At 37.4% G+C, this 71625-nt stretch overlaps 5 protein-coding genes, 3 long non-coding RNA genes and 1 other non-coding gene across 10 annotated transcripts; 5 read left to right on the top strand and 4 right to left on the bottom strand.

Annotated features, from left to right (window-relative positions):
• The first annotated feature begins 21798 nt into the window (after positions 1–21798).
• On the top strand, positions 21799–25856 carry LOC135796113 (uncharacterized). Its single transcript, XM_065308020.1, has one exon. It carries the CDS (start codon positions 21812–21814, stop codon positions 22952–22954), a length of 1143 nt encoding a protein of 380 aa, XP_065164092.1. The 5' UTR covers positions 21799–21811; the 3' UTR covers positions 22955–25856.
• A 3360-nt stretch (positions 25857–29216) lies between these two features.
• LOC135795587 (pseudouridine-5'-phosphate glycosidase) lies at positions 29217–32828 on the bottom strand. Its single transcript, XM_065307302.1, has 5 exons — positions 32613–32828; positions 32046–32405; positions 31584–31917; positions 31357–31496; positions 29217–29402 (listed from the first exon to the last, which is right to left on the bottom strand). The coding sequence occupies exons 1-5, from the start codon at positions 32826–32828 to the stop codon at positions 29232–29234; spliced, it is 1221 nt and encodes a 406-aa protein (XP_065163374.1). The 3' UTR covers positions 29217–29231.
• A 910-nt stretch (positions 32829–33738) lies between these two features.
• On the top strand, positions 33739–34491 carry LOC135795589 (uncharacterized). Its single transcript, XR_010549092.1, has 2 exons — positions 33739–34186; positions 34247–34491. It is a non-coding gene; the product is annotated as an uncharacterized lncRNA (long non-coding RNA).
• Positions 34492–34753: 262 nt separating this feature from the next.
• On the bottom strand, positions 34754–36703 carry LOC135795588 (uncharacterized). The gene is made up of 3 exons (XM_065307303.1): positions 36004–36703; positions 35826–35941; positions 34754–35737 (listed from the first exon to the last, which is right to left on the bottom strand). The coding sequence occupies exons 1-3, from the start codon at positions 36518–36520 to the stop codon at positions 35306–35308; spliced, it is 1065 nt and encodes a 354-aa protein (XP_065163375.1). The 5' UTR covers positions 36521–36703; the 3' UTR covers positions 34754–35305.
• Positions 36704–37078: 375 nt separating this feature from the next.
• On the bottom strand, positions 37079–38063 carry LOC135796757 (uncharacterized). Its single transcript, XR_010549395.1, has 2 exons — positions 37551–38063; positions 37079–37431 (listed from the first exon to the last, which is right to left on the bottom strand). It is a non-coding gene; the product is annotated as an uncharacterized lncRNA (long non-coding RNA).
• Positions 38042–41461, top strand: LOC135796756 (uncharacterized protein C18orf19 homolog A). The gene is made up of 2 exons (XM_065308897.1): positions 38042–38929; positions 40816–41461. Exons 1-2 carry the CDS (start codon positions 38529–38531, stop codon positions 41222–41224), a joined length of 810 nt encoding a protein of 269 aa, XP_065164969.1. The 5' UTR covers positions 38042–38528; the 3' UTR covers positions 41225–41461.
• Positions 41392–44414, bottom strand: jub (LIM domain-containing protein jub). Of its 2 annotated transcripts, XM_065308895.1 has the most exons (7): positions 43880–44414; positions 43017–43787; positions 42791–42960; positions 42590–42631; positions 42319–42381; positions 42092–42257; positions 41392–42020 (listed from the first exon to the last, which is right to left on the bottom strand). In XM_065308895.1, the coding sequence occupies exons 1-7, from the start codon at positions 44247–44249 to the stop codon at positions 41776–41778; spliced, it is 1827 nt and encodes a 608-aa protein (XP_065164967.1). In that variant the 5' UTR covers positions 44250–44414; the 3' UTR covers positions 41392–41775. The 2 variants fall into 2 exon arrangements, with proteins under 2 accessions (XP_065164967.1, XP_065164968.1); XM_065308896.1 differs by lacking the exon at positions 42590–42631.
• A 14469-nt stretch (positions 44415–58883) lies between these two features.
• Positions 58884–59002, top strand: LOC135796780 (5S ribosomal RNA). The gene has a single exon (XR_010549404.1). It is a non-coding gene; the product is annotated as a 5S ribosomal RNA (ribosomal RNA).
• A 686-nt stretch (positions 59003–59688) lies between these two features.
• Positions 59689–65183, top strand: LOC135795667 (uncharacterized). The gene is made up of 4 exons (XR_010549114.1): positions 59689–60001; positions 62545–62583; positions 64833–65007; positions 65065–65183. It is a non-coding gene; the product is annotated as an uncharacterized lncRNA (long non-coding RNA).
• The last annotated feature ends 6442 nt before the right edge of the window (positions 65184–71625 follow it).

The raw sequence follows: 71625 nt of genomic DNA, 5'->3' as shown, positions 1-71625 counted from the left end.
CACAATGTAATAATTCTGACATAACCTTCAAGTAATCATAGATAACTACATAACCTCCCAACTCAGACTGTCAAATTGGCTTAAATTGAATAGACGTATATTGTTAAGCGTTTAAGCAAATTGTTCGAATGACAATTGGGAAAAATTGATGCAAATTTCAACAACTTGAAATAACGACCTGGGACTGTAGACGGTATCCAATCGAATCAATGACAGTTTGAAACGATTCAGGTGCTTTTATTCTTCTTTTCGTGTGTCTGCACGAGCTTCATTATTAGTGCCTGTGTTTGCTATCCCTTTATGACAGGCGAGCGAAAACAGGAAATGAAAGTGGTCCGTCGGTCGGTTTCCGTACCAACTTGTCAGCGATGTGAACAAATGGCGCATATAGATAAATATTAATGTATGCGTTCCCAAATAATACGAAATACTTTTTTATTTCCTCCATTTGCTCGGCTGGGTTTTCAACACTACCTTCGACGAAATATGAAAATTTCACATTTTCAATGTTTTATGGAGCTTGCCTTCGAGGGGATGCTTTTGTAGCGACGCATTCCGGATATTTAGATTAAGAATTTTTCCGAGCGCGTTTCTGCTTGAAATGTTCGGAATAGAATAACAAACGAAGCGAAACTGTGAAACACCTCTTTTCACCGCTTTCGCAACTCTCTACCGCCTTGCACCCCTAGTAAAAATTTTATGCCTTGTGAAGTGGTGGAAAATGTGATAAAACACATGAATGCATGCATGGTTTCAGCATATTGTTCGCTGTGCGCGCAAAATATTTGACTGACGCGAAGACGTTGCAACCCTTATTTTTACCATTTCCAATTTTGAAGACTGTAAATTTAGTTGTGTTTGTTCGGCGCAAACATTGCGCTTAAACAAGCGTGCTTGAAGGTAATTTTCTTTCCCCGTATTTACCACTCGCTAAAGAGTTTGTAAATAGCATCTAAGAATAGACTTTAATAAATTTCAATCGATTCGTCATAAAATAAATAAAATTAAAGTGAAAAACTTGAAAGAAATTCAGCCAGGCGTTTTATTTTATTTTTTCTATGTGAATACCAGCTTTGACCGGACTTTGTTCGGTAGTGTTTAATAAAAATGTAATTCGTTTTAATTCTCTTGTTCTAGACATAGTATGTATCCAAATTCCATCAATAAGATTCGCAATTTTATTTTTAAAAGTAGATTATATAAAAGAATTACTAATAATACTGTACGCCATCTCGGATTCAACTATTTAACTCTGCTATGAGTTGAATCTTAATGCCAACTTTATCCTATAGAAAAGGGCTGTCGTTAGGGTTTTTCAGAAAATATTTAATTTTCTCACCGTAAAACCATCCTTGGACTTTACAAACATTAAAAAAGAATTAGCCAAATTGGTCTAGAAAGCATTGTAGAGTTATGCGGTTACCAGCAACAGATTTTGCGATTCATTTCTTATTATAGATAAAAGTCACACCCGCCCACTTTAAATAACGTTTGTGATGTTAAACCGTCGAGTACGAAAATTGTGACCAAAATGAACAGAAATAAAAAAGGCCACGCGTTTAAAACATCCAGGCGAAGGCAATTGAAAGTAAACGCAACGATTAGTACCAACCCGCTTCGATAGTATAATCGATGATTTTAATTAAAATCTTTCGTTTTTTTCATCGATAACCTTCAACACTAATTTACAGATCGAATTGGCGGAAAATTGCAGCGTCAAAATGAAAATTGCGGGTGAATTCCGTCAGCAACATTTAATTCCGCATAATTCTGAATAATTCCGTCAATAACGAGGTTTTACGAAGTAGACACGGTTTGGTATTGATTCGAATATTCGAATTTTATAATTACATTCGGGACGAACGACGAACGACGAAGGACGCAGGAAGTATGAAAATACGACGGCGTCTCCTCAGAAAAGTCGGGAAAATACGCGGAACGTGGGTTACGACTCGCATCACGTTACAGATTTCAAGGGGATGTTATTTTAGTCACAGTATGGGGTGGTAATACCAACGAGTCTGCTGGAAACAGGTTTATTACAGGCATAATATTAAATATTTTCTGTTGTTCTGCTGAGATGAATTTATTTGTTTTTCGTTAAAAATTACAAGTAAACATTTTGTTTGCAAGATGGGAAACTAATTTTACGCAAACAGATGTATTGTTTGTGTTCGGCAAAAATTGGATTGCATATATTTTATACTCTAGCACAGTTTTTGTTATCATTTTATAATTTATGCTTATATGCATAGAGTGCGGGTGGTTTATCGTCAGACGGCCCTTTTGTCGTTACGCGATTTAATCCGCCGCACACGTAATTCCATGGTGTGTAATTCCGCAATCGGGCGGCAGGCGCGGGTGCTCATTCCACGTCACAGACGCGGTCCAACCGATTTCGACCCATGCGGTAGGTGCACCCACACCCGCGTTGAGCTCAGTACTCTTTGTTCCATGTGCCGCTGACTGCCGTAGCAACACAGTTTACCTTCGGAGCGCGCTGCGTTTGCAGGTTTGTGGTGACAGTAACATGGCGGCCAGAAGTGCTTTTGCCTGCTACCTTGCTCTTCCTTGCGAGCTTTCCCAAAGCTCCAGCTTTATACCTGCCTCCCTGCCGTGGCAGACGTTCCAGTCGCGTGCGCGCGTTCTTGCGGAAGGAAGCAATTATGAGGGACAATTAGATAGGCGGAATTTGCATTATGTCTTCTATATCAACTTCGAACATAACCTCGCGCACATATAAGCGCTACGCTTTGTGGGCTTAACGCCATGGTGTTAGGAACTTTATTTATCACTCTTCGTGTTTTTGTTGGGGATAGAACTAAATTTTAGGGACAAATTTATTTTTAATTGCTCGTTATTTACTCATTTTGCGTTGTGCTATATTTTAGACATACAGCTTCAAAATACCGACGAATTTTCAAAGAATATCATCAAATGTCAAAACATTTGCTATATATTAATAATCTATCTATAACATAAAAATGAATCCCAAAATCTGTTTGGTAAGCGCATAGCTTAACAACGCCTGAATAATTAGCAAATTCTTTTTAAAATGAAACATTTTAAGTCCAAGGATGGTTTATACGGTGAGAAAAATTCGAATTATTGCCAGGAAAACCCTAAGGCAACCCTTTTTTCGAAGGATAATGTAGTTGGCATTGAGATTCAATCATAGTTAGAGTTAAATAGTGAATCCGGATGGCGCGTTGAAGTCTTTATAAGCAATTCTTTATATAATTAATTTCTTTAAAATAAAATTGTGAATCTTATTGATAGAATTGACACATACTATGTGTAGAACAAACTAAGTAAACGAATTACATTTTTATTAAACACTACAGGACAGCGAAGTCGCGGGCAAAACTACTTTTATATAATTTTTGGGGTTTTAATTTTTATAAAATCTCACACCGTACAGGAAACGTCATATACTAGTGAAATTTATTGTTTAAAATTTAAACTGTCAAATAAATGACAGCCGCATTATTAATGCCCATCCGCTCGTTTGGTTTTACACATTTTTCATCCATTATATTATTTTATATCGCGGGGTAGTTTTACATATTGTACATGCTTTTTGTGTTTTAGTATTTGATGTTTTTGCATTGTAACGCGGCCCGAGTTGGCACGTGTCGTGCACACACATTGTTCGCGGCGTACTTTGAATCCTGCCTCAGACGTGCTGCAACTTTAGCGTCATCAGCATTTAAGTTGAACATCGTACGACCCCAATAACATACTACTATTACTCGTACATTCGTTGAAAGTGCACTTTTCGTGCGTGCATTTAATTTGTTTTTCAATTGTGCTCGTGCACAACTGGTTTGCATCTCTGACTTATTTTTGATGGATGTATGCTTTCCGCATGCGTGGTTAGCGTGTGTGCACGATTATTATTTACACCGCCTTGTATGGTATTCTTCGTGTACGCAAATAAATGATGGCGGGAAAAATTGTGTTGACATAATTTTGCGTCGCATTAAATTATTACTTCGTATAAATAAATGATATTGTTTAGCATGTTAGGGATGAAAATGAGCGGTTATACAAAGCGCAGCGTAATAGAGTGTGAGCAATAAATTTCCCGGCGGTCAGGGGTACGCCGTTTTATCGCCGTTCCCACAGGCGCTGGTTGATGCAACGATATGTAATGGGAGCTGAAAACCTGGCGAAAGAGAAAAAATCCACGCGAAAAATAAACGAATGAATATGAATGGCGATAACAAAAGAAATGGCGAGGAAAAATTGGAAAAAACAGCACGTTTATAAATGTGTGAGCATCATTTAACCTCATATTAGGGACAGTTAGTTTGCGGTAGACTAGCGCCATCTGTAGATGGTTTTAGCTATTTGTGTCATGACATGGAAGGCAAAACGTATTAATGTTTTATTTTTGTGTCGAAGCATAAATGCACTTGCTTCATTACTTCCCATTTTTCTTTATCTATAATATAACCGGTAATCGCATAAAATTTGTTGGTAAGCGCATAACTCTACAACGCCTAAACCAATTTGGCCAATTCTTGTTTTTTAAATGTTAGTTATTGTCAAGGATGGTTTTACAGCAGAAAATTTCGAATAATTGCTGGAAAAATCCTAAAAAGCTGCTCATTTTCTATAAGATAAAAGTTAGCATTGAATTCAATCATTATTTATAGCTAAATGGTTGAATCAAGATGTATATGAAGTGCTTCATTAGCAATTCTTTATATAATTAATTTCTTTAAAATAAAATTGCAAATCTTATTGATAAATTGACACATACTATGTCTAGAACAAGAGTAAAAACAAATTACATTTTATTCAACACTACCGGAATGAAGTGTCGCAGGCAAAAGCTAGTTGTAAATAGATATTTTAAAAGTTTAAATGTAATTCAGATACTAGATAACAGTCTTTTTAACGATAGTGCATTTTATTAATAATGTATTCATCCATTATCATGCGAAATAAGTGAGCTACACTGCGTAAAACAATATCGGCAAACTCGGCGATAAAATAAATCTCGAAACGGTCGTGTAGACTTTTTGTCGTGCATAAATTCGTCCCCGTTAAAGGAGCTTTAAGCGGTAGTTTTCTGGATGGCCCGCGTGTAAACTTCCCGGCCGGGCGACTTTTACCGATCGTCTGACACGTAATGCGGATCGCGAATCCGCCAAGGTGTGGCAGCGTCCGCGCGACGCTACGTAATCGAAGGAAAGCGACCACCCAGCACGACCGCCAGCCCTTTGAAGTCACTCCATATCACTTTGTGGAGTGGGCAACTATTTGTTGTTTGGTCCCCTTTTGTTTCCAGCGTTCCGGGCGTTTAATTAAGAAGCTTTTAGTATTTCAATGTCGTTCCTATTTGTATTTGCGTACCAAAAGCGTGTAATGAATAAAGAAGGTGAAAGAAGCTTCCTGCGTAGGTGGCGCTGCTAATTCATTAATTGACGTTTACAGCGTTCGTAAATCCTCATTTGGCTTTCTGCTTTTTACGCGCAGTAGCGCCGCAGAGTTCTGCGTTACTTTGTTCGCGAGGACAAAGTCGCCATTACCTGCGATATAATATAGCCCAGGCTTTTAACGGACGCGAAAAACACAGCGTGAAAGAAAACGCAGGAAACATTAAACATTAAACAAAAGAACGGGCGAAACGAATGCAAAAGGTTGATGGTAATTTGACATGGCGCAGCGGAAATAACACACCCGATTAGATAATTGTTGCCATTTTTGGCGGTTACCGACTAATGACTAGGCAATCAAAAGGTCAACATAATCTAATTAGTAAACGTCATGTTTGCGTGCGAGGCAAATTAACAAAGTTTTGATTAAATTCCTGTTAGATCGTGTTAGGAAATTCCTGATTTTTCTGAACATGTATAAAACTATTTGAATCTCTGTTCTTGATCGAAATTTGTATAACACCCCCTATGACCTAATGTCTCGACGACTTGAGAACTGTAAAATCATTTTTTATTTCGGCATTGTTTATCGTTCGTCTCATTCGCATTGTCAGATTGATGATGGTGCATTGGCAGTATTGCCCAAACGACGTGGCTCAGTTCCTCTCTGCACCCTCGAACCGAAAAAATGGAAAACAGCGCGCGCGATAAAAGATAAAGCCGTCGTCGGTTCAGGGCGCACATGAAGATACACTCGCTGCTTTAAGACCTCCAGCTCGGCTGGTGTGCACAATGTGGTATTTGGTATCGTCGCGTATTGGAAACGGGCGATAAATCCCCGAAAAAGCCGGAAAGCGAGGTCTAACTGACAGTGCAAAACAGAAGCTGCTACCAACTTTCAACTTGCACAGCGATTACGCCGCAGCGTACATACATAACGATTGGTAACGATTTCGACACGAGGACGAAAGTTGCCGGCAAAAATTCCCAGCATGAATTGTTGCCAAATTGGAAACGTTTAGTCCCCGAAATGTGATTTAGTGCAGCAAAATCGACGACCGCTGAATTTTTGATTTATATTCATTGCAGCGCACGCAATTTTTTGAGGTTATTTTAAGGTAATGTAAAGTTTTTGCCAACTTTTGATGCGAAAATTGTTGAAAATGTTGCGTTGGTAACGAGGCGACGGCAGCGGCAGTCGGCGGTTTGGTAGCGGTGGCAGGCCAGCAGCAGCAGCAGCAGGATATCGATTAGCGGCGGCGGCGGCGTGAAGAGGCTGACCTTACGGCGGACCCGCCCACGCGAACATCGTTAGACGTTTCTCTCGATACGCGTTGCGCGTTCTGCGAAGCGTCAGGGCCCCTTCACAACGTGTGCTTTGCCGAATTCCCAACTGCGCTTCGACGCTCTTCGAGGAATTTCCGTCGATGCATTATCCTGCTCGAAAATTATTCATCGTCCCTGCCAAGCGCTTAGTACTCGATGGTGTACTTCTGGTACAAGTTTGAAGCACTATTAAATTGAAATTCGTCATATAGGTGATGCACTGATACTAAAATTAGGTCAAGTATGATGAGATCAAAATTACTAGAGTAGAACAAGTTTCAGAACTTGAGATTAGTTTTTATTTCTTCTATAATGTAAAATGAATCACAAAACAACGCCTAGAGTGAATTTGGCCAATTCTTTTTAAAAATGTTCGTTGAAGACCAAGGATGGTTTTACGACGAGAACAATTCCGAATAGTATAGGGAAAACCTAAAAGACAACCCTTTTTCTATAGGATAAAAGTTGGCATTGAGATTCGAATTATAGTTATAGTTAAATAGTTGAATCGAGATGGCATCAACTGAAATTACATTATTAGTAGGGCTTCACACGATACCAGAGACTTTTCTCGTATCGTCTCGCTTTCGAGACGTGTTTCAACAATTTCCTCGGCGTGCGAGACCACAGTCCGGAAGTCTCGTATTTGAAAGGATATACGCTATTGGTCTCGTTAAATTTTTTATGAAGTTGTGTGCAGAAAAATGAGAAAAGATCAATATATGAAATCAATATATGACCATCTGTGAAATATTTCTATTGTATATTCAAAGAACAAATCAGTAACCGAATATCATGACCTTTGACTTTTTTTGAAAGTTTTATGAAAATTTTGTCTTTGTTTACACGTAGGGAACATATTTTGTGTTTTCTGTACTTCTTGTTAAAAAATATTGTATACATCTGGGTGAGTTATGAATTGTAGACGTGCACCGCTTACTTTCCAACACAAATCAACTCGATTATTGTACCCTAGTATACATTAACGTTTAAAATTTGAAACATTAAAAAATATATTTTTAATTAAAAAGTGATTAATCAGTAATTAATATTTAAACTATGTATGTATTTGTGGACTTACTTTACAATAAAAGCAATTAGCAAATAAATGACTAAATTTTGAACTGCAAGATATAAAACTGAGTTCTAGGTAGAACTAGTAAGAGACTTCACGCGATACCGAGACTTTTCTCTATTATCGTCTCGGTCTCGTATCGCTTTTCGAGACGATGCACCGAGACCCGAACGATACCTTTGATAGTCTCGTCAGTCTCTGTCGTGTGGAAAACCTAATTAACAATTCTTTATATAATTAATTTCTTTAAAAGATAAAATTGCAAATCTTATTGATAGAAGATGACACATACTATGTCTAGAACAAGAGAGTAAAACGAATTACATTTTTATTAAAACACTACCGGGACTGAAGTCGTGGACAAAAGCTAGTTAATAATATACTAAGCAGAAACTAAAACCGGTAGTTCAGTCTGACTTTACTAAAATTTACCGTATATACAGGATAAATGGTTATTAAAATTAAATTTGAAAATTTTAAATTTATTTCCTGCTTTGAATTGTCACAAAATGATGAAATTTATTTCTTCTTACACTCAATTTTTTCTTCTGAAAAATTAAATATTAAAAATGTTTGTGCTAAAAATATCCTCAAGTATATTTTCAACTCCTGAAGTAACTTTAGGATAAGTCGCCACCCTCCGAATAAGACACTTTTGATACACTCGGGGAATGCAAAAATATCCCACCGAGGATAAAGCAAACGACGAGAAACACAGCCAACTCCACTTTCTCAAATCCTTTTCTCTGCGACTTTCTCTTCGTCCTTCGTCCTGTAAGAAAACGCGACGCATATAGGATTTGTGGGCATTTCGTGCGTATCGCGCACGATTCATGTTCGCGCGTTGCGATTTTATGTAACTGATTCACTTCTGCGAGTCAATAATGCGCTTGCCGATTTACAGCCACCCGGCCGCCCGAGATACATATTCATAAATTGCGCATAAATTTACAGCCGGAGAATGATGAAAAGATGGAATGGAAGCTTATCGTAAATGGCATTGTGCATGTATACAGGAATTGTGCGAGCAGCAGCCCACTCGCGGGCGATATCATCTGTTGTACGCGGTGCCTGGTGCACATTACGCACGCACATTCGCGTTCATTCAATCCTTTCCAGGGCTTTCGATTCCCATTGAAGGATGGATTTATACTTCTTGCCTAGCTTACCAACTGATAACACACATAAACATGTTTTAACTGCTTTACAGAGTGTTTCGTATTTAAAATTTGAATTATTTTTACTTAAATATTAAAATTAAATAAAACAAAAAATTAACAAAATATTTTTTCGGAGAATGATTATTTATTTTGTCAAGTTTTATTCAAATAGTTGATTTATAACCTAAATTGTTAGCTAGAAGTCATTTCCCTCCGTAATGTAAGGCAACTAATATTTATCCATTCAATGGCCGTTGTATACGAAGACAAACTGGGTCGCCCACTATATCCGCTTGTTTATTGTGCCGGTCGTGCGAAGTGCGATAATGCTGATACGATTGCAATGTTGCAATGCATAAATTTAATGATGTTGTTTGCGCCGCGACGCGTGCCGAGAATCTATAATATCATTGCGAGCGTTATGAGCGGATTGATGGATCGGATGCGGCGCGACTCGAGGCCGGTCATATTTCACCACCCACCATCCCACCACCCCTCCTAACACCCTCATGCGCGTTAAAATCATTTTGTGTAAGCAAAACGTGCAAATTACCGCGCGAAAATGTAGTTCTAATGGCGGCCGTTTTGTATTCAGGTGCTAATGCGCCTATAAAAGGCGCCCTTGCGCGCCTTAGGAAGAAGAATTGTGTGCTGTCGCTTGGGATGACGGTAAATGACGGAAAATGTTTTATAAAGTTTTAATTTGCGAAGCTTTTTATTGGATTTTCATGTTTTCGCATTTGTCAGTCAAAATGGTGCTTTTGAAATAAAGAAAGTAAATACAAGCATCTTGGCTTAAGTTTCCGAGTCTTAGGCATCCTTCGAACGCGCACGAACAAATCTTTTATAAATTTTTAATCAAACTTTTGCCTGTGAGCTTTCAGGGAAATTACTTTCGCACTTACACGAGCGGCAATGCTTTTGTCTGCTGTCGCGCGTCGTTTTGTCGTTTTATTCGAATTTGTGTCGAGACCCAGGCGCAGGCGTTTGTGACTGTTGGGCACGGAGGTGCAGGAAATTAAAAGTTTTATTCATCAGCGATTTCTGGACTGAATCGAAATAAAAATACTAAAACTTCCAGCTTTGAGCACAAACAATATGTAGCCAACCCACAATAGCAAGAGAATTTATTTGTAAACAACAACAAACTTTTTTATACCTACTTGTTTTGAGCGTTCTATAGTAAGAATAAAATCATATTGACTGACTGGGTGTAGGAAATGGGCACAAATAAAGTTACTCCGAGAATAACTCGATTTTGTGGAAGAAGTAGGATAGTGATAATTAAATTTCACGCAATTTCATGTGTAGCAAACAATTCTATCTAATAGAGTCAGTTAAAACTAAACTAAAAAGAATAGAAATTCATTAATTTGTTATAACTCCACCATTTGAAAGTAATAATCTTGATGAGAGTTTGAAAAATAGTTACTTGATATAAGTAGGTATTATATTATTGTGAATATCGGGTAATAGGGAGATTGAAAATAATGGAATAAGTGACATTTCGTGGTAACTCACACAACATTTGACAGTCGGATCTCTATTTTTTATTTCATACTAGCTTTTTGTCGCGACTTCACATTCCGGTAGTGTTTTAATAAAAGTAACTCGTTTTTACTCTCTTGTCCTAGACATAGTATGTGTCTATTGTATCAATAAGATGCACGTTTATTTTAAAGAAATTAATTATACCTGGGGTACTTCAATAATGCACTTCAGCGCCATCTTGGATTCAATTATTTAACTATAACTATGATTGAATCTCAATACCAAATTTTATCCTATATAGAAAGGGCTGTCTTTGGGGTTATCAGGTAATTATTCGAATATTTTCTTGCCATAAAAACCATCCTTGGACTTTTATCAAACATTTAAAAAAATTGGCCAAATTGGTCTAGGCGTTGTTGAGTTATACACTTACCAACAGATCTTGCGATTCATGTTTTATATTATAGATTTTCTGATGTTATAGTATCGGTGGAGTAAAGCATTTCAAAATTATTTATTGATTGGATATGAATTCCTGTCCAATATAAATATATTAAAATTAGACAGTATTGTTGATATAAAATATTAACTGAAAAGAGACTTTTGCATGGTGCAACTTCAGCGTACTATGAGAGAATTTTGGATAGCTTATAAATATGGTATTATTTATATGTTACTGTATTATGTAAAACTCGTGGTATAAATCATTCAGAATTCTTTTATTACAATTCAGAAGAAATAAACTATGAAATTTCTGCAGTCAACTTCCCACGTACAATTTCTAGATAAATGTATTTCTGCATTTATAGAATGCTCCCAATAAAGAGGAAGATTTAACAGAAAAGTACTCAAAGGGCAAGTACTGTAAAAAGTTTTTAACGGGGACGAATAATGCACAAATATAATAAGGAATTTTATAATATTACAGGATGCGACTAAGTTTTGAAGCGCAAAATATTTTTACCTTCTCAGATCATATAATTTTTGATGTAAACGACTTCAATTCATAGACTGTACGAGTAAGGTCATATTCCAAGATCATCAAGTCGGTAATTCATGATTTAACTACCCTTATTTTTTAATTTTTTAAACATTTATACTGAAGATAATGTTGTTTTGAAAATCTATAAGTTAAATTTCTACTTAATTTTATTTAATTTAACAAATCTAGGTACAAATGGGAAATCTATAAATGTACGTGATAAAAGTCAAAATGGCGTCACGCATGTCACACGTGCATTTCAGTAACCACGGGTGAGTGGGTTAGTTTAAAATAACGCACCAGCATATTCAATGTCACAGGAATACATACGGCTTTCGCAGAGGCTTTCACGCGCCCGCCGCATAAAATTCAATGGCCCGCAAATGGTCGGTCTCTTCCTGCGCTGGCCTTTTGCTTATATTTATATATTTATTTACGTGTTCGAATACTCGTACCGTTCATACTTGCCACTCTCACACACCTTCAAGCTTTTCCCTGAGCTATTCCGAGCTTCCTCTCGCGATACGGTCTCATGTACTTCGTGTCGGCGTTGTTCTTGTGTTTTTGTTTGCGACGTTTCTTATTGTTGCAGTATTTGTTACTGGTTATCTGATTTTCGATGTTGGATGCCGCTCTGGTACTTAACAGCCAGGAAAATTCCTCTTATTAAATATAAAATAAAAGTATTGTGACCTGCTTCAGCGACCCGTACACGCTGGACTTATCATCAGTCGTGAGTTATGGTTTACTTAGCTTTCAAGAGCTTTGAGATTTTTATTTCTGGCTGATTTTGGTTAAAATCACGACCAGCGCCATTTACATTTATTTATTATTATAATTTAGTGTAGGTTATGTGAAATTTATTTTTAAAATTACGTTGCATTTTAGTTTTGGCTTTGCACCGAAACGCTGAGCGCGCGTAGAGGAAAATTTATCGTTCAACGAATTCTCACGGGAATTCGGAGATACCACACTGTGGGTTGCCGTCACAACGAATCTTGTTCGAACGGCGTTAAACCCGCCCTATCAATACAATAAATGCCAAGAAACCACAACCCACCTAAAAAGTAAAACCGAAATATTTTGCGCTATTTTGTCCAAAATGGCGTCGGATTTTCTTGTTGTTGTTGTTTAATTAAGAAATTTAATCGCTCGGCGTCCTTGAATTGTTTTGCGCTCGGGTACAAATTTAATAAACTTGTTAATTGCCGCGTGATAAATTAACCAGTCCATTAGTTCATTTCATTAATTTCAGGGGTTTGTTCCCTCGCATGGCTGCTGTGCTGCTCTTGCCTTTGTGAGTGTCCAGGCGCGGCGAGACGAGCGTCGGCGGCTAAACCGTCGCGTTGTCTGCTCAGCCAGTTTGCCTACCCCTCTCGCTCTTGTTACTTGGGGGTTTGGTTTTCTAAGCGGCGACTACTTTTACTGGAGTGCTTATCTGTGTTGTGCGTTTCATTAGGGTTTGTGACAATTCGATCAAAGTGATGGTGACTTTTCATCCCTTATTTGAGGGGGTTGAAAATTTATATCTAAATATTTATATTTATATTTATTTATTAAAATAGTGATTTTTATATTTGTTTTAATAATTGCACGGTCATATTCATCGTATTTGAGTTGCGGTATAAGTACTGAACTTGTAGTAGAGTATGAATAGTAGTGTGAAATTTATTAAAATTAAAATGAAACAAAAGTTTATTTGTTGAATGGTCGCTTGTGCCCTCGTGGGAATATCCTGGTGTCGCACGTGTTGTTCGACCGTCATCCGCCTCCGGTGGTGGCTAATGTTAATAGCCTTACGCATCCTTTCGTGCGGACGTCCTTGTCATTCAGTTGCGCCCCGTCCTTTACCCGCGCGTTCCTTATTGGTTTACCCGCCGAGAAGTTTTCTAAATCCCACTTTAATGTTAAAGCGTATAATCTATACGCAAAGCTTTACCGAATTTATTTATCGTCCACGGGAAAGTTACCGACATCCAGATACCGAAAATAACAGCGACAAGAAACCTGCTGAAATTTATGTCCGCGAGAGTTAATCCTGCTGGGAATAATTCATTAACAGTTGAAGAAAGAAAAAAGGTATCATTTTATGTCTTTATTGGTGGAACATTATAATGAAGAGGATTCATTTATCGAATCATACCATAAATCTTAGCAATTCATTTTTGCTATTTTCTGAACAAAAACTAAGAATAAATCGTTAGCTAATTGCCATACTTCCTCGATAATCCAACTTTTTGGCCAACTCGCAAAGAAACTTTTCCGAGATAATTTCGGCTAATTCCTAACTGGCTGTCGTCCGCAACTTTTCCACTAAACTTTCCCCGGCGATAATTCGATCTACTCGCAATCAACCGCAACGAAACCAAAATTTAATGATACGGAAAACAATAAATTTTCACCCATTTTGTTTACAACATTTCACGCTTTCAAATAAATGAGTGAGTGATAACGTGGTAGAACGATATAAATTACGATTACGTCATTCCGATTTTCATCCGTCTGAAGCTGGCGGCGTGGGGCGTGGTGGCGCGGACGTTTAACGTTGGTGGACAACTGGCATGGGCGGATGCGGCGGACGAGCGTTGCGGCGGGGCGGCGGATACGTCTTGCGCCTGCAAACCAGAAACGAAGACGATTATCAGCGCAATGCGCGCGCAAACTATACTGAGCGCTCGCAATCAACCGTCAGGATTGTTGAGCAGTAAAGTATCCTCAGTGCATTTTAGGTGTGATCAACATTTAACTATACAAGTTTGGGGTGGTATTAATTGCATTGGAAGCAATTAATTATGTGCAGGTAATTGGCATTAACCACAATCGATCATTAAATATTTGGTGTTTAACATGACAACTTGGGTCGTTTTTGCATTGGATGTTCTAACTCTACGATCAATATCACTAAATTTCATTTATATACTCGTATTGGTAGCTAATATCATAAATGCGAATTTCATATTTGTTTGAGCCTTTGCAACGCAAAAGCAAGTGAATTAATTTTTGATGAATTTTGGTGTAAAATATTTTAGATTTATACTTGGAATAACTTGTAGGCTGCTCTTGAGATTACTTAAAATGTAACTCGTTGGGTATGCAACACAGATTTGCACGTTGAAGAGTCATGTGGAAACTGTTAGTTAAACCATTTTATAACTCAAGAACGGTTGCATTGATTTTGATTATCTATAATGTATTGGATTCGTTTCCGTTCGAATTGTAGAATAACTACTAAAATATCAAAATTATGACTTATAGAGATTGTTAAATAAGAGATGAAAATTGGTATCAGATTCAATCATAGTTGTAATTAGAATTCTAGATGGGTAAGTAGGTACATTGTGGTTATTCTTATTTCTTTTAAAATAAAAATGCGAATATTGATGCAGTGTACATATATGGCGGAAAGTGCATTATCAGCATTATTCTTTTCTTTAAATTAAAATTGCTAATCTTATGAATTCCGTGGGCACATAATAGTTTCAAGAACAAGAAAGTACTTGAAATACAATGGTAGTACGAGAGGGTGAGTATAAGCTTACTGTACGCTATAGTTTACTTAACTTTACTTAGCTTAAGAAAGTACTTGTAATTCGTTAGACTACCTTTCGCCTTCTTTGCATTTATAGGTTAATAAAATAACGCTAGATATTTTAAGGTTAATTCAGTGTCAACTGTCAAAAATACGCAGTATGACGCTGTAATAAAAAAATATGGCGGATTCTTTTTATCATTGTGGCGTTATATAAGTCGCCGCAACCATTGCCCGTAGCGCTGTAAAAATGATGGCGACCGCCCTCGGTTCGGGTCTTAAAAATTATCAGTTGTCTCCGTCGAGCCAATTTGGGGAGGCTAATAGGGGCTAAACGGCACGAAATGGCAGCATTCCGCGCGTTTTAGTATTCCATTACGCGACTCGCTAAGCTTTATTGCCGCCGTTAACACACAGAGAGAGCCGAGGGCAGACGCCAATTGATGTTGACCGGAGGATCTGTGGATGCGCCCCCGTAAAACATTATTAATTGCCAACCCCCGCACACCGCACAATTCGATAATACCACAATTGCAGAATAGTTTCGCCCACCAGCGGAGTTTGCACAATACTAACAATTCTTCAAACAGGATTAATTTAATTACTTAAGCGAGGAGTTTGAAGGGGATGAGGGTGAATTTAATATTTGGGTTAGTACTTTATTTTAGTCATGTCTTAAACCTATTTAACCACAATTATATTGCTTATGTGGGTCAATTACACTGGTCATATAACCGATGCTGTAAAACTACCCCTAAAATGTAAATTATAGATTTTTAAATTTCAGTGGTTGTAATTTGTAGTGTTGCCAAATTGTGTCGATGATGTACACGATTTATGCCCATAATGTTCGTGTTATTCGACTTGAAAAAGCACAAAAGTACAAGTTTCCCCGCTATCTGGGGGTGGAAATCTTAATAAAGGAATGGGGTGTCGTGCAGGCATGCAAATTCTTATCGGATTTTCGGTGCACTCGCGTGCCCCACATTCGGAAAACGCAGCGAGTGCATTCGTCGCTCTACTTTCCGAGTTTCCACTTTCCCTGCAATTACCACCCCCACCCCTTCTACCATTCTTGCATTGGCATGTTCAAACCCAAACCCCTCGTGGTAATAAATTAGGAATGCGCGACGTATTTAGGTTTATTTCACTTCGGAGGTGAACGAACCTATCAAACACCGGAGTTTTAAGTAGGTTTTTAGGTTTTACACGTTTTAAGGATTGTAAACAGGGGCATTACGCCATCATTTAGGTTAAATACAAACAACATGAAAGTGCTTAATTGAAATGTTGCTTGTAATTCGTTGTAAACTTGGTAATGCATTGTGATTTAATCGTTTTAAAGTTGATGCCATTGTTTTAGGCGACTTATTATGCACATTTGTTATGTGTAATGTTGGTTGCGGACTCTGTGGGCGTATAAGGTAGTTGTGCACGGACAATCATCGCGTTGTTGTTTGCTTGTTTCACGTTGGCCGCGCATGGTTTATTTGCACTTGCGCCACCGACGGTGGGTAAACCACCCTGGCAGTTATTCACGCGCACGCCCCTTGTTTGTCGGTAGCATGTTGCGGCCATTATACTCCATGTTTACCGCACATGTGTAAGCAACCAACCGTACATACGTTGCGCTGCTGCAGTCAAACAATGTCCGATCGAAAAATACCATCATAAATCTTACACGTCTTGCGAGGTTTAGTCAAGTGCGACGGTTGGGCGTGTGTTAGGTGAAGGAGGCTAATGCCAGGAAAAGTTTTCCTCTTACTAGTGTGCTAATGTGAAAAGGCAGCGCTGGCGTGTTAACTGGCCGTAGCAAATCGCCTCCAGGGTGCATCCAACCCCTAGACATTTCCAATCTAGTTGATTTTTTGTTTTCTTTTCGAAAACTTTCGGACACTTTGTATGTAAATTACGACTTTTTGCGTTTTTCCGGAGATAAACAAATCCCTCGAGTAATTACGTATGTATGCAATCCAAATAACATCCGGCCGGTTATTTGGGTTGCATACATTGTTCGGAATGCGAGCAATGCTGGAAACACGTTTTAAGAATGCCTATGCGTCGACATTTCCGAAAGCGCGAATATTAACGCCAAGCGCGAAGCGGGTGGCAATAAAAGTAAAGAAAGAAAAATGTCGGGCGTTTTTGGTGAAGTAATGAAGACATACAACCGTCTGTTAAAAAAAAACTGCCAGTAAAAGAAAACAAAAGATATATTCTAAAATTTAGTTCGCTTTCTTTTTAGGCAACTGATTGTACATGACATTGTTGTATTGGCTGTGGAAGTGTAGGCGTTAAAAATTCTAATTTTTTTCTGTTTTCAAGTGGAAAAATAAAAGAATTGCGCGTGTGGAAATGTGAAACTGGTAGGAAAAGCCACTGGAATACCATTCATACCTCGTTTCTCGCTTTTTCGCCGTGTGCAAGATTTATGTTTATCATTTCGTGCGTGTTCAGAGTGCACAACGTGCAATGAGAGCAAAAAACGCTTAAAACGCACGAAAAAAGCTAAAATAACAGATTGTACAAAATTGCCTCCAATATACCGACTGTTCTTTTTTTAATCAGGACATTTAAAGATTCAAAATTTCCTAACAATGAAATTTGCTTATAAATTACATTCCGGTTTTAAATATTAGTACGAGTTGTCTTTTGCGATTTTTCCTCTTTAGATGTGCCTTTTTATTCTATGGTTATCCTTCCGAGCGAAATAATAAAGCGTGCCCGCTTGCCCTTTATCGTCACGGTCGTTTTTACGTCCCCTGCTTTTTTATCTCGTCGTCTCGTCGCGTGTCATGTCATAAAATACGAAGAAGAAAATTAAACAGGAAGTTTACCGCAGTCCACGAAGATGTGTCTTGGTTTCAGTGGAGTAGTAGATGAAAGAGTGGAACAAAAGCGAAAAGCGAACAACTGAAAGAAAAACTCGCGGCCCGCACGAGCGAAAATGATGAAATGGCTCGCGTACAATGAAAAACTTTTCACTATATAATGCCAATGAGCGCGCGCGGAATAAAAAAAAACTAGTGCGCTTGTAAAAAACGTGGAAACTAGGAAGAAAAGAGAGTGGTTACGGATGACCGCCCTCTACGCGGAGTAAAGGCGAACTATAAATAGTCGGAGGTGAAGAGAAAAAGAAAAACAACATTGTAATGTGGGTGAGTGTGAGTGTTGTGGCAAGGATAATGAAAAAACAGTCGTGGGGAAAAAATGCAAAGGAAACAACAGAACAAACGACATAAGGGACAAAAACGTCGAGGAAAATCCTTGACTCGAGGGTAGTTTAGCGACACGTGTCGCGAGTTGATGAAAATTCCAATCGTTCTAATGCATACGGAGAAAATTCAAAATATTCACATTTTCGCTATTTTAATCCCTAAAATTTTCACTTCAAATTCATCCCCTCGTGGAAAGTTTCCAAAAATACGTGGAAAATGAAAATTCCAATAGCTATTGTTATTTCATTGACGTGCGTTTCACTGACGAACGAAAATCAAACAAAAAATGCGTACAGAGGGATGAGAGGGTGGACAAACGGAATTAAAAAGGAAAACGCGTACGAAACTTTTTCTGGGTCAATGCTATCACATGAAATGTAGCACCCACCCACGTATGTAGGAAACGGGGGTGCGCGTAATCAGAAGTTAACGAGCGCACGGGGGTTGTGCGGCGGGACGGAACGGACGGCCGGACGCGTATGCATAAATCGGATGGAAAACTCGCTCAACGGAAGGAATTCAATCTGTTTGTTTGCAGCGCGTATGTTTTGAATAATATTTATGTTTGCTTTAGTTTAGGGAATGAAGATATCACGTTTTAATGTTTTTGTTACTTTAGATTATTTTGTTGTGCATGCATTTATTTTTTGTCCAAACAGCGAATGTAAATCAGTGTCTTAATGTTGTTTTTTGCAATGTCGCTGGTGTCGCAATGCAGCATTCGACGATAGATCATTTTTCACCCTCCGTGTGGCAACCGACGGCTCATCTGCATATTTGCATACTATCAGCGGCGCATCAAAGCGTATCAGCGTATATTTTTTACTCGAACACACCCTTCCTACAACGTTGGAATTACGTAATTGAATTAATCCGTCCGGAAATATGCTAACTGTAATTTTTTCACCTACTTTTCACTTTTTCGGTATGTGTGCGTTGCTGTTGTTGAAGAATCTTGAAAATGCTAAAACAACCCCCATTAAACTCCGCACGCGTAGCATAATCTGCTATCGAGGGCGAGCACGTCGTCGACCCGCTCTTCTCGCGTCAAGGACCCGCCGCGATAAGAAAACGCGACGACGCACCGGAATCCCGAGTGCGGAAAACTACGCCCCGAAAGTCGTGATGAAAAGCCATGCCATCGAAATTCAAGGGCACGACTTGACTTTTCATCCCTTATCTTAAACTTAAAGATTTTTGTATTTTTCAAATTTGAAAATCTAATATTTCGCGATTGACAAAATATAAAATACGTTTATTTTGAGTTTACGCACCACTCAAAGCAAATCAAACGGTACAAGGTCACTGGTGCGTTTCCGGCGCGAGTACCACGAATTTATTTCATTTAATTTCCCTTTCTTAACATTCTCAGCAAAAGCACCCACCCTCTTTGCCCTGGCTTGCGTCGTGCGGTAAACTCGGGCACTTCTGCACGTACTTTAATTCATCGCCGAGAGTCGTCGACTTTTATTTCTTGAGCGCCCGCTTGAATTTCGTTATTAAAATCTTGCCCTAATCATATTGCCCACGCACCCCCGACCACCTAAAGAAGCAAAGTCGAGCCGAGTCGAGCCAAGGCTAATAGTAATTCGTATTTCTTTTTATAGCGAACGAAATTGTTCGAATTGCTCCAATTTTACGCATGGGGAAACACATAACCTACAAATACAAGCAACATGATGAAATTAGATTATAATATTAATCGAGGTTAAATAAACCGGGGGCATCATTTTTACAAATGTAATAATTTGATGTAGTTTATGGGTAGTTAGTCGATAGTTAGGAGATGTTGGTTGTGTGGGTGGTTTTAATTTAGTGAGGAAAGTTCTCTCTAATGGTGCACATCTGGCGCGAAAATGAACGCCGCCGCCGCCACCGCCATGTTCGCACTACATCCCTTATGAACAGAACCACCCCTCGCACGCTCGCTAATCCGCTTCAGTTGTGTGTGCAGTCGGCTGAAGTAATTTCGAACGCGTGGTACGCTTTTGCCTTTTCTTGCACTTAATTCGAAAATAATCGTCCAGCAGTGCTGCAAAGTAAAAGCAAAAAAAAAGCTACCCCAAAGTGGAATAAAGGCAAACTTCGCGGAAACTTCCGCAATACAATCACGAACGCTCGGCCAAACTAGGATATAAATAAGTTGCAAACCTAATCAACAAGTGGCTTTGTATTTTTTTTTAATAACAGAAGACCATGCATAAAATATTAAAACATTCGGATGAAATTAAATGCCTAGGCAGTAAAATCCTATTTCTGAGCGCAATTTATTTTTTTTTATACAAAAAGAAAGTAAATTGTTTTGGTGCAATTCATTACCGAGTACAATTGCGCCTCCCGCGAATTAAATTGCTTTCCGGTTGATTTGTGAGCGCCGATAATAATGCCAATTCGTTCCGCTGCCCTTATTCCACAACCCCTACGATCTTCTACATGACCCGCATTCGCAGTGATTGCGTTTTTTTGTCCACGCCCGTGCTGTGTTTTTTTTTTATCTTGCGACGCTTCTTGCTAGCTGCAGGCAATTTGTTCGAGGATAAATTGTCACATTAACACTTGCGCTCTTTCATTAGTACAACTTTCCAAATAAAACCAACAAAATTCGTTTTTCTACTTCCACCTATAAAGCGCCAGTTTTTCCACGGTTTTTAGATACAAAAAGTGGTACTTTATATACGGATGGTCAAGCCGTACATAATTTTCATTATGTACTTGCATTATGCACGGGACGGAGCAAGCGCCTGCGCATTTGCCTACGGAGCAGCACAAGGCAGTTGAAATGCCATGCGACGTCAGTCAAACATGTCAAAGCAGGCGCTGCTGCTGCTCGTATCGGAAGAGCACGATATGAACCGAAGCGTTACTTGCGCCGGCGCGCGGCATGGCACTTATAACCTTACATTTTGTATAAGTGTGTGAGCAAATTTCGATGATTCAAAATTCAAAAGTTGAAATACAAAAACCGCGACGAGGAACTAGAGTGAAAGTAGAAAAAATAGCGTAAGCACTACGTGGCTAAACGTTGTTAAAGCCCTCGTTTAGCCACTTGTTACTTAATATACTATTAATATTATTACGAGGATTTTTAGTGCTATGAATTTTTGATTTGTACGTATAACGAAATGAAATGCAAATTGCAGATTGTGAAAATGATTGTTGTTATTATTATGAACTGAACATGTAGCGATATTAATTAATCTCTTATGATGTATTAGTGCGTCGGTGTGGTAATAGTTGTAATGGGAACACGGGATCCAGCGCGGTCCGACGAAATTAACATCGTTAGCGTACGGCGATTCATAAGCGCTGCTCTATTGCGAATTTGCAATGAATAAACTAAATTTCGACTGTGGTGGATTGCGGTCGGACCAACGGAGTTTACCCCGGCTACAGTGTAGTTATGTAATCGCATGCCGGGCGCGTTGTTTTCCGATGTTATTTCGATGTCGTTTTAACGAGCCGCTGCTGCCGCTTTGTTTTTGGCTGAATAATTAACGAGCACACTGCGGCAGAACGCACTATTCGCGAAAATACCATCGTCTCGAATGCATAATTAACATTAGTGTTTATATACAGGGTGTGTTGATAAATTATGATTAAAATTGTGTTTTTTTGTTTGATTGCAGGTGTTGCATGGGGGGCAATGGGCGGTGGGGCTGGTGAGGAGGGGCTCCGCAGACGGATGCCGCTGAGACGGGCCGGAGGAGGCGGCGCGGTGACGTCGAACGCCACCAGCCTGGGGGGCCGCGCAATGCGCTACTACCGCCTTTGGATCTACACGTGCAATACGGCGCTGCTGGCGGGTGCGTTGGCGTTCGTCGGCGCTGCCGCGCGCACCCTTGTCTTTGATTATCGGCGTGCGCTTATCCCCACACTCACGCTCTACCAACCGAGCTTCCTCTACGCCTATCTAGCGCTGCTCACACAAGGCGGAGCTTTACAACTATTGGGCTGTGTGGCGGCAATCCGCCTATCGGAACGCCTCCTCAACGCCTACTGGATGCTCCTATTGGTGCTCCTCTTCGGGGACGTTGTTATCGGCGCCTTCTGGGCGTTTCGTTTCGAGCGTGTGTGTCAAGAGCTCCGCCCAGCGTTGCGAATGAAATGGAATCAAGACTATAATGTCAACGCTGATTTTACATCGTTATGGACCCGGTTAGAAGTAGAAACAGCGTGTTGTGGACCGACTGATTCTAGCGATTACAACCAAAGCAAAGGGTTGATCATCCCGCCGAGCTGTTGTAGAGCAATTGCGAACGACACGTGTCAAGTGCACTCGACGCCATGTGAGGCCAGTCTACAAAGCTATCTGCGAAGCACCGCCTCCCTACTCGCCATCCTGGGTTATTGTGTGCTGGCATTTCTTAAATTCGTGTTCCTGGGCATTTTGCGATACGAGATACGAGAGATGATCCAGAAAATACGGATATTAAGGGCGGAGCTTGAGTTGCCCGGGGTGAATGGGGCGGTGCCAGGTGGGATTGGACGCAGTGGGCTGGACCTGCTGGGCGGGGATGGCAGTGAACGGGAAAGCCTCCTTGTACGACCTGATAGCGGAGGTTTGCTGCTCAGTTCACCGCCAGTGGCAACGAAAAACCCCGCGGCACCGCCCAACCCAAATGGTAACAATAATTACGAGTTGAGGGAGTACAACAATAGAGGTAGTGAAGGTGGAGGTGGAGGCGGTGGAGTAGCAGGCGGAGGTGGAGGTGGTGGAGGTGAAGAAAGAAGAAGAGGAGGCGGTAATCTTCTGGGCGTGGTCTCATCAGGGCGTGACAACATCTGACTAAAGTATAAGCTAGAGGGCATCTTCTCGCGCGGCCGCTGGGGCCGAGTGAAGAAGGGCCCCCTGGCGACCCCGCTCGACGAGATCTTCAAGCGCAGCCGCCCCGCCCGATCACGCCCCAGCCGCGACGAGCAGCCATGCTGAGACTGCGCGTACGTCTAGTTCTACAATACGCTAGCCGATAGCATTTTGCTGAGAGAAAAATATGAAAAAAAACCAAAAACAAAAACATCAAAAATACATTACTAGATTTAAATGTACTTCCTTTAATTACAACAACAAAATAAAACCAACAAAAAAAATTAAGTGCGCGAAACTTAACCAGAATGAACTTGTTTGCGCTCGTGAACAAAATGGACGCTAGATAAACGCCTACTACTACGTTTGCCCCGCCTACTACGATTACGTCATTCTTGTTTTCTTATTAGGCATGAAAAGAAAACACAAAACACAAAAAAAATCGGCGAGCTACGGAAATGAATAGAATAATCCCAGTGCCGCATCAGAGTGAATAATTTAAAACAAATATATTACCACTAATAAAACTATAAATATATACATTAAGATATTTAAAATAGAAGAGAAAAATATATATATTATTGCGATATGATGAATGGAGACGTGAAACAAAGAAATCTATAAATAAATTATATATACAGTGTGTTTATATGAGCTTATTATATAAATGAGAAAAAATGATAGTGCCTCGCCAGTTGAAGATTTATTCATTAACTCAATCTAAAATACTGTTATTTAATTTACCTATGTTTAGGTTAAGTTGTAAAATTATGTAAGCATTTTTAAATTCCTAAACGTTTCCTTTCTAAAATTAAAATTTCATTTTTCTGCAAAACGTAGAGATGTAAGAACGAAAAGACTATATTCGTTTATAAGTAGCGATCGAAATATTTAGACAAAAAACAAAACATTCATCCTCCAATTACTATTAAACATTAATAAATGAACGCATGAGGTAATAAACTTAAAGAAAAACTCTAAAAACTACGAATGAAAGTAAATAATTCGCAAAAATTCGCATGCAAAATTTGTATTTGTTATATTTTGCGTTCAGATGGCGCCACCGTCGTAAACAATGGCGCCTCACGTGTCACCAGCATTTCTATGTGACGATGGCACTAATCTCTAAAATAATACCAAATGTGAACAATACCAGCCAAATGAAATGCGAGAGTTAAATCCCAAGATGACAGCAAATCGCTTTATGTCTCTGTTAGTTGCGGCCCGATTTACTATAACCCGGAAAGTTTAAAACGCGAACGCGTCACACACATGAACTAAAACTTTGAGCTTTTGTCCGATTCGACTGCGTGCAACGTGAAAGTTTTAGTTTACAATCCTCGAAATCGATGCGCGTGAAACGGCACAACGGGAAACGCGGTCGGTCGGAACGATTTAGAGTTCATTTTATGCCTTAAACAAGTTTCAAACTAAAAATATTGAGGTTATAAACACGTGCCGTAGGCAAAACTAAAATGTAGAGATTTGAAGGGTATGAGCCACTTTCAAAGTTGATTTATTGTTTAACAAGGCTCAAAAAATTAATATTTTGTGTACTATTAATGCATTAAAGATTTCATTCTCATTTTGAGTTTATAATCTCAAAAAATTAAAAAATAAAAGTGTGCCATCGGCGTATAACGAAATTATTCTGTATCACTGACGGTGAACATACCGTGGCGTCACGCATTGTCGCCCGCGTTTTCATCATCAATTAATTATCAATCGATTCGCTAATTAATCAATTCGATTCCGCGACATTCAATTAATTGCTTCACATATTACATAAATACATATTAAACATATTAGTACCTATCGAGGAGCACAATTGCGAAGAGACGACAGCACAGATAACAGATCGATCGCCTGCGATAAATGTGACCAATATATTTAACTATTAATTAATAAACAATACAACAAAGTATTCGTAGACGACAACACAAATGAGACATTGTGACGCAGCGGTTAATAAATCAAATGTTTAAAATGTTATTACAAAAAAATGCTAAAAAAGAAATGTTTAACTATGGATATAAGGATATGCGTTGAGGAAGAACTAAAAATTAACTACTAAAACCATAAATAAATGTAACATTTACTACGCTTCCCGACGATTATATTATATACTTAAGATCGAGGATACAAATTGAAGTTATTTGATTATTTCATTAGGTAAAATTTAATTCTGAAATAATAAAACATGTAGATATACTATTCGAGGTTTATAATTATTATTATACTTATAAATAAATAATAAAAATCCAAAAATAAGGGTACTCAAACGATGTGAATCGTCATCTATTTATAGCCGAGCGATGTGAAGCAAATTGCATGGAATATTTAATAAAATCAATAATTTAATAAATAACTAAGCAAGAAAAAAAATATGAAACCATAAACGAATCAAAGAAATGCAAATCTACGTATTATTTCGAGATTAGAATGTTGTATTTTCTCGCAGATAATAACAGATCAGCACAACCACCACCTTTTTTTCACTCACACACACTCACAAATTACAAGGCGCAAAGTGAAATACATGTACAATACAAAGCAGAATCTATAAAGTCTATAAATAACACACAACTTATTGAAATATTGAAACGATAGGGGTTGATTACATTCGAATTGATGGCGCGCTACCCTCGAGTGCATAACAATAATAATCTAATGCGATATATGTATAAATATATCTACAAAATGTTAACTTAAACCCAAATGAAAAAGAATGCGAGAGTGCAAGAATACAAGCTATTATCCAAATGTTATAAATAAATAAAGAATAAATAAACAAAAAGAAAATTATATGAATAAAATGCTGTATATATTATATTAATATTTAATAAAAGTGTATTGTTAGAAAAAATGAGACTAAATGAAGATATTTGTGTTGCATTATTTTTACATTTCAAAAATTGCAATCCAGAGTGTTTAGTTGTATATAGTGTGTGATATAGGGTGTGGTCATGTTTGAGTTGTGATAGCAATACTGAATATTACTGATTTTCCTTCCTGTCCATTCTCCAAAACTCCAAAAATGCTTTTTTGGTAAAAAGTAAAATCTATAATTTAAAAATGAAACGCGAAATCTGTTGGTAAGCGTATAACTCAACAACGCCTAAACCAATTTGGCCAATTCTTATTTTTTAAATGTTTGTTAAAGTCCAACGATGGTTTTTACGGCGAGAAAATTTCGAATACTTGCCGGGAAAACCCTATAAACAGCCCTTTTCTATATGATAAAAGTTGGTATTGAGATTCAATCAGAGTTATAGTTAAATAGTTGAATCCGAGATGGCGTGCTGAAGTGCATTATTAGCAATTCTTTATATAATTAATTTCTTTAAAATAAAATTGTGAATCTTATTGATAGAATTGACACATACTCTGTCTAGAACAAGAGAGTAAAAACGAATTACATTTTTATTAAACACTACCGAGACGAAGTCGCGGGCAAAAGCTATTCGAAAATATATTCAAAGTCAGATTTGTTGATAACACAATACAAATTTATAAGAACCACTATTCTCTTAGAATGCAACTTTCGAGATTTTTAAATTTTTTTTTGTTTTATTATCTTTGTGCATCGTTTAGCCGCACAACACTTTTGAAGCACTCTTATGTCGAGTATTAAGTCGAGCGTCGCGACGTCCAAGTTCTTTAAAACGCTGGCGCGAATAAAGAGAAACTTCTGCAGGTCCGCAGCACTTTCGCACCGCCGCCACGATGATTAATTGTGCCGTCGCTTTATGACGAGAGTGTGCATCAGCGCGATATCGCCATCAGCCACTCGTGAACTCAACCCTCTCGACGGTGTGTTGAGATTGTAACCCTGCACAGTGGCTGCAGTCCGCAGCGTCTGGCTAGATTGAGAGTTTTATTCGGCGTCATTTACAACCTTCTTAAATCCACCCCGAAAGCCGAAAATAATCCGAAAATATGTTTTTGACATTCTCACCGAGTGCAGACAACTAAATCATAAAGATATTAATGAGTCTGCAACTTTGACAAAATGTTGTGTTAAAGTATTTTTTTCTCTTCAAAATATCGATTCGGTGTGTTTATCAAAAGAAAATAGCACAGATATAAACATTTAAAAACAAAAACATTCTCTTTGGTAAAATTGAGCTCAGTGGCCATTAATCTTCATGAAGTCGGAGCGCGAATGGGTTTATCATGATTCGTCTGTAGATGAACGCTTTACGACGTCGTAATGCACTGAATTTGCTGCTATTGAGCTGGATTAGAGCAAATTCGGTTGAATTGCGCTGGCATTGGCAGAATTGCTGGCGTTTAATCCGAAATAAACGCGAATTATCGTGGCCATTCAAATACACAAAGGTGAAGAGCATTCGTAGTCGAGAATGACATCAAAGGAGGCGTGACTAGCATAACCCATCATATTTTATTCTCAATCGAAAATCCCTTTTGGACACTTAACCAAATACATATAAAAATGTTTTTCTACCTCCACCTATAAAGTGCCAGTTTTTCCACGGACACAAAAAGTGGTACTTTATATACCAACGGCCAAGCCGTACATAATATTCATTATGTACTTGTATTATGTACGGGACGGAGCAAGCGCCTGCGCATTTGCCTACGGAGCAGCACAAGGCGGTATGAAATGCCATGCGACGTCAGTCAAAAACGTCAAAGCAGGCGCTGCTGCTCCTATCGGAAGGGCACGATATGAACCGAAGCGTCACATGGGCCGGCGCGCGGCATGGCACTTATAACCCTACAGTTTGTATAAGTGTGCGAGCCGATGATTTAAAATACAAAAGTTGAAATAGAAAAACTGCAACGTGGAAGTAGAGTGAAAGTAGAAAAAATTGTGAAAGCACCTCGTGACTAAACGTTGTTAAAGCCCTCGTTTAGCCACTTGTTACTTAAGGGGGTATTCTACTCTAGAGGTTTCAAAAAATCGATTTTTTTCTTTTTTTGATATTTTGAAAGTTTAACTATTCAAGAATACGTGTACAAGAGGATTTTTCAAAATTTAAATTATTTTCCGAGATATAGCCGTTTTGGTGACGCGGCATCCATACTGGTTCGCATTGACGCGAAACTTTAAACGTGTTTTTCTCGAAACTGTATTTTTCGAGACGGTACCCACGATTTCTCAACTTCTACTGAACCGATTTACTTGAAATTTTTACAGAGTCTTCTTTATAGACTTTTCTTTAAAATGAACTACGCTTATCCCGAAATTCCGATTTTAAATATTCCAAAAAAAATCTAGAATATAAAAAAATAAGGGTAAACAAATCACTATTTTTTCAAACAGTCGCCATTTTGTGAAAAACTTTTTTTTTCACTTGTCCGTAGTTCATATGATTGCGACATTATTCTAGATTAATAATTAATTATTCTAGATTAATTCAGATCACTTGGAGGGCTAAAATCATGAGTACGGTCACGTGCCACTTTTTTGGGACCTCCCACTTCATCACCTGCTGGAATTTAAAATTTTGAACTTTTTTCAGTTTTTATTTTTTTGTATTCTCAAAACATTAATAAATAAGTGTTAAAAAAATGGATAGTAAAAATATTAATTGATTTTTTTTACGGCCTTTCAAAAATCACATGAAATTCATGCCTCTAGAGTAGATTACCCCCTTAATATGCAATTCATGTATGTACGAGCATTCATTCATATGAAACATTTTAAAATATTTTCAGTACTTACACCTAGTTGTCTTGACAACAAGAAACAAACAAAACCTCACTTGAAGATCGCTTGACTGCCTTAATAAATTTTTAATTTTCAAGCAAAATTTATTAGTTTTTGAGCGTTTAAAATGCCTGTAATTTGTGTAAAATAATGTTCTTTAGCACTTTGTCCTTGGCGCTTAGTCCTCACAGTCTTTATAGTCTTGCTTAATTAAATAATAATCCGATAAGCTGTGCCGCGCTGCGACGATGATCGATAAACTGTTATTACATCAAACTCGTTAGCTAAATTGTTAAACGCGCATCCGAAATTATTGCCTCCACAGCGTACATCCCCATCCTCGGCGCACGATAACATCCCCCGAATAATATCGGCGCGCTGGCTATCGAATCGATTCGAACGCAAACGCGGTAAATTTTAACGTAATTCATTTTTCATTCGGTGATATATATCTACCAGTATCAGATGCAAACCAACGAGCGGTATCACGATCGCGATAAAACAGCTCTTGAAATATACAGGGTGTTACCACAAGAAAAAAAACAATTAATTATTTTGTTAGTAGTAGAAAAGTTTTGCGTGTCATTTACCACCAAATAAATTGAAAAAATTAGGTTTTTTGTTCGTCCGGTTTAGCATTGTAACAATTTGGGGTGTGTTGTAAATGTATTCGGTAATTAATTTCGCACTCACCGTAATCTCATCGTCCAGCACGGTCACGCATCGATCCAGCACCGATCCACCGATGACAACCTGCAACAATATGTCACTAGTAGTAATGTACGATTCTAATTACATTTCTATTTAAAATCACTTCACAAAAAGTTTAAACTCTTAATATTCTTGAATATAAACTTGTGAAATAAGATATGATGACATTTTTATAGCTTTAATTATTTTCGTTCATAATTTCTCACATTTTGCAATCTCATTCATAACTTTCCATCAATTTATTTAAATTTCCAGCTTCATAAAATTCCAAGACATGCTCTCTAGCCTCTCGTCCGCGTCTACATTTTCAGTTCACTATGGATGCAAGTTGGAAGCGATGCGAGAGCTGGGAGCTTGATGAAAATTTATTGGACGGTGAGCGCACCTCTCCGCCATTTTCGACGCGTCTTCGTGATAATGTCTTCATAAATTTGCACGCTCTACAAAAATAGATCTCAACTTGTTTCTGCAACGTTTTTGGGTACATAACCGTACTTTTACACCGTTTTGTTTTGTTTTATTTGCGACTGCGAATTTCGCGACAGCCGTGTCGCATCTGTGCGACATGATAACGCATAAAACGGGCACATAATTAAGCTTGACTATATTATATCGTAAATGCCACGCTCGAACTCCGTCTCCAGCGCAGCAGGCACGTCTTCTTCTCGGCGTGTTGGTGTGCCTGGGTTCATAACATTCAGCCGGGTTTCGTACACTGCTTCGCACAAAATCGCGTCCCGTTTGCCAGCGTAATAACCCAGCTCGTACATCATCTCTCGGAAGGTCCTGCGCTAAAATATCCTCACACATCCAACGAGTCAAGCTCCCCAGTGTTTTAAGTCACTGCTGGACGCCAGATGCATAACTATAAACGTCCGACGCGAAAACTAAGGAAAATGCCGAAAACTGAAAACTCGGGTACGTTTTAGAGAAGGTTTTCTATGGAAACGCATAAATTTCGCTTTTATAAATTATGCGATTCGGACTCTATAAAATGTAAAACGGCCGGGAGCGAAGACGATGGAGGAGCAAAAACGCAATGAAGTCCTGACCTACGGCGGGATCTTTGCCTGCTCCTAGTGGAGCTGGGGGTGTATTACGCTAATGTTGTGAAACCACCGCCTGTTCCATAGCATATTCAGCCGCAGCGGGTGGCGGCGAGACGGCTGCGACGTCTTTCACGTCCTAATCGATTTCCTCGTTTTGCACATCACCCACACTCTCCAGCCTCCTTAACATTCGTCATTCGTCATCCTCAATCTCAAATTGGGTACAATTCATTTCAACGGTGAATTTATGCGGTTATAATTTAAATTCGTTTACATTTAAATATTTGAAGGACTGTAAGGTCATGATAATTACTTTTTGATTTTATGGCAGGTTGTCCTTGATCCTTCAATCATTTTATCTTCTGGCGAGAAGAAATGCCCGTTTCGGAGCATTTTGGAACGCTGCCATTTGATATATCCGTTATTTTGCTCGGGCGCTCGTGCAGTCGGGCAATTCGTAACCGGAGACGATCCCGCCAAGCAGAATCGGTGATTAATCATCGCATGGACATGTTGCTTATCGTCTTTTGTTGCTTCTCATTCGAAAAATCACAAAAATCACGAAAATTCAACAAAATTCCGTAGAAATCGTAACAATAGCCCGGATGTAGAGAAAATCAACACCAAATCATACAATCATATCAATTATTGCTGAGTGTATAAACATTTACACTAAAAAATAATTATTTATAGTAAATACATGAAATACCGAAGAGAAAGGCAGCCAACATTACACATGAGCAAAAAATTTAAGAATTATCCTCATAAACAACTGAGAATAATTGTCCCCAGTTATTATAATTCATATAGTACTTTAAACAAAATAATATTATTTATTAATTGTGAATACTCAAACAACACATGAGCTTTTCCGGTAATAATGTAAACAAATATAAAAAATATCTTAATATTGTCATGCAACCATGTTACATAATGGGAATACTCACAATTGGTGAGCGACATTCCTGTGCTTTAGTCTGATCATCATACGCTCCTGTAGAACCATTTCCATTGTCCTGTTCAAGACACCACAGCTCCATTGCAATACATCCTGCAACATGCGCATTCTTCTGCACTAAACTCATATCTAAAGTTAACTTAAGGATATTCCTACTTATTTTATATTTTAGTTAGCTTTCTTGTGTAGTCTCTTAGGTTGTTAATTAAAGGATACTTGTTTGAAGCGATTTGCCCTCAGTTGCCTTCGCGACGTGACTCAAGAGAAACGGCGTTATTTCCTTGCCATGAACCCCGCGTTTTTCAGCGAGCGCAAGTGCCTCGTTGACGACGTGCTCCATCACCTCGGCGTCCATCGCGAATTCTTCTGGGACGGGCACAGCGAACAGCATGCCCGATTGGAGTCCCAGGTCGCCGTTTGCCTTGATGACCACGGCTGCTTCCCGGGCGCAGGAAACGTGATAAGGCGACTTGTGGCCCGATTCTCGTGTGTAGAACGCTGGGAAATTGTTGGTCTCGCCAAAAGTTGCAACGTATACGCCTTGAGTTTCCTTTTAATTATATGAAAAGAATATTGTTATTAAAACTGACAATATAATATTTTCATATCCATAAAACTCAAATTCAAGACCACATGGCATCCTGATTAATGGTTTATGATTATTTTAATGGTCCTTACCAAATACTCCAGTGTCCTAGGAATGTCTAATATAGATTTCACCCCACTTGAAACCACTGCGATAGGGGTACGTCCCATTTCTTGTAAATCCGCCGAAATGTCAAGGGTGTTCTCGCCGTTACGATGCACTCCGCCAATTCCACCCGTGGCAAATACCCGGATACCGGCCATTTGGGCCGCCACCAAAGTGCCAGAGACTGTTGTTCCGCCATTTAATTTATTTCCAACCACATGGGCAAAATCCCTCCGCGATGTTTTAATCACGTCTGATTTTAATTTACCAATGTGCTCCAATTCGTTGTTGTTCAATCCGATAGTGATTCGGCCATTCAAAATTGCTATAGTTGCTGGTGTAGCACCCTGTATATGCAAATTTGAATTTTATTTTTGTGTAAATGTATATTTGTCGTAGGCAACCCAATATACACTCAAAGTATTTTAGGTTTTCAATTATCGGCAGCAACTACCAATTTAACGAATTAAAGCCATGTATGTAAATGAATGTTTTAGAGTTTAGCATCAATTTTGATTTATGTTGGTGAGTTTTTACCGAAATATTTTACTTACTGCTTGTAAAACTTTGCGTTCACACTCGACAGCGCATTCGACGTTATGCGGAAACGGCATGCCATGCGTGATAATCGTGGATTCCAAGGCCACAACAGGAAGGTTGTGCTCCAAGGCATGTCGCACCGACTCGCCGAATACGATGCGTGAATCGTTTCGGTAGCGGCTGGAGAACGCGCGCCCGATTTTGCTCCCGTGGCGCACGACGCGCAACATGCTGCACTCAAAATAATTAAACTTTGCGGGAGTGCGCCTAGGCTAAACGATGAAAAAACAAGCACAAACAGGCAGAGGATGTAAAACTTCATACGGTGCACTAGCTACGCGACGAATGAGTGTTTCGAGTGGGCATCGGTTCTAGGTTGATTAGATTATGAAATTGAGACTTTTATGAACATAAACAATGAGAAATAATGATCATCATTGCATTTCATTACATCAGTGCAGGAAAGTAGGGTATAATATGGTGATTATGAGTTTTTATTATCAAAAACTTATGAATTAGGGTTTTCACAAGATATTTTTAACCTTTTTGTAAATGTAAATTTTGAATTGGTGACAAAACGACCATGTCATAGAGTTCCACGTATAATTTGAGTTGCCTATGTTAGACATTCCTAACCGTGAATACTTTTCCAACACAACATCTTAAAATCAGCACTGAAATGGTAACATTATAGTTTCTGCTGAGCAGTGGGAATATTAAATCTTTTGTGAACAACAATTATTCTATAAACTTATATATATTTTAGTGCTTCCACCAGAAGTAAACCTATAGAATCTGTTTGACTTATCACTGGCTTAACAACAATGTTTTCAAAAACAAATAACAAACTGCCCAAAGCAGTTGAGTTTTCCTTAAAACCAGAAGATTTTATGGATGATATTGAGTCAATTGCAAATTGTGAAGAAAACAGGAAGATGCTCTATCAGTGTATTGATAGTAAAATTCCTCCAGTTGACTCAAAGCTGCTTAAAGTTGAGGATTTCTTGAAAGATAAAGAAGTGCTTCAACATGTTTCAGAAGAGTTGCACATAAAGCATAATGAGTTAAAGCAGCTTAAGGAGGATTTGCTGAAGCACCTGCAGGAAATTTCAAATTTACTAGATGATAAAATGAATACTAGTTAATTTTGAAGTTTTATTTATTGTGAACAGTTTTAAACATGCAGAATAGTTTGTAAATTGCAGCAATTGAGCACACATATTAAGTTTATACCAAAATTATTAAAATAATTAGGTAAAATCATAAGTTAATAGTTTGCGAGTCCAGCATTCTGCCGAAATTCTGTAATAACCTCATATATTTCATGTTACCTAATTTAATGAAAACTAAAAGTTTGGGATTTCTTATTGGTTGTGTATTGTGATACAATTTTTAAATGTTTGGACATATTTTACCTAATTGCTATCAACTGTAATAAGAGTTGATGTAATTAATAAGTTAATAAAGTGATTTATTAGGACTCTTGTTTAAAGAACTATTTGATTTTCAATAACATTGCAATCAGTTGATCTGAAATGCCAAGGATAGTTGGTTAGTGAGAAACATTTAATATGCTCTGGGAACTCAGGTGAGAACTAGTATTAATGCAATCTCACTGATCTATCAGCAAAAGTTTTATCACATATAGGTACACTCTATGAATGTATATCAAAACGGACCAAATGCAACCTCATCCCAAATTTGCACAGATGTAAAACAATGCCAGGAATTCATTAAGTCAATTTTTGTGGTATTTTAATTTGTTTTTAACTAACTATATACTATCAATAAGGCTAGAACGAAACATAATATGCATTTTAATAAGATCAGTTATATCCATAGTGTATTTAAATTCTGCAAATATATATTTAAATATGTAGTTACTAAGAATAAGTTGTGAATTGGTTTTTATTTATATATAATAATTTGAAATTAATTGCATTTGGAATTATGGGACTGGGTATTCCGAAGCTGGCCGCACGTTTCGATCGTTCATATACACACAAAATCCGCATGGCATTGCTAAAAAAGTCAAGTCAATTTTAATTGTTGAAATCTTATTTCATGTTAATACTGTCACCTTGTGCGTGTAAAAGTTAGTAAAACCCCCGAAATTGCTGTAAAAAGATGGCAAAGAATGAAAAATGCAAGAATGTTTAATATTTCTATCAATATATTACAAAATATTTCTTTATTTGATAATATCTTCTGTACAAAGGCAACTCGTGGACGGAATCGAATTAAACTCTCTGTCTCTCTCAAGTTAAACTTACAATAAAATAATTCTCGTTTAACAGTAATAACAGTTAATCTATCAAAACTAACTCTGTTATGTACATATAATTAATATAAATCTTCTAAAGAAGAGACTAATTGCTTAAAATTTAAACTGCTGAGCATTCTAATTGCAATAATCTTTGTTAATGAGAGTGTTAGTCACAAATAATAGTGAATTACAACGTGATTACAACAAAGCATTAAAGTTGATGCAAAATTCAAAATAGTTAACAAGAAACAAGAGTTATTAACATGTAGATAATAAAATGGCCGCTGGATGTCTTCATAATCATTTGTAGATTGAGTTTCCATCATCCAAAAATTAATTACCGTCTGTTTCATTAAAAAGAGAAAATATTAGTAAAAATGTGAGTTAAAATGAGTTATAAGCAAAAGCAAAAGTTATTTGATAGCAAAATCAAAAAGTCAGTTATAAAGCATTGTGGTGTTGTCTTGTATGTTGTTCGTATGTGTTATTGTTTATGCATTGCGCAGGATCCAGATAAATGAAACAAAGTGTAATTTTATGGCAAGATATCTTGCCTCGGTCGTCCAGCGCCACAATTATCTTATGACGCATTAAATGTTTGTTCACGTTCGCCAAACAACGCTCCAAATTGCGTTGTAGTTTGAATTTGACATACATCGATAAGAAAATGGCGGTCGCGTTAATAATGAGCCAAAAAATCCCAACTCCAAAGAGAACTAATCCGGTTAGGCCGCTAAAAAGTAGCGAAAGCAATAAAATAAATGCTAGGGTGATCCACACAACTAGCACACGCTTGTAGCAGACATTATACAGGGTGAAACGGTAATCATTTACGAGAAGTTCCATTATTTGTACGTATTCCTCTACGGTTAGCTGAAAAACATCAAAAATCATTGAAATTTTATGTTTTTTTAAAGATTTTTCTAGAAATTAATTCAAATTTAATATTTTTAGATCTTACCGTCAGTCCTTGCGCCATTAACTCTTCAGGGACCAACTCGGGACGAAATTTTGCTGGAGTAATCCATGGCAAACCAGAATTTACTGGTAAAAGCGTCACTATAATATCGCCATTTGCTAAAAACACAAAAATAACCTCAATTCTGCACTCTTTCCTACATAACCTTAAAAATACTCACCAAAACCTTGTCTGATTGTCTCTGGTGGGTTTGTGATAGGCAACTCAATATTCCTTAAATTTTTAGGATCAACCACCACCGAATTGGCGTTGATTGTAGGTGCGGGCGTTAAATTTTCACTGAAACTCCTCTCCAGATTGACTTGCACACTTTCTGTGGCAATAACGGCAGCGGAATTACGATCTCCCGGAGTCTTACCAGTATTTTCATCATCAAAATGCACCCAGGCTTTACTCGGCGAGGGTTGAACAGTTGGTGCAACCGTATTACCTCCACCAGCGGCCGCGTTAAGTTTCAAAGGTCTTTCGGGACGATCCGGGACCGAGATGACTGGGGTTGGTGGGTTGGGCATTGCTGTCACGTGCACGCTTTCGGTTTTCACTGGAAGTTTGACCTCCACATCGGAGACAACTTCCAGAGGGTGCGTAGGATGTGTAGATTCAGTATGTTCAATGGATGTATTATTATGCGCTGATGGTGCAACAATGGCACCACCATTCAGATTCGGTTCGGACATTTTATTGACGCGTTATTGTTTTGTTCAACGGTTTAAACTACACCATTTTGTTTGTGATGGCACTTGTTTCACTTGCTACTTGTTACTGGCTGTCACAGTTATTGTCTACGCCTGTGTTCGTGTGTGTGCTCCGTGCTCCGACGCACAGGTGAGGTGGCATTCTGTTGGGTTTACCTGTGTGCGCATTGTGCACACCTGAGTCACACGGGCATTTAATTGGTGGGGTTTGTGTGAATCGAACAGGTGGGCACAAGATGGCGCCGCTTGAAAATAAACAAACCGTACAAATGCGCAGCGAAGGCTAAAAATAATCAATAATAACATTGTTTAACGATTATTACCAAATCAAATCTTATCAGTTTGATTGTTATGCGCGTAATTAGTGGCATACCAGTTATATCAGTGCAATGTGTATTAATATAACATAACTTGTTTTGATACAATTTTTTATTACACAAGTTTTTTTCTTGTGATGTGTAATTTAGGCGTAAAGGTGCGATAACTAAACGTTTGACGTCATGCGCAACCAAACATACACAAATATTGACATTCGTAACATGCGTGTTTTACAAATTTATTTATTGTTTAGTCGTTACGTTTAAAAGTTTAACTACTGAAACATTTACAGCATGCGCAACTTTTATTCTTTACTTGTTTTGTTGATGTTATTGATTTCGCGCAGCATTACACACTTAATTAACTGCTGACGTTTTAGAAAATTGACCAAGTATTTCGAACCAATTATCGTTGATGTAATGCGGATTGGAGCAGATAGTTTCAGTAGAATTAAAGTTATTGCGATTTCTTCCAATGTTTTCTTGGATACTTTTGGTATGTATTTTAGCTGGGCTTTTTGGACGTCTTCAGATTGGTGCATATCTATGTTGAGCCATTTTAATGCATTCAGCGTTCTGGAAATAATAAAAAAGATAAAATTGTGTCGCTATAAAATTTAATATTGTCCACAAATAAGAATTTTTGAGTTAAATGAGTGTACAAAACATGTTTTTAAAACAATATTAATACATACTTTCTTGATGTAAGATAAAATAAGCTCACATAAGCAACAGTGAGCACGCCATGCAGTGGAATCACAATAAACCAATAATTTTTCGCAAATTGCTTTAAATCTCTGATATGTCGTAATATTTTCATTCGTCTGCTGTTGAATTGCTGCCCATAGGTCATATTTAAGTTATTTGTTCGTAAATATTTGACGTATGGATTCTCTGTTTTTCGATTTTGAATCGACTTGGGAATGCTGGTAACTTGTCGACCAAAAGCACTCAGAAAATCCCAGAGAATCATTGGTTTTAAGTATTTACGTCACTAGAAGGTACATTTTTTCGCAAACAGTACATAGGCATGTTGCAATGATCAAAACTACGCAAATTGATAAAAACATTTAATTTAGATTTCACTTCGAATTTATAATTTATACCAAAATTGAATGACAAAAGAAAAAGAAATTAATCAAACTGACGTTTTGTCTCATTCAAAATTAAACCGCAAGTCATCCAAAACGGCAAATCACCAACGTCTTTTTATTCTACCTGCTTTTAATACATTTTTATGATTGCGAAAATAATTAACAGTGACAAACTTATTCAATTTTATTCAATAAAATAAATATTATACAATCGAGAAGAGAAAGTATTCGTATGTTAGGCAACCAAATATTCAGCTGAGAACGTAAACATACTCACGCCTCACCGACGGGCGACGACAACACCAGCGTGAATTATAAATACACAAATCGCGAGTGCAGCGCAGATTGGCAGAAGGACAGCGCAAAAGCTCTATAAATATTTGTTGATATCTCGCTGCAACAACAATCTGGATGGTTTTAATTAGAACGCGCATTGACTAAGCGACCAGCATTCGAGATGCAATGCAGAAGCATCTAACCTCGACTCGCCCAGCGAATTACGTTTTAATTTTTGTTCAGTAAACAAGCCGGTTACGGAACCAGAGTGAGTGATAAATTTTGATTTAACGAAAGGCCAAAATGGCCACGTTTCTAGCACGCACCGCTGTGAGGAGTGCGCTGCGAAATGCACAGATTGCGACGCCCGTGCAAATATCAGCGGTGATTATTCGAAGAGATTTCACTTTTTCAACTCCAATAATAAATTCACCAATTGAGTCAAGGTTGAAACTGGTACCGCTGATACCTACACAGCGTAAAATACCTTCTCAATATATAAGATTTTTGAGTTTTGATGGCTCAAAAAGTGGAGGAAAATCTGCTGTGAATGATGAGAAAAGTCAGGGCAATGTTGAGGTTGCCAAATTGACACTCTTTCAGCGATTCAAGCAGATGTATCGAGACTACTGGTATGTTTTGGTTCCTGTGCATTTGATTACATCAGCAGGATGGTTTGGGACGTTTTACTACATGGCTAAAAGGTAAAGAATCAAATTGGGCATAGAAAACAATTTTAAAACATTCATTTTTATGTCTTCTGCTTATCTTATTAAAATTTGGCATTATCTGATAACATTTTATTAATAGGAACTGATATTTATCAAGTTGGTGATAAAGATTAAGAATTCCGTTATTTTTCTTTTAAATTTTGTTACTAAAATATTTCTAGAGTTGATTCTAATTCCAATATTTGTTTAAAGTATAATTTTATTCATTGGAAGGATATTAGACTAAGAGCCCGTGACGGCCAGACTTTCGTTATTTTAGGAAAGATGAAATTTTGTCCATGTGTTTCTCCAACACAGGTAAGAACGATCCCCAATTATGAAACCTGGATCGTGGTTCCTTTGGCAGTTAACAGCCAACAAAGATGTACACATGATGACCTATGTTTCGTTATTTTAGCAAATTCCATTTTTGCATATTTTGTTCGTAACATTATAATAACATGCGCTGCTCATTGCCAGTCACCTGGTATCGTTCCAACCCTAGCCAGACACCCCTAAAGTATATTATTTTTTTAACTTTTTTACTTTCGTTATATTAGGAAAGCTGAATTTGATACACATTATACAGAGAGCCATGAAACTGTGTTTTCTTTCGCGCCAGACAGTTTGGTCGGTTCTATCATCCTGCCAGACGCATTGAAAGTGTATAAAAGTTGCAAAAGTTAAATTGTTTAAATATGAAAATTTCAGAGAATAGTTATTTTATTTGAACAAATATTTAATAATAATCATCACTGTCGTCGATATCTTTGCGATTCGTTCTTTTCTATCTCCTTTAGTTTACGAGATATTAGCAATTGAAATAAAACGTCAAAAATTGAAAAATTGCACTTTTGAGCACTTTCAGTCGCGGTATCGAGAACAATGATAAAAATTAATAAAGATGTACGACCAAATTACTGAAATCTTTGCCCAAGAGAAGGCAAAAAAAGTAAATTTGTAATTTGTATTTAAATTTGTACTATCTTTTATTTTATTGTGGTATTATTTTTGTTTACATAACCGTTTTTGAAAATTTTCGGATTTAGGGGCCCCAAACCTGTTTTGCGCCTAGGGCCTCACTGAAGCATAATCCGCCACTGGTTATAGTTGTAGTTGTAAACTAAAAGTAGTGTAGTGAACTGCAAAACTGAACACTGAAATGTAGATACAGATGCAGATTTGTCCTGGAACGGCCTATAAGTAAACTTTATTTTTACAATTTTCACGTCTTTCAAAATATCTTTATATAAAATTTGAAATGGATATCGCTAAACGATACTTGATAAAACTACCTACTACAAATCAGGCATATCCATTTTCGATTTTACATAAATTGAGCCATCTCATTATAAAATAAATATAGTTACTGTTTTAAACTGAAACCGGTTCAACTTTATTCAACGTTGTTAAAATAAAATTTCTATTTTCTGAAAATTTCATGTTTAAACAATTTAACTTTTGCAACTTTTATACACTTTCAATGCGTCTGGCAGGATGATAGAATTGGTCGCTTCTTTGAGGTCATCATTTGTTCATCTTTGTTGGCTGTTAACTGCCAAAGGAACCACGATCCAGGTTTCACAATTGGGGATCGTTCTTACCTGTGTTGGAGAAACACATGGACAAAATTTCATCTTTCCCAAAATGACGAAAGTCTGGCCGTCACTGGCTCTTGCTCTATATGTTAAAGCCGTAGATCAAAATTGATATAATAATAACGAATATAATCGAAATTATAGCAACAAAATGGCGTCCCTATTTGTTATTGTATGATTTGGTCAATATTTTAACCATAAATGGCATTCTACTTGATTATTATGTCACAATTCATAAACAATGTTCAAGTAAACATGACAAAAGTAAAATTTTCTTTCCAGTGGAATTGATGTAGTTGCCATCATGGAAAGTTACAACATAAGCGCAAAGCTCATCAGTCCTCTGAAAGACTCGAGTCTAGGTTATGTCGCCATCGCATATGCTATGTATAAGATAGCCACGCCTATCCGTTACACAGTCACACTCGGAGGGACGACAATTTCGATCAGTTACCTACAAAAGTTCGGCTATATCAAACCAGTACCCACACGCGAACAACTCAAGGAAATGTACAATACCAAACGCGAGTATATGATCGATACTGTGAAGGACAAACGCGAAGAGCTGCGTCTTAAGAAAGAACAGCTCAAAGATCGCACCGACAACCTCATCGACGACATGGAACGTAAAATTGTGACGAAGATTAACGACACAAAGAAGAAGACGACTAATACCATCCCCAAGCCGTAGATGAAATATAACAAGTATATTTCGTCAGTTTGCCGACGCCATTTTGGAAATGGTAATGTAGGTTATTTTTTGTTGGATGGCGTTTGCGGCGGTGTGTATTCATGCAGGTAACATGGTGGTACACTGTACATTGTTGTTTTTTTTTTTGTTAAAAATGAAATTTAGAGTATTTTATATCGACTATAATAATGTAATATGCTTAAATTCTAATTAAAATCGAAGTAATTACAAAAACAAGTACTAAATGTACTGATACACGTAGCTACACATTGAATCAATGGCAATTTGTTACAATTTTTGTTGTTTCGATTGTTCAAAGATGGCAGTTGTTACAGGCACGTTGTGCGATTGCTGAGTTATTTATCTTCGTAAAATTTCTAACGTGTTAATCTCACAAAAGTAAACTTAAAATAACGGATATATCACAGATGAAAACAATTTTGAGTGTTACGGAATGACATCGTTAATACATAATGGCTGCCTTTTGTGTGAACAGAATATCGAAGCATATAACTGCTGGTTGCCTACGGATGCGAAAGCGAGGTAATTTTCTAGCCGCTGTACTGATAACTAGCTGCGACCGGTTGCATTTGTCCCATTTGTCGCGGAGTATGCTGAAGTCGGGTAATATGACAGCCGCGGCATAACAATTGACTGTCGAGCGGATAACAACGCTTGTCGGGTTCGTCCGTGAGTTGCATTCCGCACATTTCACATACGTAGCAGTCGACGTGGAAGTCTTTATCCATTGAAACAACACGTACGGTTTCCTCTGTACCTTCCACTGGGGTGATACCTATTTTTAGAAACAAATTTATTAATACATGTTTTTTCGTTTTATTTCTTTTCAAGTTTGCGGTTGTTTACCTTTTCCACAGGCGGCGCACTTTGGTGCGAACATCCGATGATAATCATTAACACAGTAGATTTTATTATCGACATCAACCGTGAACGGTACACCATCAAGACATTCGTTGCAGATGCAACAACGGAAACATCCCGGATGATAAGACTTTCCCATCGCTTGTAGGATCTTTAAAATTGAACAAAATCAAGTAAAAACAATTTAGGATTTATTCTATAAGAGATCTTACCATTTCCATGATTAAATGACCACAAATTGCACATTTTTCAGCCGTTTGCTGGAATCCAGAGTACTGAAAACATAAAATTATCTTACAAACATGTATATTACTCTTAAAAGTAACGATTATTTAAAAAAAAAATCATCATATAACTTGCGTTTTTTAAGCAATTAATAAAATAATCAAATATTTTAGTCATGTGCAAGTTATATAACGACAATTGAAGCTTTTGCAAGTCAAAAACGCAAACGAAACAAAAATATAAGAAAAAGAAACGTACCTGCTCTTCGCTTGTTTCTGGATTGCTTTCTTCAAACAATTCCTACGAGAACACATCGAGAACAAATAACAAAACAGAAAAAAATGAATAAAAATAAAATTTCAACAAAAATACATAAAAAAAACGTGCGGTTTTACAAAAGCTTCAAATTTAACGGACTGTGCTGAACTTTTTAACACATTTAAACAGATTAATACTTACCAAGTAGTCTTCTTCGCAGTAGACACGTCCATGTACGTTGTAAAAGGCTTTACCACGCAGGGCGCGTCCACAAGAACAACAGATGAAACAATTTGTATGGTAGAGGTTTCCCATTGCTTGACAAGCCTGCCCAGCACCGGTTACCTTCTCCTGGCATGTGTGACATATGCCTAAGAGAATATTATATGTTTAGATCCAGTTTAATTTTTAAATCACGCAAACATACCAAAATATTCACCCTCCTCTTCATGCTTCTCCATCTCCTCCTCAATCTGCCTGGTCATCTCTTCAATTTTCCTCTCGGCTTCAGTGGGACCCCTGGGTTTAGTCGGTGTCACCATATACGGCAGTAATGATTTTCCGCTCATTTTAAGCTTAAATTGCGGTTTGGGTGCTGGCATCGCCTCAACTTTAACCTCTTTCTGTTCCTTTACCTGTGCTTGAGGTGGCTCTACAGGAGGTTGAGGTTTGGGTGGTCGTGTCGGTGCACCAGCAATACCCGTATCCGGTCCGCGATAGTAATTCTTCGCTGTTGACGTTTGAAATTGCATATTGGTACTCAATGTCTGTGAAATATTCCCGGTCATGCAAACATAATCAGACGAGTTGATTTCATCCAGTGATGATTTATATGAACTCTTGGACGGACTCCGATTGTGAAAGTAGCCGGCGGGTGATTGTGGTCCGGCGAGGCCCGAAGTTTGCGAAGCTGGACGTGGGGGTTGCATAACTGAGTAGACTGGCTGTGCGATTTGCGGTGGTTGCATCTGGGTGTACGTTGGCTGCATGCCGGGCATGTTGTTAGCTTGTGCGGGCATACTCTGCACCGGCTGGTAGATTGAGTTTGAGTATGGCGGTGGACCTTGGGCGGCCATTGGATATTCATTTAGATTTTCATAGACGTTGTGTGTATGTTGAGGGTGATGCCCGCTGTCAAAACGCTGTTTTACACCGCTAGGCACTTGGGGTTGTGCTTTGTTTAAATATTTATGATCTCCTATAAATATAAAAATAGCACAGTTTGAATGAATCATATAATGAACTAATTCATAATTCATGCTTTTAATTTAATGTTTTACATTAACTCACCAAAGTTATTGTGAGTATTGTGCCCATAATATTCAACATTCTCATAGACTGGCCCACTACCTCCACTGTTAATTGAGCTGTGGCTCTTTGTGGGACTGGATGGTACCTGTGGCTTAGCACACTGCACATAGACATCATTCTCCTCCACCTTGGCTGGCTCCAACTTAGATGAAGCATATTTGCTGCTTTGGATGATGTTGGCTCGCTCGTACAGTTTATAATCGGCGTTCTCGTATGTGCCCTGTTCTAAATTCCGACTGTACGAACCCGCTGCGGGGACTTGCGCTTGGGGGCCGGCTTGAGCTTGGGCGCGATTCAGCGACATGAATTTTAGCTTCTCGATGTAATCGCCAGCGCCTTGCTGCTCCATGATTGCAGAGGTCGGAAACTTAAACTATGCACTCACGAATTGAGTAATATTATAACGTATGCATTGTGATATTGATAAGGGCCGATTGTGATTAGATGAGATGAAGATGATTTAATGAGAAGTCTACTCCCCAAGTCACAATCAAGCCATCAACAGCCCTGAAACAGAAACATTGAACATGGGTGGGAAACTGCGCAGCGTTGCCAAGTATTTGAAGCAAAATTAAGGTTTTTTTTTATGATTTTAAACGTCAAATAGCAGTAAAAACTAATAAAATAAATATAAACTACATTTAATTATTAATTATCTAATTATAGAATTGAAAATTGACGTAATAACATTTATTTAATACAAAATTTTTAAAATTTTGAACAACTGCCATGTCTTTCTGATTGCGCATGCGCAGTAATCAGACAACTACCTGTCGCTGTTTACTGTCAACACATAACAACCTGCTCAGTCGCGCAGCGCGCATTGCGCACCAAACGCGTCGCGATTGTTTATTTACTTGCTAAAATCACAAATGCGATCGACGCTCGACGTTAATTTGCGCAAACGCCAGGTTTTATTCAAGAATTGCATTTGTGATAATAACCATAGCGATTTAAAGTGCAGTAGCGATTCTCGCGGGTCGCGGCTGACGTCATCCAGTGAAAGCAGACGAAGCAGACACTTCTTTTCGGCGCTGACTGCTGGCAGTCCAACTCCGACTTAAGTCACACAGCATATTTCGCCAGAGTTTCGACCTCAACATACAGGAATTTGCGGTTTAATACACACGTTAATTCTCTAACGAGTGTGCAAAATGTAATCAAGTTAAATTTACTCACAAAAAGGACTCGAGTGAGATTTAAGTAAGTTGTGAGAGTTGGAAAGTGTCGTCACTGATCACCCGGATGTGAATGGACCATTCGTAGCGGCGCCAGAGCACGGATCAAAATGTCCCGGTGGAAAAAATGAACGATGTTGATAGTCTGGTCAGTATTGTTTTAGTTCTATACATTTCGTTTAGTTTTAGAGTGATTTAAATGCTGAAATTAAACGTGACTCGCGCGAGAAATGCCAAGCATGCCAAGAATTCCGTTGACATTTAAGTAGGTTAGTAACACGTCTTCACGCGACAAGCGCAATAGCGCAATATTTTATCGACGATCAACTGTCGATTGTTTTCCAAACAAATTTAACCTCAGTTCAAGTTTAAGCAATTTGTATTGGTATCAATCGTGATTTTTCATTGATAACTCGAAAACAAATTGCGCTACGGTAATCATTTTCACTATTATCAATTAAGTATTAAATTTTTCTCCAATGTTGTTTATTTCAAGTAGATCTTATCTTTTAAACTCAACTTATAGACTGATAAAATCAAAATTATCAAATTATACAATTAATTACATTTAGGTCAATAACTCATGTTTGATTACAGTTATCAGAACCATCTTTATGTAATCTGATAAAAAATTAATTCTGAATCAATTTATGAAGAAATCAGTGTTCTACTTTGATTAGTTTCTGAGTTATCGATAAATAAATGAACAAAATCATGTTTGGACCGTTATGCTTCACATTTAGCACGTAAGGTAAAATAAAATAAAAAATAAAAAAATGCAAGAAAATGTTGCGTGAAGAGAGAAATAAAAGCGTGGGATTTTCGCGTTGGAATTGCAAACAATTGATGCGCTCATGATGGTTCATTACTCTATTGTTTCGTTGATAAATTTGTTTCTTCGTTTCTTGTGTTTCGCCCGAGTTTTCGGGCCGTGCTGCTATTTATATTTAACTGCACTTTCACACACATACACACAGTATGAACACGGGTTTGTTCTCAGGCGTGAATCGAATAATAAATATAAAACGCGAATAACAAAAATAGGTATAACAAAATGATGTATATTTGGTTGCCTACCATAGGAACACAAATCAAGCGTGAAGTGCGTTTGAAACATGTAGAGAATTTACTATCTGAATAAATGTGTGTTGGATGGTGACCGTGACTGAGTAAAACACTAATTTATTTAAATTTTCCTGCATAGTTATTCACATTTGACCATGACCATTTTTGCACGCGGATTTATGTGTTATTTTGCTACGTCATTTGTTATGATGCAGTCATCACGTGACTTTGGCGTCATAACAAGCGCGTTGTTGTTTTTTTTTTCTACGCCGCTTACGCTATTGTTCGGAAGCATGACAATTGACAATTAAAACCGATCGAAATTGCGTCCGTGCTTATCCAATTGACGTAGTTTAATCAGTTTAATTCAGTTGACCGACAATAGCCAACGAAAAACCATTCATCGATATAATGCATTGAACAATTCGTTTGTTTTGAGCCTTGCCTTGCAAAACGCAATTTCTAGTCCATGACGTCACTGGTGGTTAGTTATAATCATAAAGCACGTGAATGTGGTAATATTTAATTGTAAATTGCATGTGATTCTGGTTGATTGGTGTGTAAGTTATTAAATTTACTGCATATTTTATTGAATTATGAAGTTTTACGATGCATGCGTATGCAAAACATTGTGTAGGACGGTATTTACTAGTACTGACGTAGCATTAAATTTTTCATGCCACTGTTATCATGTTTTATCAGCGGGTGCAGCGTCACCTACGTCAGGAAATTCCAATTTTCACTGTTTAATAATATTTTTGTGGAACTGGTTAACATAAATATTTTTTGATTCGTTTATATGTCAAAAACGATAAAAAGTAGGATGATTATTTGTAGTTATTATAAAAAGGAAAGCAATTGAGTTTTTTTATGATAGATGTCGCCACTGTTGAATAAATAGCCTGGAGGTTATGGAGGTTGAAGTTTTTTTTGTAATTTTTATTTTTTATTTAAAAAAAACTTTAAATGTTTATTACAAATCACAGTGTAGTCATAAAATACTCAGTGAAATGTCATGCAATAAGGGATGATTTTGTCTTGATTTTTATATTAAACCAGCTCTTGCCCGCGACTTCGTCCCGGTAGTGTTTAATAAAACTGTAATTTGTTTTTACTCTCATGTTCTAGACATAGTATGTGTCAATTCTATCAATAAGATTTGCAATTTTATTGTAAAGAAATTAATTATATAAAGAATTGCTAATAATGCACTTCAGCGCGCCATCTCGGATTCAACTATTTAACTATAACTATGATAGAATGTCAATGCCAACTTTTATCCTATAGAAAAAGGCTGTCTTTAGAGTTTTTCCGGCAATTATTCGATTTTTTCTTGCCGAAAAAATTATCCTTGGACTATAACAAACATTTAAAAAAAGAATTGGCCAAATTGGTCTAGGCATTGTTGAGTTATGCGCTTACCAACAGATCTTGCGATTCATTTTTATATTATAGATCTGTTTACAATTTTCGGTAATTTTAATCAAAATTTAGAAAAACATGTTTTTTGTGTTTTTCTCCCGAAAATATTCCCAATTTTACAATTAGTATGATATTATTTTTTGCTTTTTAATAAAATAAAGCATTTAACAATATATATTGAGAGAATATAGAAGTTGAACATCGTCAAGGGTCGATTTCGATCGTCCTCGCGCTCGTTTTCCAATATTTTCTCGAGCTTTCTAGAGTTTCCTCAAGTCTCCTTGAGTTTTCCTCCATTTCCAGCTGTCTCTCCTCTTTCGCTTCACTCGCGTACATTCGGTCATGATCAACACCGATTTTACCGCCCCCGAGCGTCTACTAAACCCGCACTTCGGTAACATACAGTGTGACCGAAGCATAAAACACGTTTATCCCTAGAAAAAAACTAGTCGTTTTGATTTATTTATGGCGAAGCATAAAAACGTACTCTCCTTTTATCGGCCAACACCCTGTTTAAAGTTGCACAAGGTCGTAAAAGGATTGCGAAACGACTCAACGAATAAAAATAGAAGCGACACACACGTCTCGGCGCAGTGAAGGGGGTTGGTTCATGCATTTTTAAAGATTTCCACGCTCGCGCCTGCTCGAGGAAATGATATTAAATGGAAGTATAGAAGCACTTGGAAGCACCTGGAAGCCGGATGTAGGTTGTGCGGTAAGAGTGCCGCAGAGTGGGTGGAGAGGGTGGGAGGATATCCACGTCTGTCAACGCCAACGGAAAATACGAGTGCGTATATCGCAAGGGAAAAGAAAAGAAAATATAGATTCATTTAGGAACTGATATAAGGTGGAATGATATAATTAAAACAATAAATTTGCATAAATATATTTTAGGCCCTAAGTAGAAATATTCATAATTTAGTAAAAAATGATAATTTCTTTGTCTACAGTCATCAAAATTTTTTGATTTAAAATGAATAACATTTTGCATAAAGCCACGAGGACAAAGTCAATGGCGAAAACTAGTCTATAATATAAAAATGAATCGCAAAATCGTTTTGGCGCATAACTCAGCGCATAACCTTGAACCTATTTGGCCATTCTTTTTAAACGCGTTTGTTGCAAAAACCCAGGATGGTTTTACGGCGAAAAATTCGAATAATTGCCGGGGAAAATGACAACACTTTTCTATAGGATAAAGGATTACGACATTGAATTGCAATCATTACTCTAGTTAAATAGTTTACTGATTCAGAGATGATGGCGCATGAAGTGCATTATTGGCAATTCTGTATATAATTAATTTCTTTAAAATAAAATTGCGAATCACTATTGATAGGGTATTTTATATGGGTAAAAGGGGTAATATAAAACGTCACTTAGGGAGAACTCAAATATAATTTAAATTATAAACAAAATACTTATTGCAATCGCTTATAAGCATTGTTTATAAATACCTATTATTTGAAATAATTTTCGGTCACTTTGACAATCAATTTTGAAATTAGTAAAGTTTAAAAAAAACAGATTTACGACTCCCATTACCACACCGACATACCAGGGTAATGAAGATTTGGTCATAGGGAACAATCGGAATCAAACGAAATCTAGCAGATATCGCAAACATAATATTCCGCAAAGTCCACCCAGTGCATTTCCCACATGAGCCCATAGCCCAAATGAAGTGCTATGAACCACATTTAATTGTTTTTTTAAATCGTTTGCACATTAGACATCAGTTTTCCAAATCTTCATCCATCGCCCTGGCATAGTCATCGGTATAGGAATCATGGTTTTGCTTTCTACTGCGAGTATCGTTTCACCGGAAAGCGCTGAAAAATAAGTCACTTTACAGCATAGGCCATTTAGAGCGGACTAAGACAAAACGTCCGTGGGGTCGCATGACTCCATTGCTAATTGCACTATTGGCAGAAAAACAAAAATATTTCTTCAAAACATTAATGTAATCTGAACTGCACATCACGATTTTGAATGTTTAACTAAGACTATATAATGTTTCATTCGAATATTTACCCGGGCTCAGTAGAGCACTTATCTTCGAATTGCGTGGACGTAAAAATTAGATCAGCGGAAACTCAAAAATAAAATATTGGCGTATCTCAATGATACACGCGATTTACGCCGATTTTTGAGGGTGGCACTGGGGGACCGCAGGAGCAGGTAAGGAACGCCGTTTACGCGGTACCGTAACTATTTTTTCTGCGTGGATATATGGGTGACTCCCATTACCCTCTGACTCCCCTACTATGTCTAGAACAAGATAGTAAAACCGAATTACAATTATATTAAACACTATCGGGCGAAGTCGCGGGCAAAAGCTAGTAAAATAATAAAAATAACACAATTATCGTAAGAGTATAAAGGAATAAATAATCGAGTATTTAATTTAATATACATATTACTTGATATATTAATTAACTGAATTTAAAAAATTAAAATACGAAATATTACGTTTTAAATAAATAATGAAAGTGATAATACGTGTTCATATGAATAAAATCAGTTGGCCATGGCCCGGCTTGCGCTATCAATTCACTCCTGCACGCGCCTGCAGACTGGCTGCCGGTGTCGTCCTGCCGTGCACACGCTTCACTCCTCGCTCGCGCTGCTCGCGGCACGCATTCAACCGGCGGCGTTCGTTGCGTGCAGTTCGTCGCGGATCAAACAACCAGCAGGACTGCTTCTGCTAGTCGTAGCCGTTTACACGCGCGGTGTGGCGTATTGGTAATTGCCCGCGTTATTTATTTATTTCCTGCACGCATTCGACGCTCCTCGTGGGATTTTCGCGATTTAACACTTTGAAAAAGTTAACATCTTGGATTAAATCAGTGAAAACGAATGAAAAACTCTATAAACCAAGTGAAAATCCACAAAATTGACCAAAAATTATCACAAATCAACACTGTGCAAAAGATAATAGTGATTTTATTCATATTATAGACGAACACGTGTTGCGGTGCATAGAAAGATTTTATTTTTAAAGAAATTTAAAGAGGATTTGTATTGTCATAGTATCGGGGAATAATTGCTGTCTGTGCATCGTGCATCAACTGTGCGTATCGATCGTGTCGTGTCGGCCTACCCTACAAGGCCCTACGTCAATGTGTTTCAAATTTTACACTTTTACTAAAACCAAACCGAACTATTCATAATTTTTTATGAAACTGTGATTAAAATATTACAACGCTGGGGTTTAAGTATTCATATTCACCCTTAGTATATAGGGGGTGAGTCATCTGCAACCCTTCAACCCTAAATCGATTCGTCACCAAGTGGAGTGTACTAGACTGCAGATATTACTTGAAGTGTGAAAATGTTACTACCTACGACCACGTTAGCAATAAGTGCAAAAGACTATGGCGTACCACCGATCTCTGGCGGTGGTAATGGTAATAATAATTTTAAGGGCGGTAAAGGGCGACGTATGCTGTTTGCGCGTACAATGCCGCAGTTTGAGCCCGCTCTGCACGTCCAACTCGTCGCTGGCTTCCAATCAGAGCTTTTCCAGTAATAACTCCAATTCGAATGCGAATAATAATAAGAGTGGTAATGTTACGGGCAATAAACAGGCGAGAAATGGTTTTGGTTCGTTGGGGCGAGGAATGGGTGGCATGCGGTTTCGATTTGGGGCGAGATGTGGTCTTAAAGCCAACAAACAGAAACCAGCGGGGAATACAAAGTGGTATATCAAGGTATTACATTATTAAATAACTTTTATTTTGTGTTTTTCATATCAAAGCTTTATTTCATCGTAATTAATTAATTTCTGAAAAAAAAAACAATCAATTAAGTTTCATTTTTCTGAATAAAATTTATTCAACATTAAATTCTACGTATAACTATGCAAATATTCGAATGATCATAGTTTTTATAAAAAAATTCTAGAAAATTTATGTCAGTATAAAATTTTTAACTTTATTTGTGAATAACTTTTTGTGCAATAATCATACCAACAATATTTTTGAACAACCAACTGTAAAATTTAATACATTCCAATTTCTGAAAGTTAAATAGTTTTAACATGATTAGTTTGCGAGTAATTAATGAATAACCACAAATATGTAACCTAAAACTCATTATAACCTATAAATTCCGAACTAGTTTGTATGTCGACGCTTCTCGACTCATTTCAATTTTAGAAGTACGTACGTATTCACTTCTTAGTTGAAATTGAATATTGCATGGTAATACGTGACCACGTGTAGAGGAAGCGGCAATAGAAGGTACGTGCGAGAGATGTAATGCAATGTGAAGTGAACCTTCAACTTAGAGGCTGGCCGCGATGGAACGCCAGTACTGTACTTGCGGTAGATATTGGGGATTTATAAGGATACTTAAGAGCAGTAAAACATTGCAAAATTGAAACAAACCAAAGTTTGGCACAACTTGTGTTGGTACCTGTCATATCAGTTATATGTGAACAAGTTGGCACTTTGCCAAAGAACTCCACAATTCGAGCAGACAACGTAATTTAAATTTAAAAATTGTTTATTTTCATAAGATTTGGGATTTTTTAATGATTAATCGAAATTTTATATGAAGCAGGGAAATTTTATTCTAAATTGAGATGTTTTTACTTCTGAAATATTGCTTTAACCGTATTGCCGAATTATTTTAGCGTGATGTGAGCATCTTCATTAGTATAATACCAATTACTTTTTATAAATAAACTAGACTATGCCCGCGACTTCGTCCCGGTAGTGTTTAATAAAGATGTAATTCGTTTTTACTCTCTTGTTCTAGACATAGTATGTGTCAATTCTATCAAAAAGATTCGCAATTTTATTTTAAAGAAATTATGCATATAAAGAATTGCTAATAATGCACTTCTGCGCGCCATCTTGGATTCAACTATTTAACTATAACTATGATTGCATTTCAATCCCAACTTTTATCTTATAGAAAAGGGCTGTTTTTAGGGTTTTCCCGGCAATTATTCGAATTTTTCTCGCCGTAAAAACCATCCTTGTACTTTAACGAACATTAAAAAAAATTGCCCAAATTGGTCTAGGCGTTGTTGAGTTATACACTTACCAACAGATTTTACGTGTAATTTTTATATTATAGATTTAAAAATATTGTTTCTACAGAATAAAATGATAAATATTACGAAAAAACTATGCTTGGTGTAAAAATGTTTACATTATGAATGAAAACATACATAAACTTGGACTTTTTTTAAACTTTTGTAATAAACAATGGCCTCTACACAGAATCTTGATATGCATTATACACGCGTGCGTTCACGCTAATCGTGTCGCTTAAATAGAATATTAGAATAATAAACGTGAACATCTGTATGCGTTACCTACATGTAATATGCATGCGAGTGACACAAATCATAGCAGTATTCAAGGAGAAACTTACTTAAATTATGTCGCAAGCACAAAGCACAACTTTTTCTATCATTTTCGTTAATTATAACTGATCACTTAATCGCTTTTAACACTTTACGGTTGTAATTATCCTTTTAAATAGTTAATTGTTGCACTTTGGCACTCCTTGCAATCGAATTTACAATACTAGTTTTTGTTGTTCGAATTTTATGCAACTGCATGACTCAGATTTCCATTATTGTACGCATTGGAAAATTTTACCCGCACTGGCGATCAAAATATTTAATTGTTTGTTTGTTAGAGGAAAATTCATGGGATTTTTGATATATTCCATGAGATATTTCAAGGCTTATCTAAATTTATGAGTGAATTTACGCAAATTAATGTAAATTAACGTTAATTCATGTGAAATTGTCGTGTTTATTTGATTTACGCTCGAAAAAAATTAAGAGTATTTTTTTATTCGTGAATAATCGTGTTTTTCCATTCAATTGTTAATTGTTAGCATAAAAAAATATTAATTTGCTTCATATTATTATTATTATAAGTTTCGTAATACTACACTTGCATCCGAGAAATTCTTCCAAGTTCTGTGAAACTTTTCTGCAGCGAATGCAAAAATAGAACAAAACAAACGACAAGTTAAGTTTACAGTACGTTAACAATAAAGCCGCTCTAAATATAGAACTTATTACGGTGCCATTGTACCTAACCTAATAAACGTTTATGTTTACTTTACTCATAGTTTTGCGGTATGATTCATTTGCGATAATTTATTATTACACATAACAAAGTGACACACAAATCGCAATATCGACTTCGACTTGTACAACGAAACCAATAAGACACGGCGTAAAATGCACGAAAAAACATTCTTATACCGTTTACGGCAGCACAAAGTTAACGCACCGATAATTTTCTGGTTTGACAAGACCGTAAATAATGCACGAGTTGATTCATTTGATTGTTTTTGTACTTTTCTTACGCGGAAATGAGTTTGATTCCAGAAGTTTTACGTTTAATCAATAACTGAGTATTTTTTCGTTTATTTTCTCGGAAAATCGTTTTTTTCTTATTGTGACAATGTTGGTTTTGAACTTAGCTAGTTCAAGCTTAGCTAGCTAGTTATTTATTTATTATCGAATGATGTTTATATACATAATAATTATTTAACTTATAGTAAATATAAGTTGATTCTCTGTCAAATTGTGGAAATGACGTCAATAGCGTGTGTTCACCTTTTTTCGCGTGTTACACGATAAGAATGTCAAATATTACTAACCTATAAAATAAAATTAGTTCCCTCAAAACGCGGAAAATTTTTTTTTTTAATAAAATACGTCATATATGAACATTTATGTTTTTCTATGGGTGTGAAGTGTTAACACAAAGTCTAATCAATCAGATGTAAATAAATTTTGAGGTTAGTTTAATGTTACATAGGATGCAAGCCTAAAAAACATCAAATAACGCAATTTTTAAATAAATTATAAAATGCCTTTTTGATATTATTGCTGAAATAAATAAGTATGATTTCGGCTTATTTCTGAAAAACAAAATTTAACTGATTGCTTTTTAAATCTAACCTTGATTATACTTTTGTTGTGCTTGTTGTTATTGCTCTGATTCCGGAAATAATTGTATCAAAATATTATTTCGAACGTGTTCAAAAGTATGGCAGCAATTTGTTTTGAATGTTGTACTATTCATGTTGCATTTGGTTTTCGTACGTACGTACTTATCTATTAGTAATCGGATATGCGAAGGCGAAAATTCTTTCGAAGTGCAATGTCACAGCCTGGTACAAATACGCATTTAATGATAGAGCACGTGTTACGCACACGCATGATTACGCAAAACGAACTTTTATCAAGCGGACAATATCCAAATAACCAAATAACAAAATAGAAAATTAATCAATCTACACGCGTAGCATGTAACAAACAGTCGGCTGAAAACAAATGATTAGACAATTGACTATTTCTTAGTATTTTAATTGTTTGCTTGTTACTGAATGGATGAAAATAATTTTTAAAAAACAATACGCACGTGCCGATTGGACCGGGAACTCACTCGTGGCGACTTTCAGCATAAAACAAAACACAACTATAAATACTCGTAAACAGTAGCATGCGCCTCCGCGCACTCTCTCACAATTAAAACCGCACGTGTCCAGCGCAATTTCTTTCCGCACGCGTAATAAACGCTAATCGAAAGCTATTCGCAGATGCCAATTCTATTTAAGCTTACGCGAAGTGTAGGAGTTTATATCATAAATTCAACGACACGTTTTGTACCTATTCTTCCATACTTTTATGCTTTATATATTTTTTTAATTTAAACACACAAGGGGCGTCTTAAGTTTTGTGTGTGCAGCCAGTTGTGAAGAAGAAAATTTGTTCTTTGTTCGAAAACTAGTGAGTAATGTGAGTTTGAGTGACTTGGGGATCGAGTGTGCTCGCTCGAGTGGGACACGAACTCGTCCACATCCTCGTTAAACGCGTGCACATCCTGTCTCCGGCGATTAACTAGCAAACACCCAACACGCTCACAATTCGTGACACTGAGTTATCTGTTATCTTGTCTTTCACTAACGTATTTCCTCATTTCGTCGCCTGGCGGCCATTTTGTTGTGTTGTGCATTCGAATATGTTTTGATTTGATTTTCTGTTTGTTCCAGCAGCCCACATGGCGTCTCTGGGGCGAAGAGAAATCCGACGGTGCGCTGTATACAGTCTACTTAAAAAAAGTCCGCTATCATCGACCGACGCGCTCGCTCTCACAATCCGGGCACTCGGATTCCGAGGACGAGATCTCGCACCTGGAATGGGAGACGGTGCGGGTGCGTTTTGTCAAGGCTGGTACGTTGAAGCGGCTTGTAGAGGCGTTGGCGACCGACGATGGCGAGTTGGAGACGACCTACATTAACGTCTTCCTTGCCACATATCGCAGTTTTTCAACGCCGAAGGAAGTTCTACGGTTGCTATTGCAACGTTATGAGGAACTTTCCGCTCCAACTGAGAACGGCAGGGGGGATCAACACGAACAACACAGAAAGTAAGTGTTATAACCTATATTCTCACCTTTTGTGTAATATTGGTTGCATATTTCGTGTTGTGCTTTAAACTAATCTTGAATATTTTTGCTTAGGACTTTAATATCAGCTCTCCATGTCTGGTTAGACAGTTACCCGGAAGACTTCAAAGAATCTCCAAACCACCCTGCGCTTAGGCAACTTGTCAGTTTTTGCGAACAATTTCTACCTGCAACCGAACTCGAAGCGAAAGTTCGTCATCGTTTAGATCGTTATAGCCGTGAACAACCTCCGAAAATCAACGAATCACTCCTCATCCCACCAGCCACTCTTGCGTTACGCACTGCTCTACCGGGCTGGAAATGTTACCGCCTCCCAGAGGTACCAGTCAAGCATTTTGCCGAACAACTAACCCGCATGGACGTGGAACTGTTCAAAAAACTAGTACCACATCAATGTCTGGGCGCCGTTTGGTCACGCCGTGATAAAAGTCGCTCACATGAAGCTGCGACTGTCTTGGCAACAGTCAATCAGTTCAATGCGGTCTCATTTCGTGTGATATCATCAATCTTGGTCGAGCCGGGTCTTAAACCACTGGATCGTGCCGCAATCATCACGTGTTGGATTGACGTCGCACAGGAACTGCGCGTGTTGAAAAACTTTTCCAGTTTGAAGGCAATTATCAGTGGTTTACAGTCAAATCCAATTTATAGGTTGCAAAAGACCTGGGCGGTTATGAACAAAGAGAAGTTAGAAGTTTTTGATGAGTTGGCGAGGATTTTCAGTGAAGATAACAACCAGTGGACGCAGAGGGAACTGCTCATGCGCGAAGGCACCGCTAAATTTGCGGATACAGTCGGTGAGAACGATCGGCAACTGCAAAAAGTGTTCCAGAAACAGAACAATCACAGTGCTAACATCAGCTTTGGCACCATTCCATATCTGGGGACGTTTTTAACCGACCTCACAATGATTGACACAGCGATACCTGACAGTATTGCCGACGGTTTAATCAACTTCGATAAACGACGGAAGGAATTCGAAGTGCTTGCTCAAATCAAACTGTTGCAAGGTGCTGCCAACGCGTACCATCTATCAGAAGATGTAGTTTTCGACCGATGGTTTGATTCTATTTTGATACTGGATGATCGCGAAGCTTATCAATTAAGCTGTCAAATTGAGCCGTCCAATAATAACATCACCAAAAACAAGAAGAAAACTCAAGGCCATCAAAAGAACGATTCAATCGCGTCGAATTCGAGCAGTAACAGCTCACAATTCTATTGCGATATTGATTCTACCCCTAGCTCACCTCATAATAGCATCGAGCGCAAACTAAGCCCTTCACAGCTATCGAATAGTAGCTCTAACTCATCTCTACCTTCATTAGACGCTTCATTAACCAGTTCCCATTCGGGGAATGGTAAGTTGTCGGTGCCAGTCGTGCCTGGCCTCAGTCCCATCAGTCCGAATCATTCGCAAAAATCCAGTCCTGATTTCTATGTCATCAAAGTGACTTTTGAAACGGATAGCGTCGAGACTGAGGGGATTGTTATGTACAAGAGTATTATGCTCAGTAATAATGAGCGGACACCGCAGGTGATTAAGAATGCAATGTATAAACTTAGTCTAGAAGGTTCGCCGGATGATTACACGTTAGCGCAGGTGCTGCCCGAGAAAGAGATGGTTTTACCACAGAACGCGAATGTTTACTACGCGGTGAATACAGCGTTTAATCTCAATTTTATCTTGCGGCATAAAAGCAGCATCAAAGGGGCTGCTGCGGCGGGCGGGGATAAAGCTAAGGGCAAATCAAAGTGAATCAAAGTAATGAAAGCGTTTATGATTGCGGCCATGTTTATTTCTGGTTGTTTATGATTAACTTGAAACCATTTCAGAAAACAGTATTGATTTTTTAGTGATTAATCTGAAACGAAAAGAATACATGGTTTCCAACATTAATTTTTATTTAAACATATAAAAACTAAATGAATTGTAATGAGCAAATACCAGTTTGAAGAGAATGTTGGTGCTTTGATTTTTATTTTGCTTTATTACAACGAGCGGACAACAATTAGGAAATTATCGATCAATTTTAATTTATTTAGTGCGCTAATTATGTACTTAATATATCAATTACAATTGCGAGTGTAAATTGTTAATTCTTTAACGCTTAAATGATAAAAACTTAAAAAAAGCGAATATAACAACTGTGATAACTCGATGAAAAGCAACTGGAACTCTTTAGAAAAGAAGTAAAACAAAATAAACAAGAGTAAAACTGTTTAAGTAGGACACTGATTAAGTTGACACTAATGAATGTAATACTCTGCGTCGAAAGAAATTATCTATACACACCCACTAGGAATAATGAAAATAACGCATCACCAATTTATCTCTAAACAAAACTACTCTACTGTAGACAATTTTTATAACTATATACAATAATACAATTTTACTTAGAGTATTAAACAAAAGGAACACAAGATCTGAATTTTAATAATGAAGCTCATATCAGGTAATCTTATTATTTATATATGTACATGTAACAAATAAATTATTTCAAATAATTAGCTGTCTTTTAAGTACCCAAGAGACGTATGCGGCCGAGTTTGCCTCAGCTTCTCTAATGGTTACCTTGGTTACCACTTGTGGAGCGATGTTCGTCGTTTTGATTTCCGTCTTGATTATGTGCATGCTGGCGATTAGCTTGTACATAAATTGAATTCACGACTTCGTTAGCGTAGATTTTAAGAAATATTAGCCTAACTGATCTATGTTTTGTTTCTTGAACATATTAAATGCCCGGGTACATAAATTGCAAGTCTATATTGTAACTAGAGTAGAGCAGACATAGGATCCTCGATTTTCTAGGATTTCAAGGACGAATTTGTTATTAAATCCAAGGATTTAATACTATAGCAGTAGGCAACGGCCATACCACGTTGAATATACCGGTTCTCGTCCGATCACCGAAGTCAAGCAACGTCGGGCGCGGGTAGTACTTGGATGGGAGACCGCTTGGGAACTCCGCGTGCAGTTGCCTTTTTATTTGTAACAATAATTATTGATATGTTTATATTTTAACTATAGAAGTGACTGTGAATGTGACTTGATTCAGGACACCGTATGATGGTAGTGGTTGATTTGATCTGTTAGAGGTAGTTTCCGACGGAAAATAATATGAATTATTGAATATTTAGCCGATTTTTATTAACTGAAATGATATAGGTATATAATTTGAAAAGTAAATTACTATAGAAGTAAAATTTGAATGTGTTTATGCTTTTTTGTAGTTTTTGAAGATATTTGATGCAATTTTAAAGAAAATATGTGATTTTATGACGAATATATACTTTCCTTAACTATTAAATATTATGCAGTGTATAATATTTATTTATTTATTGCTAAATTGATGAACATTTTCATTAAAATTGCAAAATTTAGTTCATTTATTTTGAATTAATACATTCTAGCGACAGCTACATTTGAAGCTTTGAGTTATGTGTAAAAATCGCTATTCGTTTAGACAGGGTGGTGCATGCGCAGTTGTGTGCACGTGTGACACACGGCCACTGCCATTTAAGTGCGTGACCATTCACTGACATATAGCCAATCACTCACTGCCTCATATGCACGCCACACTTTCTGATACACTTAGTATTTTCTTGAGGTACTTAGAAGTGACCTCAGATGCGAGTGAAAGTCTGCGTGCCCAGTTGTTGTGTAGCCGGCACGCAACTCCTACTTCGTGCGATAAGTACTAATACTTACATGGATATTCCTGTTTCGTGTTGTAAATTCGTTATATCGCGTTATATTTGCTGGAATTTAGTGCTAATAGACGGGTTTTAGTCGCTAAATATTTATCGAGTGTGTAATCTTCGGAATTCAATGTTTTGTGTGTTTATTACAGTCTTGCGTGTATCTGGATCGGTTGCCGTCGGACGCCAGCCGGTCATGTTGTGTGATTGTAAATATTATTTTGGACTTGTGTGAACCATTTGTGTCTTCAGCAGAACACGACTGACGGCTGTTCTACCTGGTAAATATTATTTTTTAAATAATTATGATAAATAAGACGATTTTTAAGGCAATGTTTGGGTTCCTCTGCAATACGGATTCATTTCAACATTGTCTGAAATTGTATAACTAATGTTTCGTTTCTTGTTTGTTTCAATATCTACTCGCATTTGATTTACAGTGTTTGATACACTGGTGAGTGAAATTTTTCATCGTTCATAGTATCTATGTTTCGGTTTTACGGTTTTCCTGCAATTAGAGATTAAGCTTCTTTTTGCGGAAATTTCAGTCAAGCATTCCGCAGAAAATTTGAAAACTTTTTTATAACGGATGTTCAGCGCGACGTTTTTTTTCAATTAAATTAAATTTAAATTTAATGTAAGTTCACATTTAGTCAAATTACGGAAAAGCTATGAGTCCTAGAGTCAAATTTTACTATGATAAAGTGTTCAGAGCGAAGTTTAATTGAAAAAATGGTTGTTTGTAAAGTAGGTTTACGATCGAGATGTTTACGTGATAACGTCTTATTGGTGATATAAGTTTTTGGGAAGTAAGGAATTAATGAAGAAAACAACTTTCATTACTTTTACAAGTTTATTCAAGAATGTTAATTGTTAGTAAGTAGGCTATTTTATTAACCTTTTTTTGTTGCAATTGTTGTAACACTTCACTTGCACTTCACATTTTGTTTCACTGTTAAACATTCAACGAAAACTTAACCGCACGAGAAAATCTCCATTCGTTTGTATGCCGCTAGAGTGAGAGAGACGGAAGGTCGGTCCACTCACTCGAACGCTATGCCTGCCTCCGCTCGTGAGGATTCCGCGTGACAAGTTTCACGGAATGACTGGCAGCGCTCGAGCTGAGACGGGAGATCGGTCCGTCTCTCTCTCGTTATACCTGCGATCGCGCTCGTGAGGTTTTGGTGTGACACAAGTTTCTGAACATGTCACCCGACTAAAACGATTTTAAAGACGTTATCACGTCAAAAAACGTTTAATTGAAAATTTGACTAAATGTGAAGTTACATTTTCCGGAGAAAAATTAAATTTTAAAATTTGCAGTTTCTATTTTGAATGTTGCTATAAAAAGTCCTTTTATTTTGGTAAAATTATTCTCTTGAACTAATAGTTTTCCCGCAATTTGATAAAATGTAAACACACGTTTCCACAGAAAAATTAAATTTGAAAATTTATAGTTTTTATATTCTATGTTCCTGTACGAAGTGCTCCTGAGTATTTTATTTTAGTAATATTTTACTCTAGGACGTATAGTTTTCCCTTAATTTGACTAAATGTGAAGTTCCATTTTCCGGAGAAAATTAAATTGAAAAATTAAAAGTTTTTATTTCGGCAGCTGTTATAGAATATGACCCTGAGCATTTTATTTTAATAAAATTTTACTCTTGGACTCATAGTTTTCCTGCAATTTGATTAAATGTGAAGTCACATTTTCCACAGAAAATTTAAAATTGTGAATTTAATTTTTTTATTTCTGATGTTGCTATAAACCGTTATCTTGATCATTTTATTTTAGTAAAATTTTACTGTTAGACTCATAGTTTATCCGTAATTTGTGATAATACTTTTATAATTTTTAATTATAATTTTTTCTACTGAAGTTGCAACAAAACGTTTTTATGAGGCTTTTATTTTAGTATAATTTGTCTTTAGAATTCACGGTTTGTTTGGAAAATCGCCATAAATAGTTGGAATTGTTTATTGCTAAAATATAAACCTTTATAGTATATAGCCACAATAAATGATCAAATTAAATATCACTTAAATATTTGATGTAAGTAAAGTCGGTCAGCCTTTTAGCATAGAAATAATAATTTCTTGATTTGAATTTTATTAATTTAAATTCCGGGACTACTATCTGTAGCATTCGGAGATGGCACTTGCCTCAACTAAATATCATAAAATAGAATTGTATTTTTTATTTCTATATTTATCAGCAAACGTTGACAGCCGATACGAGAATTGTGTTTGTATTAAACATAATTTACACTTTCTTATCGAATGCCCGTGTGTCGCGTTGCCATCCCCGCACGCCGCACGTTGTCACTTCTTAGTTCAGTTGTAATCGTATGTAACATGCCTGTTGCGGGGTTTATGCTGCAGGCACATTGTCTTATTGGGAGCTGCCGCATTGTTGCTTGTGCCATAGATGGATTGCAGCCAGTTTCGTGCTGGTCGCTGGCGAATCTAGATGTGTTTCGCGCGACTCGTATCGTTTTATCGGACTCTTATTTTCTAAATTTGCATTGTATTCGGTCATCAATGGACTATTTCGTTGTATCATGCATCTGCAGTGTTATGTTAATGATTAATTGTGCGTTTAATGTCCATAATTTTTATATGTTTGCGTTTGATGTTTATATTCCAAATCCATATTCTTGTCATGATGTTTCCCGTCATTAGAAGGTCCTTTCGTACTTCAGTGAGTAACTTATATCTGACTTGCGCTACTCAACACAGAATGTTTGTGTTCTCCAATGTATGAATATAATATTATATTGTATGCAATGTTTCTATTTTAACTTATGTTTTCTTTTAATTGCAGAACTTGCTGTGCCCTAGCAATCCAATGAGCACTGCATTGGTAAGTTTTTATTAAGTTATATTAATCGGTCAAATAATATATGACCTGCGTGTTACAATAGCTTGGGAATTTAGGGTGCCTTGTCTATTTTAATTGCGGGTAATATAGAAAACGGAGGAAACGACAAAGTTTGCCTTTTCTCGCGTTTTTCAAAACATACGGTGGAAAATAGGCAATATCTCGGCAACCCTTCGTGATATTTTAGATTTTTTTTCTATTATAGGGCAAGAGTGAATTTTTAAAATGCACCCTTGAACCCCCGCGAAATTCGGTGGTAACTGCTTCAAAATTTCCGCTTAAATTAGGCCTTTTCTTACATTTTTCAAAACACGCGGTGGAAAACCGGGCATATCTTGGGAACCCCTTGGCATATATTAGTTATTTTTCGATTTTATGATAGGGCAAGAGTACAATTTTAAAATGCACCTTTGAGACTCCGCGAAATTCGATTGTAATTGCCTCAGAATGGCCGCCGAAGTTAGGCCTTTTCTTGCAATTTTCAAAACACGCGGAGGAAAACAGGCCATATCTTGAGAACCCTTTGTCATATTTTAGCTTTTTATATACTTTATGACAGGACAAGAGTGCATATATAAAATGCAGCCCTGAAGCTCTGCGAAATTCGGTCGTAACTGCCTTCAAATAGCCGCCAAAATTAGGCCTTTTCTTGCAATTTTCAAAACAAGTGGTGGAAAATTGGCCATATCTCGGGAACTCTTCGTGATATATTTGTTTTTCTACATTTTATGATAGGACAAGAGTGCACTTTTAAAATGCACCTCTGAAGCTCTGTGAAATACGGTCATAACTGCGTCAAAATGGCCGCCAAAGTTAGGCCTTTTCTTGCAATTTTCCAAACACGCGGTGGAAAACAGGCCATATCTCGGGAACCCTTCGGGATATTTTCAGTTTTTTTTTTATTTTATGATAGGACAAGAGTGCATTTTTTGAATGCACCCCTGAAGCCCCTCGAAATGCGGTTGTAATTGCCTCAAAATGGCCGCCCAGTTAGGCCCTTTTTGCAATTTTCAAAACACGCGGTGGAAAATAGGCCATATCTCGGGAACCCTTTGTCATATTTTAGCTTTTTATCTATTTCATGATAGGACAAGGGTGCATTTTTAAAATGCACCCTTGAGACCCCGCAAAATTCGGTCGTAACTGCCTCAAAATGGTCGCCAAAGTGAGGCCTTTTCTTGCAATTTTCAAAAAAGGCTGTGGAAAACAGGTCATATCTCGGGAACCCTTCGTGATATTTTCGTTTTTTCTTTACTTTATGTTAGGACAAGATTGCATTTTTAAAATGCACCCCTGAACTCCCGCGAAATTCTGTCATAACTGCCACAAAATTGCCGCCAAATTTAGGCCTTTTCTTGCAATTTTCAATACACGTGGTCGCAAACTGGCTATATCTCGGGAACCCTTCGTGATATTTCCGTTTTTTCTTTATTTTATGTTAGGACAAGAGTGCATTTTTTAGATGCACCCTTGAAGCTCTGAGAAATACGGTCGTTACTGCCTCAAAATGGCCGCCAAAGTTAGGCTTTTTCTTGCAATTTTCAAAACACGCGGTGGAAAACAGGCCATATCTCGGGAACCCTTTGTCATATTTTAGGTTTTTATTTATTTTATAATAGGACAAGAGTGCGTTTTTAAAATGCATCCCTGAACCCCCGCGAAATTCGGTCGTAACTGTTTCGAAATAGCCGTCAAAATTTGCTCTTTTCGTGCATTTTTCAAAACACCCCGTGGAAAGCAGGCCATATCTCAGGAACCTTTCATAATTTTTAAATTTCTGTGGATTCTGTTAGCGCAATTCTACGTGAAAATGCAGTTTTGTGCCCTTGCGAAATATTGCCCTAAGTGACCCCCAATATTTGCTCACATTCCTTTTATTTATTAGAATATTAGACGGTAGCAACCATGTGACAATATAATAAATATAATATTAACATAATTTAATTGCAAAGGATTGGAACTGGCGTATGTGACAATACTTATGGTATTTCTTTAATTTTATATTTTAATACATTTGCATATATTTAGTACTGTCCGTTCTAAATACTACGTACGTACTACTTACTAACCGTATAGTTGCATATTGACATATGTGGTAATACTTATGGAATTTCCTTAATAGATTCAAGCGATTTCCGCCATTTGTTCTGAAACTTTTAATGCGATTTTGTAAACGGAATTTCATAATTGTTTATGCAATATTCAAACTCTCGTTCTCTTCTCTGTTTTAGTGATCTCAGCGAAAAACAGCGAAGTACGAGAAGACCGCAATTCAGAGAAGCAAGTTGGGAATAATAAGAATAAGGAAGAAGTGGTAGGAGTACAGAATAAGATGTGAAAGCCATCCCAAGAATACGCTAGTAAAGTATCTACCTTAGCGCCTCCTCGTGGCTTATTTCTTAAATAGTGAGTGATCTGAAAACTTGAGTACCATATGTTGTATATTATATATGTAATTGCCAGTGAATTAATAATTTTACAAAATGGATAAAAAAGTATCAAGTCGTGCTTGTTGCGTTGTCGACTGTAAAAACACTCAAAGGAAAAATCCAGAATTGCAATTTCACCGTTTTCTTGGATATGGAGTACGTCGAGAAATGTAAGTAGTTATTTGTTTGTGGGAATTAATCTTCAAATTTATAATAATAATAAATATTTTCATTTTATTAAAAAAGAAGATTTATTCGCAATTTTAACGGCAAAAGTGAATATTTAAGTAGTTTTCCTACCAAAAATATTTTTTTAAAGGTTAACTCCAACGTTTAACAGATATTTAGGGCTTTTTCACTAAACATTATTCAATTATTCAATTTTAATAGCAAACAAATAATTTAAATTATTGTCACAATTTTATACGTAAATCTCTTATTGCAGGAGTGATGGAAACCGTGGCAGCCTGGAAAAAATTCCAGAATTTGCAGTGCACATTTTGTTGGGGGTGAAAAATCTAACAATCCACTCAATGAATCTTATCACTCAACTATATTACCTCCAATATACGGAAAAAAAAAGAAATTCTAATGCAGGTTTACGAGCTGAGAGATTGCGAAAATGACGGGAAAGAATTTCATCTGCAATAATTAATACAGCTCCAACAGATGCTGCAGTTGATGAAACAGTTGTTTCTGAGAAACATGATATTGGCATACAAACAAAAAAATTTTGTCGACATTTTTTAAAAGTTTAATTATTGATAATATATTCAATAATAAAGTGTAAACATTAGCTTGACAGGTGTAGCTTACCCAGCATTTAAAAAATAAGCCACGAGGCGGCGCTAAGGTAGATACTTTACTAGCGTATACACTTTCTTATCGCATTGCCGTGTGTCGTCGTTGCCAGCACCTCACGCCGCATGTTGCTGCATCTTAGTCGCGTGCCATCGACGCGCTGGCCTTGCGCACCTCTCACTTTCTTATCATAAACTGCCTCGTCGTTGCTTATCCAGTTTGCGGCCAGTTTCGGCCGGTCTCTGGTTGATTCAGACGTATTTTGTGCGACTCGTTTCGTTTATCCGGACTTCTACTTTCCAATTCAATGGACTATTTAATTTTAACATGACTTTAGTAACTTTAGTACAGTTATTTATTATTTGAGCGTAAGTGTATCGCGGCCATGTTGTTTTATTCATCATTTGGATGATCCGTGCTGCTGTAAGTATTTTTTAACTAAACAGCACAGATTGTTAGTTTTTGTCCGCTGTGTGAATATAATAATACTTATGTTTTATTTTTTTTGCAGTATTTGCCGTGCTTTGGGGTCCGATGAGTTCTGCATTGGTAAGTTTATAATTCAAGTATATATTTCCTTTAATTTTCGGCGTCGATCATTACTTTGCATTTACGCGTTTTTTTTCGTCGCTGTCCACCGCCTTCTACTAATGATTAAATAATAATTGAATTATTTTTTGTTATTGGGAGTAACGTCTTACAAACTTGGGCGCGGGGTCCAAATATGCAGAATTAAATTCTCTATCCGGTTGTATTTAATTGTTGCAAGAAAAGCGCTTATACGATACGATTTATGAGTTAATATTGGAAACAAACTTGTAAAACGCAGCTATAAATTTGAACGTCACGCCTCATATAGGTTAGGGAACAAAACTGTAATACGATTGAAACATATGCAATATCGATTTTCCATTATTAGTTATTATTTTAAATTAACAATTTAGCTAAGCTTATATTGTCCTTAAAATGTCATTTATCTCTTTTAACTTGTAAAACGATTTTTGACCTTTTGCTGTGGGAAATATAATTATTTTATACTTTGATCTGACAGAGAATTTTCCAATCTTTCATAATCAGCAATTCGTTGGTAGCTATCGCTTTTAGTTTAAGAGATATTAATTATCAAAAATCGTCGAAAAAAAGTATCAAGCACCCCCTTGACAATTTTTTCTTAAGATGTAAAATTTTATCTCTCAGATTTCCATTGTAACTATCCTATCTTATAGAAAATAGTCCGTAGATTAAGATGCTGCGATCAGATCTTAATTATCTCTTTTAGTTTACGAGATATTCGCGATTGAAGAAAATCATCAAAAATTGCAAAATGTCACTTTTTAGCACTTTTAGTGGCGTTTTTTGTCCTTTTGCTGTGGGAAATATAATTATTTTATACTTTGATCTGACAGAGAATTTTCCAATCTTTCATAATCAGCAATTCGTTGGTAGCTATCGCTTTTAGTTTAAGAGATATTAATTATCAAAAATCGTCGAAAAAAAGTATCAAGCACCCCCCCTTGGCAATTTTTTCTTAAGATGTAAAATTTTATCTCTCAGATTTCCATTTTAACTATCCTATCTTATAGAAAATAGTCCGTAGATTAAGATGCTGCGATCAGATCTTAATTATCTCTTTTAGTTTACGAGATATTTGCGATTGAAATAAATCGTCAGAATTTGAAAAATTGTAATTTTTAGCACTTTCAGTCGCGTTTTTCTAGCTTTTATCTTCTTATAGGAGTTATATTGTCTGCATCATTCATTAACTATACTAGCATGAACTAGAAATCATAAATTAGAAGTGTATTAGTTTTGAACACAATTCTGTTACCTGCCTGTCTGTATAAACAACTTTTTTATCCCACGTGTTCCGCATGTCGTTCCCTCGCGCCGCATCTACTTGCTGCATGCAGCGTATTTCAGTTTAGTTTAGATCACAGGTATCCGTGTCTATTGCTATTCGCGCACAAAGTCACGTGTGACAATGCTTGCGCGCCTCTTGTATTTACACGCGCGACAGCCGTCTTATCATATCGTCAGCTGTGGTGTGTATATTCGGCATGCCTTAGCATTTTCGGTTATGCTGCGGCCAGTTACGTGCCGGTGCCTGGTTCCGTCGGACGTGTCTCTCGCGGCTCATATCATTCTTAGAGTTTGATTAATTATTCGGCTTTGTATTAGATTGAAATCGAGTAAATTTTCACCGCTGCGGTTTTATCGTGTGCAGTTGCCGTTGCTGGTCGCTTCATTTTGCCGTCATGTTGATTTATTCATCATTAGGATGATGCATCGATTATCTCTAGGTAACTTTTAACTGAATAACATAGATTATTGGTTTTAGCACAGTAGTATTGAATATAATGTAAAATTTATGAAATGATTTAACTTGTGTTTTATTTTATTTATAGTACTTTCGGGTCTTGGATTCCGATGAGTTCTGCTTTGGTAAGTTAATATTTTAATTAGGTGGTCACTGTTTCAAAATAGCCACTTAAAATTTTTCCTTTTTCACCATTTTTTTCCGCGGTGGAAAACAGGCCGCATCTCCGAGAACCCTTCGTGATATTTTCGTGTCCATACATTTTATGCAGGAAAAGAGTGCATCGGGTGCGCGAAATCCACGCAGAAATTCGGTAGTAACTGCTTGCCTCAAAATGGCCGCCAAAAAGTTTGCCGCTTTTCTTGCATTTTTCAAAAACACGCGGTAGAAAACAGTATCTCCGGGAACCCTTCCTGATATTTTCGTGATTTCGCTACATTTTATCACTTGGGAAAAGGGGCATCTCTAAGATGCACCCCAGAACCGCGAAATTCGGTCGTAACTGCCGCAAAATGGCCGCCAAAGTTTGCCCGCGCTTTTCTTGCATTTTACGCGGTGGAAAACAGGCCATCTCGCGGGAACCCTTCCTGACGCACCGTGTTCGCTACATTTTATCATAGGAAAAGAGTGCATCTTTAATATGCGCGAAACACCGAAATGCGGTCGTAACTGCCTCAAAATGGCCGCCAGAATTGGTAGCAGCACTATTTTGCATTTTCAAAACACGCGGTGGAAAGCAGGCCTATCTCGGGAACCCTGCGATATTTTTCGTGTTCGCTACATTTTATCATAGGAAAAGAGTGCATCTCTAGATGCGCAGAACCACGCGCGAGAAATTCGGTCGTAACTGCTTGCGGAAATGGCCGCCAAAAGTTTGCCCGCTTTTCTTGCATTTTTAAAAACACGCGGTGGAAAACAGGCTATATCTCTGGGAACCCTTTGGGATATTTTCGTGTTTGCTCCATTTATTCATGGGAAAATAGTGCATTTTTTAAGATGCACCCCGAAACCGCGAAATTCGGTCGTAACTTTGCCTCAAAATGGCCGCAAAGTTTGCGCTTTTCTTGCATTTTCAAAACACGCGGTGGAGAAAAGCAGGCCATATCTCGGGGATCCTTCGTGATATTTTCGTGTTCGCTACACATTTTTATGTAGGAAAAGGGTGCATCTTTAAGATGCTGCCAAAGCTACGAAATTCACGGTTGTAACTGCCTCAAAATGAAGCGCCAAAGTTTGCCCTTTTTCTTGCATTTTTTTCAAAACACGCGGTGGAAAGAAGCAGGCCATCTCCGGGAACGCTTCCTGATATTTTTCGTGTTCGCCTTTTCTATTTTTATCATAGCAAAAGAGTGCATCTCTAGATGCACCCCAGAGACGCCACGCGAAATTTGATTAAACTTTGCCCTCCAAATGGCCGCCAAAGTTTGCCCTTTTCTTGCGCACGTGCAAAACACGCGGTGAGCAGGCCATCTCGGGAACGCTTCCTGATATTTGCGTGTTCGCTTCCACATTTTTATCCTGCTAGGAAAAATTGCATCTCTAAGATGCACCCAAATTTCGCGTCGGTCGCGCTTTGCCTCAAAATGGCCGCCAGTTTGTCAGCACTGGCATTTTTTAAAATACGCGGTGGAAAACAGGCCATATCTCCGAACCCGCTGTGATATTTTTCGTGTTTTACATCTACCATTTACATTCCTTAGGAAAGAGTGCATTTTGGGATGCACCCACGAAAATACGAAATTCGTTAACTGCCTCAAATGGCCGCGCCTTTTCTTTGCATTTTTCTAAAGTACTTGCCCGGTTGTAAACAGGCCAGCAACTCTCCGGGAACACTTCGTGATATTTTCGTGTTCGCTACGCTGCAGCAGTTTGTGAGTATTTTGTGAGTTGATTCAACTAGAGATTTTCTTTCTGAGAAACACCCATATTCATTTTTGTTTTGAAAACTGCTTTAATTATTTGTTTCTGGGGTTTCCTCGTCATTTTCCTTTTAAATTTTCTTTTGTGACCTGCAATATATTAGTTTCGGAGCCTTGGGTGAAAATCGAATGATATTTGTAGTGTTAAAATTTGCATCGCACAAAATTTCGTTATTCCCGTAGAACTGTTCAGAGTGATACTTGCGAAACATATATGCGCGGCTAAACGGAGTCGTAAGTCACTGAACAATATGGCGACATGTATTTTGTTAACCCTGGCAAAATCTAAACTTGTATTCTATTGTTAATAAATAAATGAGGTAGAGATATATTGAGTTCTTTTGTTGATTTTACGTATGTTCGCCTTCTATCATTTCAGGAACAGGTCTCTAAGAGAGTTCCTCTCTCGGGGATGATCCCTCTATAAAATTGTTGAGGGTAACCTGGCAGCGGTCGTGTACTCATATTCATTTCAGCAGCAGGTCAGAACTGGTAAGAATATTTGCGAGTCGCACTGTGAGACGACCGCGACAGAAATATTCAACAAGACCCGCAAGGATTTGATATTCGCTTATAAGGAGTTCCCCTCGGGGGATGATCCCCACCATAAGGTATTTGATATGCCTGAAATTTCGGGGATGAAGCGCAGGGAACATCACCTGCCGTAGCTGTAAGGATGGGCCGGGAGCAATATGGACGGAGAATCGAAGCAGGGGCGATCGACCAGAGCGCCGGAGGCGCTGGGAGGTATCGACTGTAGTAATATAACGACACGTGCCAAAATTTAAAAATATGATGATCCACTCCTGTGATAACAATATCTCCTCCTCTTCTCTACTCTGTTCTCTTTCCTTCGGTCTTCTACTCTTGCTATTCTTTTCTTCTACTTCTTCAATTATTGCCTTCACTTGTATTTCAATTTCTCATATATTTCGTTGCAATTCATATATGCAACCTAAATTTCACCTGATATTTTTATATTTGAGAAAAGTAACTTCCCATACCACAGGGTTCGATTACGTGTCCGCCAGCATGCCAGCAGGTGCACGTCTCAACTCGACCACCGAGTGTTTTTATCATTCATATTTGATTCTTCTATTTATGTTTCTACTTTATTCAACTTTTTAAAAACAATAACACAAACAACAGCTGCTATATATTGTACACGAATATGATTAAGACATCAACCCTGCAAACGGCAAAGGGGAAACCAGAAAGAAATATGAAGAAGTATATAATATTACATTATGTTTTATTAGCAACATTTATAACCACATACATTTATTTAAAGTCGAAGATCATAGACAGCTCTTACCGTCTCTTGAAAGTGAAACTTGCCTTATAATACGCGCATCTCTAACATTTCAGCGACGGAAGCGGTAGACTCCTTGGCACAAATTCTTCAACAGGCAGCAACGTTGTTTATTTAGTTTAATTAAAACACACAACACAAGACAATACAGCAAAGTCACACAATAAAGAGTTCTCAAGTTCTACATACACAATAACGTAACCTAAACAGCAATCGAGTATTGCCAAAATGACACAAAAACAAATC

The sequence above is a fragment of the Atheta coriaria genome, unplaced genomic scaffold (assembly GCF_025399875.1).
Source record: "Atheta coriaria isolate IRGN ID8LTWV9N9 unplaced genomic scaffold, Caltech_Dcor_3.1 hic_scaffold_7_pilon, whole genome shotgun sequence".
Lineage (NCBI taxonomy): Eukaryota > Metazoa > Arthropoda > Insecta > Coleoptera > Staphylinidae > Dalotia > Dalotia coriaria.
Note: the sequence above shows the minus strand (reverse complement) of the source record. Positions and strands in the feature narration are given on the sequence as shown.

Excerpts from the sequence above, each read along its gene's own strand:
- LOC135796113 (XM_065308020.1), top strand. The coding sequence starts at position 21,812 with ATGGGCGGTGGGGCTGGTGAGGAGGGGCTCCGCAGACGGATGCCGCTG.
- LOC135795587 (XM_065307302.1), bottom strand. The coding sequence starts at position 32,828 with ATGTTGCGCGTCGTGCGCCACGGGAGCAAAATCGGGCGCGCGTTCTCC. Across the intron at positions 31,497-31,583 it reads GGGCAAATCGCTTCAAACAA|ATATGAGTTTAGTGCAGAAG; the intron begins GTATCCTTTAAT and ends AGTTAACTTTAG. Across the intron at positions 29,403-31,356 it reads AGGAATGTCGCTCACCAATT|GTTGTCATCGGTGGATCGGT; the intron begins GTGAGTATTCCC and ends ATATTGTTGCAG.
- LOC135795588 (XM_065307303.1), bottom strand. The coding sequence starts at position 36,520 with ATGTCCGAACCGAATCTGAATGGTGGTGCCATTGTTGCACCATCAGCG. Across the intron at positions 35,942-36,003 it reads GACAATCAGACAAGGTTTTG|CAAATGGCGATATTATAGTG; the intron begins GTGAGTATTTTT and ends TTGTGTTTTTAG. Across the intron at positions 35,738-35,825 it reads TAATGGCGCAAGGACTGACG|CTAACCGTAGAGGAATACGT; the intron begins GTAAGATCTAAA and ends GATGTTTTTCAG.
- LOC135796756 (XM_065308897.1), top strand. The coding sequence starts at position 38,529 with ATGGCCACGTTTCTAGCACGCACCGCTGTGAGGAGTGCGCTGCGAAAT. Across the intron at positions 38,930-40,815 it reads TTTTACTACATGGCTAAAAG|TGGAATTGATGTAGTTGCCA; the intron begins GTAAAGAATCAA and ends TTTTCTTTCCAG.
- jub (XM_065308895.1), bottom strand. The coding sequence starts at position 44,249 with ATGGAGCAGCAAGGCGCTGGCGATTACATCGAGAAGCTAAAATTCATG. Across the intron at positions 43,788-43,879 it reads CAATACTCACAATAACTTTG|GAGATCATAAATATTTAAAC; the intron begins GTGAGTTAATGT and ends TTATATTTATAG. Across the intron at positions 42,258-42,318 it reads GTCATTTAATCATGGAAATG|ATCCTACAAGCGATGGGAAA; the intron begins GTAAGATCTCTT and ends TCAATTTTAAAG.